We start from the raw sequence: 72,089 nt of genomic DNA, 5'->3' as shown, positions 1-72,089 counted from the left end.
GGATGAAAGCAGTGCCTAAACCTGCAACAGGGTAGATATCTTCACATTCTCACCTAACTTATTCCATCGTATCCTCAGCTTTACCGCGGGAAGCGGACTCTTCTTCCCTCTTGGTGTATCTCGATTTAAAACTATGCGCGTTATCTCGCTCCAAAAAGAGCTTCTCCGCGAGTTATGATGACATGTTTCTTTCCTGATTTCATTTTTACTTCTTAGTTAGTTATTCATGGCCTGTTGCTTTACCACTGCCTCCACGTAGAAGATTGTTCAAACGACTGTCACTTTGCGGTTAACGTTCTCTGTTGCTATGGTGCTTACCATGCCGGCCGCCTTCTGGCTGGTAAGCTTCTACTTCCTAGTGCGACGCCTGCTACGCCAACGGGGGCGCTCATGACGCTGGTAGCTGCCACAGTTCCCTTACTTCTGCGCAGCAGCAGTAGCCATGCGTGCTGCTTCGGGCAAACATCTCGCACTCACATACAGTTACAACATCGTTACAACATTGCTCGAAGTAATTCTAGCGCAACGTGAATCCTGCTATTGCTGTGAATGCTCCACCCGTCGGGAAAAAGTGAATGAATGAATCGCAGCATAACTTCAAAGGCCCATTGTCCGTCTTGTTGTTTGTGTGCCCCTACATATTAATCGTCTATGCAAAGGCTGACATATTTCAAAGGGAAACTCAATTACATGTCTCCCGATAATAAGAATTCGCTCTTACAATAAAAGTCGCAGGGTGTGAGGGGAATTGCCTATCAGATTTGCTCCTTGAGCCAGTCGACAAGAACGCTGTTGCAGCATTTGACAAAAATGTTGAAGCATTGCCGGAGTCGTTACGGTGAACGCGTAATGTAGCATGCACTAAACATTTTTGAAGCAGTGGCTCCGAAGTACTACAGCGCGCACTGTCGTACAGTCCAACTTCATATACTACTAGTGTACACTTGTTAATATTGTATCGTCCTGCGTTTAAAAGAAAATTAGCATATGCGACTACAATTGCAAAAAAAAAAAAAAAATTAGCAACGCTAGATCACTCACGAAGTTTACTTTTGAGGAAATGTGTTACGTTGAAGTGCAATCGCCTATCGTTCCATATATTAGGCGGGTAAAAATTGACCTATTTATACGCCCGATTTCTGGGTCTTGCTTTTCCGGTGTCAGCATGTATAACGCTATTGGTGTTTTTTTTATGTGCGTTTTGCAAAACGAAGATGTGTCGACTCGTGCAACTTACCAATATTCTCCGATTGCTATTCGAGAGGCTGCCGAACCACGAAATCCTCCGCAAATGAATGTAGCCAACAAACTTAGTCCCTAAACATGAGAATACAAGTAATATTGCCCGCATTGAGACAAATCACAAAAGTAAAGCATTCGGATAAGTGGCGACAGAAGAGCAATCACTCGGCAACCGAAAAATGTAAGAGGTATTTTATGCCAGTAAGCAATAGGGCGGGCAATCTGCATTTAGCTGCAAGGGATTACCTTTTCGGGAATGTAAATACGGTTTTTTTCTCTGCCCGTTGGGCTAAACATCGCGATACTCGGGGGTGGCACCAATAACTACGCTTACTGACCCTTCGTGTAGACAGCTGCCATGGAAACTTTTTGGAATTGCTTGAACGTATACGTGGATCCCAACGCAAGCGTCCTATATAGGCGCCCCCCAAGATACAGCACGCCTTCCACTCGTTCCTTTCTCCACAATAGACCTATCCTAGAAGGTGGAGTCTCGGGCATTTTGTTGCTTTTGCCGGATCTTCAGTACTCGTTGGAAACATGATCCGCCACGTGATCTGTTTTCGCCGCCTTGTCTCTCTACTTTTCTTTAAATCAATGTATCGGTATCTCTTCCACTTTTCTCGACGCCAACATATCCTCTCTTGGACGGTCCTCTCCATTAAAGTGCCTTCTATGCTGCTGACGCTTTGCCTTTGGCTGCAAGCGCTTGGGTTAGCTTGTTGATTTACGTGAATTCCTGTGGTCGAAAAAGCTTCGATTATTTGCTCCCTAACGATTGCCACGCAGATTTTTTTTTTCCTACGTGTTGTAACTACAAACAGGAAACGCCCGGTAGACATATCATTTCTTAATCTTCACATTTCTTCAGGTGAGTGGTGAGCTTTGCCGTAAACAACGGCAACAGCTTCACAAGCTTCCATGTCTTAGTTGCATTTCGTTGGGTCTGAATTTGGAATCGACTCAAACATTTGCAGGGACCGCAAAACAATTAAACTGCAGTGCTAGGCCTGGTGTGATACATGCTGCAGCACAGGACCTGGCACCAGAGCTGCATATTGTCAACTCCTTGATTTCCGATTGACACAGACCCCGGTGCTCACACCACATTAGTTGGGCAACATATTAGCATCGCTTTTGGGGAATTACCGCACTTTTAGAGAAACTACCATCACTAATTACAAACAGCGTCGGCCATCTGTCGATATCTCTATATAAGAAGCCGTAATATTTTTTCTCGATAACCAACAGTAATATGACCAAAGATACGGTAATTCCTTCCACTTAAAACGTTCACTTCGACGTAGATCATGGCCGACGGACAGGTGAGTGCACTTTTTATTCCTGCACGTATATGGGTGGCTTAATTCTTACAATGCGCAAACGACATATCTAGGCAGAATTCAAAGGTGGGAGAGAAATGTTTGTTGCCGTGGCGCCAACTCTCTGCCGCTTGGTAAAGTTTCAAACAAACCCAACTCCCTGATGACTCTCCGGTCGTTCACAACGCACAAGAATCGCGACATCGAAAATGCTGTCACAGGGAACGCGTTAGTGTTACCATGACGCCTATGGTGATGTCAGCCCCAAGATTGTATCGATAGGGAATTAGAAAAGGTGCACATTATTAAAGTCGCCATGATAGGGTTCCTTCATGAGGTTGAATGCTCCGAAGCTTAACTGAGGCTATGAGAGATGCCGTAGTGGAGGGCCCCGTTTATACTTTGGCCACATGGCGTTCCTTAACGTGAACCTCGATCTCAGTAAATGGGCGTTTCTGCACTTCTTCTCTTTCGACACACGGTCAACGCTGCGGGGGATCGAACCGGCGACCACGGGCTCGGCAGCAAAATGCGATAGGTGTTGCGTCACTGCAGCGGTTAAAGCTGCCGCATAGCTAGACTGCAATGGCCAGATGCAATTAAGCCCCGTCTCCTTCAGGTTAGAAGTTTAACAGACCGAATTCTCATGGAGAGTTAGAGAAAAATATGGTATAGTGAATGCATGTACGTGTAGAATGTGTTTCGATGACAATGTGTTTCAGGTTTGGACAGAGGAAATTGTGGCGGTAAAATTTGAACCGATATTCTTCGGGCGCATTCGACACGAGTGACAGCAAAGACACACACAGCGTTGACCTTACAATTTGTTTACTTTCTTGTCTGTAGATGTGGATGCCCATTTAGTCAAGAATACAAGAAGAGACAGCAAAAGCCAGGTACAAAATGAAACCAACCTGCAGAGAAAAAAAAAAATCACGCGCCCGCGTCATTTATTGCATGATATAAAATCGAACTCTCTTTTTCTGTCAAGACCGCGAAGCCTCACTGATGGACTTTTTATAGCATTTGAACTGTTCTTCCGATTTTGTGATTTCGCTTGTAGTTCTATTTTTCCTTCTACTAATACAATGCTTGATCAAAAATAGGCCGGTAACGACTAATCCCAACAATTTCATCCTCTGCATGGTGCTGTTTCCAGCCCCTGTTTCATCACGTGACATTACCTTATTGTGATTTATGTCACCAGCACAGTTCTTCCTTCTTTTTTCATTTTTTTGACCTCATGCCGCGGCCACATTGCGCTTTCCGTGGCCAAGTTTATGTGCAGATATGGAGGCTGCAAATACGCCTACATGAAAACCATTGTGTGGAATGTGTGTCCCTGTGGAATGACTGAGTGTTCCAAGCAATAGACTTTGCTCCCGATGACACTGGTAATAACTAATGACACCAGTTTCGTATTGGTCACTGTGCTGAGCGGAAGAATTGTCCGGGACAAAAACAAGCCAGGCGGACAAGAGAGTCGCTCTTGTCCCCTCTCTTCGTGGGCTCTATTTACCCGACAGTTCTTCCACTCAGCCTAGTGATCAATATGCCAAACAAACTATAGCTAAACACCCCACAGACCTAAACGAGTTGTGTGCCGCTGGCTGGTATTTCAGTGTCTTGAGCTCGTTGATAGTTTATTCTTTTCTTTTTACTGGCACAACAAATATATCGACACTCAAGGCAAATTTTTCGCCGTCGGCGTAGTGGTCCGTACGGATACTTCGATAGGCAAGATATATACAGGGTGTTTCCATGAACATTTTCATTTTTTTTTAATTGTCTGTAGCAGATAGCACAATTCCAGTGCTTGAGCTGGTCTCCTCGAAGAGGCCGCTATTACTTGCCAAAGATTTTGAAATGCATAATCGACTGCTTACTAAAAACTCACTAATGAAGTTTTTGAGTAGTCACCTTACTGCGCATATTGCAATATGCAAATGCGAGCGCGTGAGACAGCAAGGCATATCCACTTGAAAATAATTGTGATGATGACAACCTTGACGAGATATGCGCCTTAAAACTTGCGTAAACATGCGCTCTTGTTCCACTTACTTTCTAAACAAGACGCCCTTTTATGCATTCAAGCACAAAAGCAACTGGAACGCCAATGCATTTCTACGTACAATTCAGGAACTAATAGTCTAAACTGGCGTAATCCTGAGAATTCGTACCATGTGGCTCCGGCTTGCGAACTCCCCGTCTAGAATATGTAAATTGCAGTATGTGCCAAAAGGAAATGTACGCCTAGCTAAAATGTGGAACCTCCTGTGCTATTCGAATAGCTAAACCACTCGCAGGCATATTCTCAGCAGTATTGTTCACACAGGCTCAGTCACGGAGAAAGATCTATTAATATAAATACAGACAGAAATATGATCGGGTTCAGGCCGAAATTGTCCACACTATTGAGACATTATGGTACAAGTTAAACACTAAACAATAGACTTGGGATCTCAGACAGCGGATAGCAAAACTAACATTGGACTGTGTATCGTGAAAGCTTTTGACAACATTGAACACAAAGCTATTTCTGAGAACCAACGATACTTAGGAGTTGGTCAACAAGCCTGCGCGTACGTTAAAGACCTCATCTCGGTCGTATTCGCGCAAATCACACAACGCGAAATCAGGCCGGAAGACGTAGAATTCGATATCAGGGGCACGCCGCAGAAGATCGGTCTTCCTTTTTTGTTGAATGTAGCTATGTTAGGCCTACCGGAAGAACTGAATACCATTGAAGTGTCACAGTATATCTTGTACGTTGATGACATCACATTCTACAAGAAACGTTGCTCTTTCTCTCCGCTGTTCTTTCCGTCTTTCATTTCCCATTACCCTTTCCCCAGAGCAAGGTAGAAACCAGAATCTCTTCCGATTAAGCTCCCTGCCTTTCCCATTCCGTTTGCCTCTCTATCGGTCTCTACTAGAAAGTCTACAAGCAGCCATACATAAGGTTTGAATTTAGGCGATGAGTAGAGGGTTACAAAGTTCAGAGCAGAAATCAGAGTCCCTGCACTATCACCCGACGCGTGGGGGTGCAATCGGTTCACCGATAAGTCAAACGTTAGATTTAACGCCGATAGATGGCAGCTAAATACCTGTTGCCGAGAGCATCACACTTGTAGGACTTCATGTACAAGAAAGGCCGTGTAACAGGGAAACAATCAAAATATTAGAAAAGAGTGCGCTACAAACAATCCGGCTGACCTCGAGGATAGCCATTCGGCACTCCAGCATGAAGGAGGCCAACTTGTAACTTGTACAGGCCTTTCTTATTAGCCGCACAGTGTACGTGAACCTCCACTTAAAGCTACAAGTCTTAGAGAAGATCAATATCGAACGCACCAATCGACCGTCTTACGACAACCTATAGGATTTCCCATACGCACGTGACACGGCAAACTCCTAACCCTACATATTCACAACACATTCGAACAACTTTTGGATGCTCAATAAATGGCACAATACGAGACTCTCTAAAAGCCCTAAGTCCAGAAACATGGTCAACAAACTCTACATAAACGACACATCACAGTACGGCACAAAAGTAACCTTCCCACCACGTAGTGACGCATCTAAGGATACCCCCTGTACCCAGAAACGTGCATCCCGAACACAACAAGTAAAAACGGGAATCACCTGCAAAAGCTGCGTAGAACATATTAAAAGACTCAGGACGTAGCCTACGTCGACGAAGCAGAGCACACAGCCCACCGCAACATATCCACAGTGGCAGTACAAGTGTATCGTGACCCAAAAGTAAGCCGTTCGATTCCAAGCGACAAGGCTGAAGTAGCATAGCAGAGGAATCGGCTATTTCTTTGCAGTAGCTTCCCTACACAGCAAATACGTAATCAGCTACACCAAAGCCACGGTTCGCAAGGGAGCGCGTGGAGCACCCTCCTCTCCCCGGAACCGAGACGGCTCACGCCACGGCTCGTGGATTTGCACGCCCAGCCACACGGCAGTCCCCACTAGGGTCCAAAGGGAATCGCATGGATAACTACACAGAGATCACGACACATTTCAGATTTCGAAAGGTCCCACATCGCCCAGCGCACCAAACACTTACTAAGCAACAAGCGGTGGCCTAGTGCCTCCTTCAAACAAATACGTGTCTGAACCAGGTAGGTTACAGCGGCTACTACCCATGCCCAAACACACACACACACACAAATTGCACAAATCTAAATTATCTAACAAAGGTCAGCTTGGCCCCGGAGGACCAACTCCAGGGTGTCCAGCTGGCCGAGGTCGTCGCCAGGGACCAATGGCTATTGGCTGCCGTTTAGCCTTGGTCTTGTACCGATAACCAACTAAGCAATATCTAAAGCCAATCTTTCTGCCTCACTCTTCTCTCTTAGATAGGCACCTATAGCCTTTCTCATATTGTTCTGCCCCACCCATAAGAGTAGGACTGCCTCTCTGACTTTAATCTTCTTTGTTGCTATGTTGCTTAATATACCAGCCGAATACTTGCTGGTAAGCTTCCTAGTTTCTAGTGTGACGCCTCCTACAACACTGTCGGTGCTCATTATGCTAGTGTTATCCGATGCCTGGTTGCTGCGAGGGCACTGTTCCTCCTGTGCAGCAGGAGTTTTCAAGCATGCGACGTCGTGCAACAGGTCGCACCGGCACACAGATACAACATGGTCCAAGTAATCTAGAGCCACACTAGACCTTGCTATTCGTGTCAATGCATCGTCCGTCGGGCGAATCTTTCAGTGAAACAGTTGCAGCTTCAAAAGAACTTCAAGGGAACATTGTCCGTTTGGTTGTGTGTATGCCGGTGGTGGTAGTAGTATTGTAGCAGGTGAAGTTAGCCTGGCATACATAGCCGGCAATAGCTCCGCCTGAGCCCCCTATGAGTGTCACTGTGTGTGTCACCAGGTGTCGAAGAGCCCCGTGTCTCGCATTAACCGTCTAACGAAAGGCTGATATATTTTAAGCGGAAACTCAATAACATGTCTCTCGAAAGAACTATACTTTCTTGCACTAAAAGTTACAAAGTAGGATAGAAAAACCGTATTGGTTTTGCTCCATGAGTCAATCGCTGAAATTGCTAATGCAGCATTTCATGAATATGCTCAAGTATTTCTGGAGTCGTTACTGAGAATGAGTAAGATAGCGTACAGTGAACATTAATGAATAATCGGCTCAAAAGCGACACAGTCGCACCTTCCCCTCGCTCGAAGAAACTTTTCACAAACAGAAGTAGGGCGATGAATTCCACATTTTCGAGAACGTGTGCCATGTGTACCCTAGTGCGCCATTGTATCGTCGATGCATCATTACAGCAAAGAAGCTAATGCGACTACAAGACCAAGAAGCGTGCTATGCCTTTTTTGCGGGTTTATAGAAACACTACATCAGTCACGAAGCTTTCTTGTTTAATTTGGGGTGCGTTAGGCTGAATACGTGAGCAATCTTTGAAGTGTGAGTCTTTGAATTATTGATAAAATTGCAAAAAAATATAGTTTGCAGCTGTTTTGAGACGTTATGCGAAACACCTACAAAGTTTACCCGCGTCCCTGGGAAAATGATGAACAGCTGACATTTCAGGTTCAGGTCAAAAAGGCGCCGCTTCTGGGTTACTTTTCCGAAACTTTTAGGCCTCTTGTGTAATTATGTGCTTCAAATGCACTTAGCCAATAAACGTCTTCTCGAAGTTCTCGCGCGTCATAAGAGAGGCATAATCTGTTTTATCGGTCTTTCTTAGATATGTATACAAATGAATTGTATACTTATTTATGTTTAAGAAGCAAAGCCGCCCTAATGTGGAATTTCTAGAGTTTCTTCTTTTCATCGTGCCAATGTGAAAAGACGAACCGTAAGACTTTTAGTAGTGCTGTTAATGCGACGGACGGATACGATGATTTAGAATTATGCATGCCTCGTTTGACTGAAACCTTTCGATTTTTCGAAGGTAAAGCAGGCGTCAGCTAATCCGTAGGTGATAGCTCCAAACTTCTTTACGAACGCGGCTCGTTAATGTCCATGATGAATTGCGCTTGGCGATCATGATGGCTAAGAGTACAAATTTAATAGCTTTCGGCTGGCTTCAAATTGTCGTTGCAGACGAATCCTTTTATCTCATTAGGTGTTGTTGGTTGGCTGGAAAGTATGATAAGGTATAAAGCGTGGAATATTGGCTGCTCGAGAAGACTTTCCCAAAAAGAAACCACCAACCAAGTTTTAGACTTGAGGTTTAATTACCTGAGGTTCAACACGTTTCATTCTGCAATGTTCGAGTGATTCGCGAATGGGCTTTCAATGGCGATTGCTTCAATGGTCCTCGGCTTCAGGACCCAGATGATAGAGAGATAAAACTTTATTGTGTCCTTGATGGGGTTAAGGGGTGGCGGGGGTCGGGAGACTAACCCCCAATCCCCCCCTTCCTCAGACGGCGGCCAGTCCTTGCTTTCTGGCGGCGTCTTCGGCCATCCGGACGGCCCAGAGCTGCTCCTCTGGGTCCAAGCTGAGCAGCAATGTCTCCCACTGCTCGGCCGTTTCATCTTGGAACTGCGTACTGTCTCTGTGGATAGTGCAGGCAGGGGTACAATATAATATTTTTAATCTCAGGCAACATGTCAATTGTCACTGTGTAGAGGTTTCTTCAGGAATACCTGTGGGGGCTGTATGTGAATCTAAAGCTTGAATCAATTAAGTGCATATATATATATATATATATATATATATATATATATATATATATATATATATATATATATATATATATATATATATATATATATATATATGCACTTGGGAAGCAGCAAAACACGAAGGGGGGAGATTACAGCAGCATCTATGAATTAAGGAGTAGTCGGCCACACCTAACGCGGTACCAGTATAGCCTTGCATGCCGTTCACAAAGAGGAAAACGAAAAAGGCTACTTGGTATTCAGTTTAATGATATATAGTACCACAGTTCATGGCGCAGCATCAAACATTTTGTTCCATTATAGGGAACTTCGTTCTTGTACCCCTTGGTTCTTTGTGGTCTCCAGTCATTTATGCTAACACACCTCCGACCGCTTTTTGCTGATTTCTATGGCGGACATATTTACTTCACACCTGCTGTCTCTGAAACCCAGTCAGCCAACGATGACAGCGGTGCCTAACACAACAACTGGGTAGATATTTTCGCATTCTGATATACCATGTTTCTTCTTCGCATGTTTCTTCTTTCTCGGTGAGTCTCGCTTGATAACGGTGCGTTATAAGGCATCCTGAGCTGGCTTCGACATGAGCTTCCCCTTGAGTTATCACGAAATGTTTCTCTCATGATTTCACTTTGATTTCTTAGTTAGTTATTCATGGCCTCCAGTGCCTCCAGCTGGGAGATTTCCGCAGCGACGCTCACTTTGCGTTTAACGTTCTCTGTTGCTGTGCTGCTTACTGTACCGACGGCATTCCAGCTGGCAGGCTTTGCATTCCTTAGTCAGACGCCTACAACGCCACTGACGGCGCTCATGACACTGTTAGCTGGCAACGCGTTGTTTCATATGTGCAGCTGGTGTTGCTACGCTGGCTGCTTCGTTCTAACATACAGTTACAACATCGTCCTCCTCGGGAAAAATTTTAATAAATCAGTTGCAGCATAACCTCAAGGGCATATCGTCCGTTTTGTTGTTTGTGTACCCTACATATTAACCGTCTAGCAAAGGCTGATATACTTCAAACAGAAACTCAATTATACGTCTGTCGATTAAAATAGTAAGTTCTCGCACTAAAAATCAGAAGATGTGGCGGAAATCCTCTGTTAGTTATCCTTATTCAGCCACTCGACGAAATCGCTGATGCGGCATTTGACGAAAATGCTCAAGCATGGCCGGAGTCGTTAAGGCGGATGAGTTGGGTAGCGTGAATTAAACGTCATTGAAGAATTGGCTCCAAAGCAGTCAGGTCTGCCTAATTCTCACCTACGATGTAGTATGACGAACTGAACGTTTTTACGAACGTGTGCTCCGCACTGAATAATGCATAGTTAATATCGTATCGACCCTGGTTTTACAGCGAAGCCGCTTGTGCGACTACAAGCGCTAAAGAACTTTATCATATATATGTCTGGTTTGGACAGTTTTTAAGTACACTATCTCACTGGCGCAGCTTATTTTTTGGGAATATCTATTTCGTTGAAGTACAATTGCATATCGAAGTACGCGCGTAAAAGATCACGTATTTATTCGCTGTGTTTCCGTACCCTTTTTTTTAAGTATCAGCAGCTCTTGCACTATCCTGCACGCTTGTTCTCTTTTTCATTCTTGGCCTTTCAAAACTAAGTTGTATCGACTCTTGCAGCTTATTATTCTCCAAGTGCTATTCAAACGTCTGCCGAATCACGTAATGACCAGCAAATGGACGCTTCGTGAGATCTAGGTTCCCTTTCGTTACGTTCTCGTTCTAAAATAGTAAACAAAATCATCGAAGGGGGGGGGGGGAGGGGTAGTAGAACAATTGCAAATGAGAAATCTCATTACTCGCCCATTTTCGTGAAGTCGTGGCGTTGACCGCCACATGTATGGTCTCTTCCTATCTGCTCATTCTGTCGCTAGATGATTGCTTGCACTTGCTCAACATTGCACTCCGTGTGTATAGAGATGGTTTGAAGGTCATCAAGCTCGAACCTTCTGTTCGGTACTAAACCTCTGAAAAGTATGCAATCTATTCCCAAAGGTATGAATGGCGGCTCATTTAATGTTTCTTAATGTATAAGGCAAATGTTGTATTTACTTTAAAATATTATATTGTTCCATTCCGAAGATTTACTCACTGTTTAATATTCGATGATCATTTAAGAAAATTAAATGGTTTTGGCTATAACGAATAATAATGATATTTTGTTGTAAGCAGTCTTTATATCGTGCAGGACATCGCTTACATCGAATGTTCCAGGACATCGAATGTCTCACGTTCACAAATTATCTTGGGCACATCCAGGGGTGCATACTGGGGGCCAGACAAGTATATTCAAGCATAGATATCAAAGGGTTAGGTTACCACAGTGGTCGTCCTCTTGTCAACTGTCTTGGGTGTTTGCGTACAAGATAAACCCTGGAAGTGCTAACCAGTGCCACTCAGTCATGACTGTGGAACATCCTCTCAACTTATATTTCCATGTTATATTTCGTCCCGCACTGACCAAAGCATGAAAGCCAAGGTGCCAACGTGTTGTACAAGCCTTTTCAGTGATGTCTTAATCCCTAGGACAAGTGTGGATTGGAACCACCATTCCGCATCAGTTGCACTAATCACCAACACAAGACCACTGTAGAGAATGCCCTTTGTTAACATTATAACATTTTCCAGTGTCTGTCACCTCAGTTTATAAAACGCTTACAAAATGTGATATGTCAAGCACCGACCATGCTGACACTTTCTTTAATTTTTCATCTTTCACAGAAGTGTAGAGTTACCGGCAAAAATAGGGGCGTTGTCATTTTAAATTATTTCGCAAGCACTCCTCAAAATAAACCTTAACAAATAGGAGGCAGTGACAAGAGAAAGAGAAGAGAGGATGAGGCAGGGGGGGGGGGGGGTCGACACATGCACCGGCAGGCCGGTAACCCAAGTGATGTCGCCGTTGGGTCAACATTCCCTATAAGTGAGCGTTGTGAGATGCCTGGTGGCTGCCAGGGCGCTGTCTCTTCTCTGTGGCAGGAGTCGCCTTTTTTCTTGCGTCGAGCCACATCGCATCGTTGTAATATTATGACACCATCCTAACAGTTCAAAGGCAACACTAACCCTTGCTGTCGCTGTCAGTGCTTCGTTTCGGGGCAAAACTAGTAATTGCGACACGAAAGTGTCAAATGGCCCACTGAGTGTAAAGGCCAGTGTCTGCTGTCTGCAGCAGCGAAACGCCGCCTAAACTGGCATTTCCGTTGGCCTCGACGCCACGTCCCGACCTGCGACTCGACGGAGGAGAGCGGGCGAAAGGCGACATCCGCGGCTGCCATAGCGCGCCAGGTATTGCGTGACGGAAGAGAGAGGGCATCGCCGCGACGCCACGTCACCGTCGCTCTCGCTCTGAGCGCGGGCGCTCCTCGACGAAGAAGCGCCAACGCCTCCTAGACAGCAGGCCTGTGCAATCTACTCAATGACGTCATGCTACTTGGACCGAAATTTCCACTGCGAAGCCCGGCGTGCCGAAAGCGATGACGTCAAATAACGGCAGCTTACTCGGGAGCATCCCCATTAGATTCTATGGCAGTCGGTCAGGCAAGGTTGCGTAACGGCATAAGTTAAAGACCACAGGCATTGTGCTATGTACGAACACATCACCGCGTCGCCGCCATGCGGCGTTGGTGCTTCAGGCTGCTGCTGCTTGGTGGCTCAGACAGCACGTTCCGCTATGGTACACAACTCGCAGTGCATATCTCGAAGGACCACTCAGAGCCATCCAATTGGGCATCGATGCTTTAGCATTCGCAACTTCTTAGAACTGATCAGGTGTCCTCGCACGGCGTGCCTCATAACCAGAAAGTGGTTTTGGCACGTAAAACCCAATAATTTAGTATTACTACCCCTTGCATACGTTTAGATTGACTGCATTTTGATCCTTGGATATTACAGTGAAGCTATATATAGCTACCATCTGGCGGTGGTCGATGACCGTCCGTCTACGCGTCGCGTCGACAGGAAAAAATTGCCGTCTCCAGATTCTCGCGAATGCTCTGTAGCTCTCAATCTAATGTAGGCATATTGGAAAAAGTCATACTGAAATTGGCCGCTGTGACAAAAATATCCTTACCCAGAGTTTAATTTAATTTTCACAATTAGCTAGTTGATAGTGAAGTTGTGAACGTTACGGAATTGCCACATGCTCTCAATACATGGGCTTCTAAGGAGGGAGTATAGTTAGAGAAAACGGCAGTAACTCTTGCTTTTTCAAAACTATACCGAAACAAATAATATGGCAATAATTCGCTAAGAAAACTCTCACGCAGCGCCGAGGTTCCTTTACTTTTCATAATTACATAGTTCACAGTGAAGTTCTAAATTTTCTGCAATTAGCGTCTACCATCTGTGGTACTTGCACATACTTCATAAAATAATAAATCACTCAACAATAAAAAGTTTATTCGTTGTCTTTGTCCTGCAGTAATAATAATAATAATAATAATAATAATAATAATAATATATGCACACAGGCGTCGCACAAAGCTGTTTCGCCTCTTACCTTTCTTCACAGAGTGGAAGGGCTGATGAAATATTTTATTGCTACCTGTATGTTTACCTGTTAAGAGTGTATTTATGAGTAATACAAAATGTCATATGCTATCCCATTGTACTATCAATATAGCTGATTATAATAGGTAACCGGGCGCTGACTATCTCTGACGGTTTCTCGTCCATCGCATCTCGTGCACCATCACAGTGCGACGCCGGCAAGGCCGCCGCTGGCACTCGTCACGCCAGCATTGTGAGGTGCCTGGTAGCCGCCCGAGCGCGCTGTTTCTTGCGTTGAAATGCAATTTCCTTGCAACCTCCCTCGCGTGAACACGCACGTGCGACATGTCGTACTGACTTTAGATAGAAAACCAACCGAGGTGTTCAACTATGACACTAAACATTGCTATCACTGTCAGCGCTTCATCCTTCGGGTGAAACTGCGAAACGTTGATTTATTTGCTCGTAAGAAACATCACACTGGGATCTTTTCGTAGGTTGCATGCAATTCTTTAATGTTGTGGGCTCGCTTATAATTAAGGCTCAGAATTAGTGGAGCAGAATTCAGCTTTTCGTCAATTTTCGCTGAGGTGAAAGCATTATTACAAAAGGCACGTGCTACGAAAGCATCCGGAGCGCTCTTCTCTCCCCGGAAGCGAGACGGCTCACGCCGCGGACCGCGGACTTGCACGCAGAGCCACACCGCGGTTCCCACTAGGGGTGAAAGGGGATCCTATGGATAACTACACAGAGATCACGACTCATTTCAGATTTTGAAACGTCTCGAATCACTCACCTCACCAAACTCTTACTAAGCAGCAAGCGGTGGCCTTGCACCTCCTTCAAAACAATACGTGCCGGAACCCGGTGGCTTATAGCCGCTACTACCCAGGTCAGTATTTGCACAAATGTTAATTATGTAAGGCTCGTCAGCTTGGCCTATGATGACCGACTCCAGGGCGTCCAGCTGGCCGAGGTCGCCGCCAGAGGCCAAGGGCTACTGGCCGCCGTTTAGGCTTTGCATTGTAGGCCTAACCACCTCAACAATATCTAGAGCTAATCTACTGTTACCTCTTAGGTAGGTACTCATAGTCTCAGTCTTTATTCCTTTACCCCAACCATGAGAGTAGCACAGCCTTTATTACTTTAACGTTCTTTTTTGCTATGTTGCTTAATACACCAGCCGCTTACTTGCTGGTAAGCTTCATAGTTTCTGGTGCGACGCCTGCTACTCTACTGTCGGTGCTTATGATGCTACTGTTCTTAGATTCCTGGTAGCGGCGAGGGCACTGTTCTTCCTGTGCAGCCGGAGTTACCAAGCGTGCGACGTCGTGCCACATGTCGCACCCGCATACAGTTACAACATGGCCCAAGTATTCTAGAGCAGCGCTAGACCTTGCTATTTGTGTCAATGCATCGTCCGTCAGGCGAAACTCAGTAAGACAATTATAGTTTCAAAACAACTTCAAGGAAAGATAGCCTGTTTTGTTGTGTGTGTGCTGGTGGTTGTGGTTGTATAGCCGCAGACGCGGTTAGCCTGGCATACATAGCCGGCAACTGCTCCGCTTGAGCCCCCCATGAGTGTCCCTACGTGTCACCAGGTGTCGAAGAGCCCCCTTGTCTCGCATTAACCGTCCAACGAAATGCTGATATATTTTAAGCGAAAACTCAATAACGCGTCTCTCGTATAAAACTATACTTTCTTACACTAAAAGTAAGAAAGTAGGATAGAAATACCGCATTGGTTTTGCTCCATGAGTCAATCGCTAAAATTGCTGATGCAGCATTTGATGAATATGCTCAAGTATTTCCGGAGTCGTTACGGGAAATGAGTAAGATAGCATGCAGCGAACATTAATCAATAATCGTCTCCAAAGGAACACCGTCCTACTGTCCTCTTGCTCAAAGAAACTTTTTCCAAACACAAGTAGAGCGAGGAATTCCACATCTTCGCGAAAGTGCGCCATACGTGCCCCAGTGCGCAATTGTATCGTCGATGCGTTATTACAGCAACGCAGTTAATGCGACTAAAGCGAAAGAAGCGTGAGATGCCTTTTTTTCACGGGTTCATAGCAACAATACATTAGTCAAGTGGTTTTTTTTCTTCAGGAAGGGTGCGTTAGGCTGAATACATCGGAAAACATTGAAGTGCGCGACTTTGAAATATTCATAAAATTGCAAAAAATATCGTTTTCCGCCCTGTTTTTCGCCCCTAAACACCTATAAGTTTTAGCCACTTACTAGGAAAATGTAGAAAAGCTGACATTCCTGATTTAGGTGGAAAAGGCGCCGCTTTGGGGTTACCTTTTTTCCGAAACTTTGAGGCCTCGTGTGTGATTATGTGCTTTAAATGCACTTAGCAAATAAACGTCATCTCGAAGTTCTCGTGCGTCATACGAGAAGCTTAGTGGGTTTGACAGTTCTTTCTCAGCAATATTTAATGAATTGTATACTTTGTTATGCTTAAGAAGCAACGTCGCCCTAATGTGGAATTTCTAGGGTTTCTTCTTTTCATCGTGCGAATGTGAAAAGGTGAACCGCGAGACTCTTTTAGTAGTGCTTTTAATTCGACGGACGGCGACGATGGTTTAGAATTACGCATGCGTTGTTTGATGAAACCCTTCGATTTGTCGAAGCTAAAGCAACTGTCAGCTAATCCGTAGGTGATAGCTCTAAACTTCTTTGGGAACGAGGCTCGTTAATGCCCGTCACGAATTACGCTTGGCGATCATGATGGCTTAGAGCACAAACTAAATAGCTTTCGGCTGGCTTCAAATCGTCCTTGCAGACGAATCATTCATTAGGTGTTGTGGATAAGCTGGAAAGTATGATAAGATTTAGAGCATGGAATATTGGCTTCTCAAAAAGACATTGCCAAAAACAAACCACCAACCAAGCTTTCGATTTGTGGTTAAAGTACGTAAGGTTTAACTCGTGTCGTTCTGCACTCTTCGAGTGATTCACGAATGGGCTTTCAATGGCAATTCCGTGGCGCAGGTGATAGTTTTATCTTGAAGCAGCGTGCTGCCAATGTGCAGAGCGCAGGTAGGGGTAGAATATATGTTTTTCTTTAGATTCACTGTATTTGTGAATCTAAAACTAAAGGAAATAAATAAAATGTGTATGTATATATATATATATATATATATATATATATATATATGTATGCGAAACACAAAAACACAAGGAGGGGAGATTACAGATCCATCTATGAATTAAGGGGAGAAGTCGGCGCCATCTAACGGCGTACAAGCATAGCCTTGCTTAGAGTTCATAAAATGCAATAAAAAGCCAAACGAAAAAAATGCTACGAGATATTCAATTTAAAGAAGAACAACGCCACAATTCAGTCTAGACGAATAATAAGGAAAATATCCTACGCCTCTACTTGGTGTAAGAGGTTGCATACATGTACTAGCTGATATACCTGCCACGTAACAAGACTCCAAACTCAAGGTAGAAAATCTTCGATATAGTCAGAATCACTTCTTCAAGGTCAAATTCCTGAACGCCAGTACGCAACAAGCTGGAGAAATCATTTGCCAGCATGTGGCAGCAAGCAGTACATGGCGCGTACAAGAACGCCTCCGTTTAACGCCTTCTGGCTCCAGCGTTTTTTGGCAAATTTCTAGTATTCTTCTGTAACCTTGGCGAGTTTGTGAAAGATTGAGCTCTCGACTGAAAATTCAGAAAGCTGTCTACCTTACCGCGCAGCGACAGATTTGGACGAGGACGAAGGATGACAACGGTGCCTAACCCAACTTTTTCGCACAGCAAGATCACGTTTCTTCTTTCTTGGTATATCTGGATTTATAACTACGTGTTATATGGTATCCCTCTTGGAAAAGAGCTTCTTGAGTTACGAAATGTTTCTCCCTTGACTTCACTTTCTTTTTCTTAGTTATTCATAGCCTGTTCCTTTACCAGTGCCTCCAGCTAGGAGACTGCCACCGCCATTCTCACTTTGCGTTTTACGTTCTCTGTTGCTATGTAGCTTACTATACCGGCCAATTCGAATTCGAATTCCTGGTAAGCTTTCCAAATACTGGTGCGATGCCTGCTACGCCACTGCCGGCGCTCATGATGGTGGTAGCTGGCTGGGCGCCTTTCCTTCTGTGCAGCAGGAGTTGCCAAGTGTGCCATGTCGTGCCAATTTGTCGCACCCGCATGCAGTTACAACATCTTCCACAGACATATGTCGCAACGCGAGATCTTGCTGATGCTGTCGATCCTCCACCCGTCGGGAGAAGTCTTGAACAAATCAATTTCAGCGTATCTTCGAGGGCACGTTGTCCGTCTTGTGGTTTTTGCGCTCCTACATAGTAACTGTCTAAGCAAAGGCGGATATATTTCAAACGGAAACTAAATTTCATGTGTATCGGTTAAAATAAAATGTTCCTACGCTAAAGGTCGCAAGGTGTGGCGCAAATCCTCTTTTAGCTATTGTTCTTGAGCGACTCGCCGAAATCGCTGATGCACCATTTGACGAAAATTCTCAAGCGTTTCCGGAGTCATTACGGCGGATCTGTGAGTTAGTCTGCACTCGACATCACTGAAGAACTGGCTCCAAAGCAGGTCCAACGCCAAATCATGTACGAAACTGCACATTTTCGAGAGCATGTGCTCCGCATTCAGTGATGCATAGGTTATATCGTATCGTCCTTGGTTTTGCAGCAAAGGCGCTTATACGAATAAAAGTGCAAAAGAACTTTACCATATGTCTGGTATTCACGGTTCTTAAAAACACTATGTCACTCACGAAGCTTACTTTTTCAGGAAATCAATTTCCTGAAAGTACAACAATCGTACATCGAAGTACGCGCGTAAAAGGTGTCGTATTCTATGCGTAACCTTTAACTTAACCTTAACTAATCAAGAAAAAAGTAAAGTCAGGAGAGAAACGTCTCACGATAACACAAGGAAAAGTTCATTTCGAAATGAGCTCACGATGCCTTACAACACTAAGTTATAAATCAAGCTCGATGGTTATGTTCGTTACTAAACCTCTGAAACATATTCAATCCATTCCCTAAGGCATGAATGGCGGCCTACTTAAAGTTTGCTAATGTTTAAAGGACGGTATTTTTTAGAAAGAAATTAGCTCTTATTTTACTAAGTCCTATAATGAGAGTTCAACCACTTATAGTATTTTACGATCACTTAAGAAAGGTAAATGTTTCTGGCAATAACCAACAGTAATTATATTTTGTTGTAAGCACTGTTTATATTGTGCAGGAGAACGCTTACTTAATTGCATTTAATGTATAATTTTTCAGCCGCCAAATGAGGCAGTGTCGGTCACGTCAATTTCTAGAACGCTTACAAAATGTGGCATGTCAAACGGCGACCATACTGACGTTTTTTATTAATTTTCCTCTTTCACAGAAGTGTAGAGTTAGAGGGAAAAATAGGGGCGTTGCCGTTTTAAATTATTTCGCAAGCACTACACAAATAAATGTTTAGTAATAGGAGGCAGTGGAAAAGGAAAGGGAAGAGAGGATGAGGCAGACGCATGCACCTGCCAGTAGCCCAAGTGTCGTCAGCGTTCGGTCAACGCACCATATACGTGAGCGTTGTGAGATGCCTGGTGGATGCCAGGGCTCTGTCTCTTCTGCATGGCAAGAGTCGCTCTTGTGTTGCATCGCACCACGTCGCATCGTTGGAATATCGGGACACCAAGAGAGCAGTTCAAACGCAACGCTTACACTTGCTGTCGCTGTCAGTGCTTCGCTTCGAGGCAAAACTAGTAATTATGACACAAAAGCCTCGGACGGCCCACTGTGTTAAATAGCTGGTGTCTGTCGTCTGCAGGAGCGAAGCGGCGCCTACACGTTGCATTTCCATTGGCTTGGCTGCGACACTACATCACGAGCTGTGCCTCGACATAGTTACTAGCGGCGTCGACGCCACGTCAGGAGCATGCTTCAACGGATCAGAGTGGACAAAAGACAACGCCCGCGGCCGCGATAGCTCTCCAGGTGTTGCGTGAGGGAACAGCTTGGCGCGAGCGCTCCTCGACGAATCAGAGCCAACGCCTGCTATACAGCAGGCCCGTGCACACTGCTTAATAACGCTATGCTACTTGGGCCAAAACATCGACTGTCAAGCTCCGCGTTCGAACAGTGATTATGTCAAAATTACAGCAGCTTACTCCCGAGCATCTCCATTAGATTCTGTGGCAGCCAGGCAAGATTGCCTGACGTCATAGGTCCCGAATTGCTCAACTCACCAACTCACCAAACACGACAAGCGGCCGCCTGGCACCTCCTTCAAACCAATACATGCCGGAACCCGGTGGCTCATAGCCGCTACTACCCAGGTCAGTATTCGCACAAATGTTGATTATGTAAAACTCGTCAGCTGGGCCCCTGATGACCAACTCCAGGGCGTCCAGATGGCCGAGGTCGCCGCCAGAGACCAAGGGCTACTGGCCGCCGTTTAGGCTTGGTATTGTAAGCCCAACCGGCTGAACAATATCTATAGCTAATTTATCTCTCTTACTGTTAGCTCTTAGGTAGGTACTCCTAGGCTGAGTCTTTTTTCTTTGCCCCCACCCATGAGAGTTGCACAGCCTTTATGAATTTAACGTTATTTTTTGCTATGTTGCTTAATACACCAGCCGCTTACTTGCTTGTAAGCTTCATAGTTTCTGGTACAACGCCTGCACACCGCTGTCGGTGCTCGTGATGCTGGTGTTCTCACATGCCTGCTAGCGGCGAGGGCACTGTTCTTCCTGTGCAGCCGGAGTTACCAAGCGCGCGACGTCGTGCCACATGTCGCACCCGCATAGAGTTACAACATGGCCCAAGTATTTCAAAGCAACGCTAGACCTTGCTATTTGTGTCAATGCATCGTCCGTCGGGCGAAACTCAGTAAAACAATTGTAGTTTCAAAACAACTTCAAGGAAAGATTGCCTGTTTTGTTGTATGTGTGCTGGTAGTTGTGGTTGTATTGTCGCAGACGCGGTTAGCCTGGCATACATACCCGGCAATTGCTCCGCCTGAGCCCCCTATGAGTGTCCCTGCGTGTCACCAGGTGTGAAAAGACCTCCTGTCTCGCATTACAGGCTAACGAAAGGCTGATATATTTCAAGCGGAAACTCAATAACATGTCTCTTGATTAAAACAATACTTTCTTACATTAAATGTCACAAAGCATGATAGAAATACCGTATTGGTTTTGCTCAATGAGCCAATCACTAAAATTGCTGGTGCAGTATTTGATGAAAATATGCAGGTATTGCCGGAGTCGTTACGGGGAATGAGTAAGATAGTATGCAGTGAACATTATTTAGCAATCAGTCCCGCAGCAATGTGTTTATGGTACTTGAATTGCAAACAAACTTTCTGCAAACAAATGTAGAGCGAGGAATTCCGCACTTTGGTGAAAGTGCGCCATGTGTACCCTAGTGCGTAGTTGTATGGTTGATGCGTTATTACAGCAATGCGCTTTATGCGAGTAAAGCGAAAGAAGCGTGATATGTCGTTTTTCACGGTTTTATAGAAACACTGCATTAGTCACGTATTTTTTTTTTTCTTAAGGAGGCGTGCGTTAGGCTTAATATGTCGGAAAACATTGAAGTTCGCGACTTTGAATTACTGATAAAATCGCAAAAAATATCGTTTTCAGCCCCGTTTTCCATCCCTAAACACCGATAAAGTTCACCCGCTTATCTGGGAAAATGTAGAACAGCTGACATTCCTGATTTAGGTGAAAAAGGCGCCGCTTTTGGGTTATTTTTTTTTCCAAAAGCCTTAGGCGTCTTGTTTATTTTGTGCTTTAAATGCACTTAGCAAATAAACGTCTTCTCGAAGTTCACTTGCGTCATACGAGAGGCATAGCAGGTTTGATAGGCCTTTCTTAGGAACATTAAATGAATAGTATACTTTGGTATGTTTAAAAAGAAACCGCCACCCTAATATGGAATTTCTAGAGTTTCTTTTTTTCCAACGAGAAAATACCAACGCCAAACCCAATACGTAATACCCAATACGTAAACCCAATAAGTACCAACGAGAAAAAACGGACCGCGAGACTCATTTAGTAGTGCTTTTGATTAGACGGATGGGGACGATGGTTTAGAATTACACACGTCTTGTTTCACTGAAACCTTTCGATGTGTCGAAGTTAAAGCAGGCGTCAGCTAATCTGTAGGCGATAGCTCCAACTTCTTTACAAGCGCGGCTTGTGAATGTAACGAATTACGCTTGACGATCATGAAGGCTTAGAGTACAAAGTAAATAGCTTTGGGCTGACTTAAATTGTTCTTTGCAAGCGAATCAGCTCGCTAATTAGGTGATGATGTTTGGCTGGAATGTATGATAAGATTTAAAGCATGGAATACTGGCTGTGCGAAGACATTTTGCCAAAAGTAAACCACCAATCAAGATTTCGATTTCTGGTTAAATTACGTGAGGTTTAACATGTTTCGTTCTGCATTCTTCGAGTGATTCACGAATGGGTTTCCAATGGAAATTCCCCTAAATATTGGGTCGTGGGTTTCGTGGCGCACATGATAGTTGTATCTTGGAACTGCCTGCTGTCAATGTGGATAGTGTAGGCAGGGGTAAAATATATTCTTTTTTTTCTTTATAATGACGCCAATATTTGAATTGTCACGGTGAAGAGGTTTCCCCAGATAGACCCGTGAGGGCTGTATTTGGAAATATAAACCTAATATATATATATATATATATATATATATATATATATATATATATATATATATATATATATATATAGGCAACGAGGGATTCTTCAGGCTACCTTTCAAACGTAAAGAACTTCAGTGGTGCTACAAGGTAAACAGAACTAGTATTTAATTTCGACAGTTTCGATCGGTGGACCGATCTTCATCAGGGTTTACAAAAAAATGGCAGTTCGGCCCTGGTAGTGAAGACAACAGAGCGGGTGCCCGGTCGTTCTTACATACATCAAACCGAGAGGAAAAGTTGTGGCAGTGATTGATTTTCGGCGCTTTGGCAGATTTACAGCGGCCTTTGGCAGCTATGCAGGGCAAGAGGAAGGCGGAGTCACATGTATGTAGAGCAAGGAGGTCAGTGAGGAAAAAGAAAAAGAAAGAAAAAGGAAAGAAAAAGAAAGAAAGCACAAAGGAGGAGGGAGACGTAAGTCGGAGAGTGAGGGGGGCGGGAAGTAGCGGCAGCTAGGTTCCCGTCCACCCGAGGCAAGGAGGGAGAAAACGGTCGCTCCGCAGCACTAGTGCGTGGGCTGCCGTTGTAGCGGGAGAGAAGGCAAGTTGAATCGGGTGGCGGGGGACACAATAGAGAAGGGGCCCAGAAGAAATACAGAAGAGCGGCAACTTGTGGAAAGAAACACAGTGTCACAGTACACATATACAAGGCACGGCCCGTTCCGGCAACTCTGTGGTCCAGCTACGGTGCGAAAAAAAATATAGTTCCATATGCGTGGGATTCGCAAAGCAAGTGCGCCCATGGGCTTAGATTTAGGGAGCCGAGTTAAAAAGCCTCCTTGTGGTCCAGTTTTTGAACGTTTAAGAGACAACTCACATCAAGTCAGCTCGTGCGTATTTCAAGAAGGGCAATAGGTCACTCAGAATGACCACTTCAGTGGCAGGGTCCAGGAAACTGAATTTATTGGTTTTCCGCTCGTCCCCTTGAGGCGCATGCGGAGGGGTGAGCAAGCAGTGAATAGCCAGCGTCTCAATTTTAGAGTACAGAACATGTATTCGCGTTTCCCATGCACTTTCCCGGCATATCCCGGAGGCACGTCAGCCGCCCCGGACTCTCATTAATTCCTGTAGTGTACGTTCCAAATTTATGGATGAAAAAAGATTCTCTCTGCTCGCGTGCACGGTGTAGGAGTTGAGGACGGACTTCGGGATGAAAAACTTGGGAGGTTTATTTTACATTATTTACAGTGAGGTGAGAGTCAAGTAACAGTTGTACAGTCATTATGGGCCGGCAGCAACTCGGACGCTGCGGCCCGTGGCAAGAAGTTCGAAAGAGCTCAGTGAAGGAATCGGGGAATGCTCCAGGAATCTCTGGAATGCTCTTCTGCTGCTCCCGGTATGCGTCTTTTAAACCCTTCGAGGTCTGGAAGACGCGTCATGTTCGGCCAATGGGAGAGTCCGCTCAGATGATGCCATTTTCGGCCAATGGTAGGCGCCCGTGCGGTGGTGTCACACGCGGCGGCTCCCTCCGGTCTTGCCTTGCTGACTTACGATGCGGTCTTCAAAGGCGGACGGGGGGGCGACGCTTGGGCCCCAATTGTCCTAGGGCCCCCTACTCCCGGCGGTATGTCCTCGCTGGCTTGCAAATGCCCTCTTCAAAGGCGGCCGGTGCGACGCTGCCAGGCCTTGCAGGTAACATCACTGCCGTCTGGCTTCGGGACTCACGTTACCTGGAACAGTGCCGGGCTATCCCCTCGCTTCTTGGAAGAGCCAAGCATTGAATAGCTCCACCGGCGGCGTACGAAGTGGGGGCCTTCAACTTGTTCGCACGTGCGCGCCTCTGGAATGGGCATTCCGCGCTTCTGCGCTTCGCAATTAGCTGTGGTGAGATTCGATGTGGTCTGGGGAACTCGAAGGGGGCTCAGGAAACAGCCCCATATCTAACAGCTCCTCCTCGCCCCAGATGTTCTGAATGGCCGGTGAACTAAATTCGCTGGCCATGAGGAACGCTGAAAGAACCTGCAGGGTATTGGTGTCGAGCCTCGTTTGACGAACTTCGGGATCCTGGGCCCTGGAGAACATACGTCAAACAAACAAAAGAACACAGCGCTGCACCACGTGTAAGCTCAGGCTCTTCACCCCTGACTCGCCAGGCTATTACTGATTCAAAATGAACCCTGATCTTTTATTTCCTCAATTTTGACAAAGCAGTTCCAACCACCTTTCCAAACCGCTATCCATTTCTCCCCGAATGCCGACAAGACCAGAGTGCTATTGTTGTAGCAAAACAATGGGTCGTTGCCGTTGCAAACAAACAAATGAAAACAGCCGAACATAACTGAAGTGGCCTAACTACACGAACAGCATGTTTCCAATCTATCGCAGTGGCGTACTTATCGCACGTATTGATGCCACTGAACAATCTGGTCAACCTCAGAGGTACGTAATCACAAGCGCACTAGCCTTGTGGTCACTAAACAGAACGCGTACTTGCGTTGTAGGCAAACTTTTCATTACACCTACTCACGTGTCTTTCTCTAGTCCATACAGGACACGTACCTTAAACCCGAACTTAATATGCGTAACTTACGCACTCCGCAAGACCCTTTTAAAAAAATGCGTCTCCTAATTACTCGTTCCACGCACGCTCACTAATGAAGTCAGAATACGGCCGCCCTCAACACACACAAGCAACCCAGTCATAAACCTGCTTCCTTCCGTCCGCACAGGACACGTGCTAATGGAACTAAGAACTCTTCTCAGTGCAAATCATGCACTCACTGAAAACTACGCGGTTAACCTTAGAAAACAAAAAAGGCTTATAAAAAAAGGTTAACTAAGACACACGCGCGTTACGATAGGCCTCTCACCAATAACCTTGACACTCAGGTTACTCACACACAAAAAAGAAAGCCTATTTACTCTTTAACTAACACACGCGAGACTACATGTTTACATAAACCTCATCTTTCAAATCTCGGAGCTTCTCAAACGAAAACACAAGCAAAGCTCAAACCTTACACATTGAAAGAAATCCTAGTCTCAAATCGCGAAAACTTCCCGATGCTCAAAATAAAAAACACAGCACTTCATTTCTACGGAAGCGCTCTTGGCCTCCCATTCCAAACATTTTCGACTGACTCATACTTTTGAGCCGTACCCGAGGTGGTCGTGGTTTGAAAGCTACTCTGACTGCCGAGGAACAACAAAAGGGCTGACTCACTATCAGGTCCCCCAAGACGTTACAGTCTCCTGCCAATTTGCGTCCTGGCGCCCCGCTTTCATCATGACCGCGTCGCTACTCCCCACCTAGTCTAGTCTTGCCACCTTGCGTTTCTTCGTACTACACGCTGAGCTTCGAAGAGAACGACGGAACGACGAGGAATTTAACAGCCCCGTGCCCTTTGTCCGCGTCCGTGCAGAACATACTTCGCGGTCTATTTTTGACCTGTGGCTCGAACGTTTAGGATGCGTCAACATCGTCAGTGACGACCGCACCTTTTTCCTCGCGCCCTGCCCTTTTGGGTCTCTCGCCGTCTTTGGCGGCGCTACCTTAGTCACCGCATTCCTATCTTTAGGGCGCTTCTTTCTGCGGCGCTTTCTCTTGGCATTCCCTTTCATGTCGCCTTCTGGCGCCTCGTGCTGGCCGTTACACATCTCATCGGCCCGGAGCGGTCTCTTACCCGCACAGTCTGATTGATTCTCATTTAAATCAACACTCTCTCTGCCTCGACTGGCGGACAGCTCAACCGACTCTGGCACAATGCAGCAGGCTTTACTCGAGTTATGCAACTCGCACTCTTGCGAACTGCCCTCTACTGCATCGCCCAGCTCACGCTGTGCATCGGCACACAGCCCGTCGGTATCGATCGCTGTCTCACGCGCACAGTCCGAATGATTAATAACTGAATCGCCCCTATCTAGGCTATCTAGACTGGCGGAGAGCTGCACCGATCCCTGAACAATGCAGTTGTTCTCTCGTGAACTACGGAGCTCGCCATCCCGAGAACTACTCTCAACTGCATCGTCCAGCTGGCACCTCACTTCGGCACGCAGATCTGACTCGACATGGGTGCTCGCGTCTGTCGGGTCAGCAGTACCCTTTTCGTCGCTAGCAACCTCGCTAACATTACCAGCGACGCACATGCGCGGTAACTATGCCAATTTGTTCGCAGCTGGCCTAGCTGTCTCTACAGTCATCTCTTGACATAGCACCTCGTCGCTCTCCATGCGGCCTTTAACGGCCTCTGTTGCCACTAAGGCATCGTTAGCAGCTAGCCTTTTCCTTTCATTTATGAATGTGTAGCCAATCTCACAGGCACTGCTCTTCTCGTCAGCTTTTGGCGAAAATCCGCTAGACACTTCCTCATCCCTGTGCTCTGTACTGCCTACAGAATTTTCAGACAGCCGTTGTCTCTGTGCCATTAACTGATCACAATACTGTATCTCTTTTAACAATGCTGCCTTCTCTCTCTCATACTTTTGCTCACGCTCACGCTTACGTTCCTGATACTCGCGTTCGCGTTCATTCTCACGTTCTTGACGCTCACGCTGACGTTCTTGACGCTCACACCTAAGAGTAAGTTCTTGAAGCTCACGCTTCCGTTCATTCTCGCGTTCTTCACGCTTACGCTCACTCTTACGTTCACGACGCTCTCGCTCACGTTCACGACGCTCACGCTCACGTTCACAACGCTCACGCTCCCGTGGTTCCTGTATCACCTCCCAAGCAAGCTCAATGCTTTTGTTATCATTGCCACTATCGTTAATCGCCTTTATGATAGCTGGCGTTTTCATCTGTTCGTCCGCCTCAGCTCCCAAATCGTCGCACAACAACAACAAGTCTAACCTCGTCAACCTTCTAAGATCCATGGCAGCTGCCCCGACAGGTGGTTAGAACTGTTTTCCTTAATTAATTTGTGCAAACACACAATGCAACAAACTCCCGATTCCCAGAACTATCAAAATGAACACACAACATTTGAGTCTGGCGAATCAAAAGGAAAAAAACCACGCGCTCACTTTCGGTTGCAGCACCCTGCCATCCGGTTCATTTGTCCGCTGTTCCCGGATCCTCAGAACTCCCTGGGTCGAAGGCTCGCTCTTCTTCGCTACTCCCAGTTTCTTCGGGCCTCTTTCGATGAAGGCTCTCTCTTCTTCGCTCTTCCCGGTTCCTTAGGATCTCTCTCGACGAAGGTTGATCCGTAGCGCTGCCACCAGCTGTTGCATTCGGAGGCGATCTCACCGCTGCCAACCAGTTGTAGGAGTTGGAGGAAATCCCACCGCTGGCGCCAGTTGAAAGAGATGGCGGCGATCCTACCGCTGCCACCAGTTGTAGGAGTTCAGGACGGACTTCGGGATGAAAAACTTGGGAGGTTTATTTTACATTATTTACAGTGAGGTGAGAGTCAAGTAACAGTCGTACAGTCATTACGGGCCGGTAGCAACTCGGACGCTGCGGCCCGTGGCAAGAAGTTCGAAAGAGCTCAGTGAAGGAATCAGGGAATGCTCCAGGAATCTCTGGAATGCTCTTCTGCTGCTCCCGGTCTGCGTCTTTTAAACCCTTCGAGGTCTGGAAGACGCGTCATGTTCGGCCAATGGGAGAGTCCGCTCAGATGACGCCATTTTCGGCCAATGGTAGGCGCCCGTGCGGTGGTGTCACACCCGGCGGCTCCCTGCGGTCTTGCCTTGCTGACTTACGATGCGCTCTTCAAAGGCGGGCGGGGGGGGCGACGCTTAGGCCCTAATTGTCCTAGGGCCCCCTACTCCCGGCGGTATGTCCTCGCTGGCTTGCAAATACCCTCTTCAAAGGTGGCCGGTGCGACGCTGCCAGGCCTTCCCGGTACATCACAGCCGTCTGGCTTCGGGACTCACGTTACCTGGAACAGTGCTGGGCTATCCCCTCGCTTTCTGGAAGAGCCAAGCATTGAATAGCTCCACCGGCGGCGTACGAAGTGGGGGCCTTCAACTTGTTTGCACGTGCGCGCCTCTGGAATGCGGCATCCGCGCTTCTGCGCTTCTCAATTAGCTGTGGTGCGATTCGATGTGGTCTGGGGAACTCAAAGGGGGCTCAGGAAACAGCCCCATATGTAACAACGGGTGTGTTGGAAACCAGATTGCAAGAGCACAACGCTCACGCGTTCAAAGGAATGATCTGGCAGCCGAACGTGCCTGGAGAAGGGTAAATTGGGGAGACTTTTCACATGCGCGTGGTGATTGTTAAACCGCAGGCGGAAAGGGGTCTCTGTTTGGCCGATATATTCCTGCTTACACAGCTCGCATCGAATTTTGTACACGACGTTACTGGAATCACAGTCAAGATTTTCGGTAATTTTATATACGAAGGGCGAGTTCGATGCTTCAGCCGTGTCTGCTGTTGTCATGTGACGGCATACCTTGCAACGAGGTTTCCCACACGGTCGACAGCCCTTGGGCGTGTTTGACTTCTGTGTCCTCGCCCTGACTAACAAATCTCTTAAATTTTTTGTTTCTTCTATACACAATACGAGGTTGCTGCTTGAAGATAGTAGCGAGTCGGATGCTCTATTTCATGATATTGAAATGGCGGGTGAGAATGGCATTGACCCGCGGAGCACCGGTGGTGTATGTCAGGACCAAGTTCGGATCTGATTGTGTATTGTTATTGCTAACCTTTTCTCCCATATTCTGTGCTCGATCTAAGCTCCGGGCGCGTTCAATGGCATCGTCTACTATTTTTGTAGGATATTTTTGGCGTATGAGAGCAGATTTCAGTTCCTCCGCGTGTCGCTCAAATTGCGCAGATTCGGAACAGACTCTTCTGTATCTGTGGGCCTGGGAATAGAGAATGCCTGTTTTGCAGTGATGGGGGTGGCTACTATAAAAATGCAGATATTGCTGACGATCTGTCGGCTTTTTGTATAGGGACGTGGAAATGTGACCGCCACTCAGTGACAGAGTGACGTCCAGGAAGTGAATACTATCTTGGGAGAAGTTGTGCGTAAAGCAGATTGACGGGTGCAAAGAATTGAAATTGGAAATGAAGTGTAAAAGACATTGGTCATTGTCGGCCCACACAAAGAAAATGTCATCCAGGAATCACTTATAAAATATTGGTTTTACGGCCGAGTTTGCGAGGAAGGGTATTTGTAAAGATGCCATAAAGATATTTGCATAATTTGGCGCCATCTTCGTTCCCATGGCGGTTCCGCTGATTTGCAAATAATGCTTGTCCTCGAACTCAAAGTGATTATATTTCAGTACTAGATTTAAAAGAGTCTCAACTGTATCTTTATCTAATTGCCTAGGTTTATCTAATTGCCTAGGTACATCGAGCGCTTCAACAAGGAGGCATGTCACTTCAATGCCTTGCTGCGAAATCACTGCCGGCGGACAAGGAACGCAATCTACCTTCACCACGAGTTCCAGTGGCTGCCCCCAGGCAGAGTACTCGCATCTGATGGGGTACACCCCAGCTTCGAGGGGGTGGCCATCATTGCCAGTCACCTGAGGTGCGTGCTCCTGCGGGGCGGCGAACGGTTGCGTGGATCTTGGCGTGATCACACCTCGAATGGTTACGCCGGGCCCACGTGGCGGGGCTCACCATACCGTCCGGGCGATGCCCAGGCTGCCCCCTGTGACGGGTCGGACCAACACGCTGCACGTGCCCGGAGCTCAGGCACGACCAGAGGCACCGTTTGCCAGGAGGGCAGCGGACACCGCGGAGATCGCCCCACCTACGCCGAGGCTGTCGGCTGCGCATCGGCAACGCCGAGAGATTGACTGGCGAACACTTCAGGTACGGCGCGATCCGGCACTTATTGGTCCCCCGAGTTCATGACGTTGCGTAAAACAATTGACAAGCGTGTGCGATTTGAGATGCATGCCTCTAATATGAATAAATATTTAGCCTCGGGCGTCGCACCGAAGGGCCTTCAGGTAAAACAGAAGCTGGCAATGGACACCTTTGACGAAAAAGAAAGAGAGCAGTGGAATGCTATACTACGGGAGGCCTCGCTTGGGCTCACTCGGCTGGTGGCACAACGTAGCGTGCGTAGAGCATCGCAGCTTAAAAACGAGGAGCAGCTTCTGTTGTGTCAGTCAAAGCTCACTGAATTGGAAGCGCTGGAACTGGTAAAGTACGAGGGAAAGAAGAATGTCAATGTCCAAGAGCAACAAAGAAAGAAACGGGAGCGTGACAATATCCTAACGGCCATCAGAGCTGATTCTCAAAGCCAAAACCTTGAATCCGAGGCGACCGATTGTTCTGAAGTAATCAGTGGAAAAAGCACGAGACAGTGGGCAATGCCTCAAATGTCATAAACTTGTCGAGTAGCCCATTGTCGAGTGCACAACTAAATCTCCTTTCGAAAGGTCTAACTTTTTGTCCGGCGTCAGGAAGGATGAACGAGTTTCAATTGTTTCAAGATTTGGATGACTTCGCGAGAAATTTGCGACTACGGGAGTACTTTTATGATCGAAAAACTACAGAAGGGTGTCTTGATCAGCTACCTGAACTCTCCGAAAAATCATGGACACCTGGCGAGGCACGCGACAAATACTTGGACATGTATATTTGTGCGGTTCAAAAAGACATTATAAAAGAGTACGAGAGGCATCGTCCCATCCGCAGTAACCTCTCAAAAGAGGAAGAGCAGGCACTGCGAACCCTACGTGATGATCAAACAATTTTCATTAAGCCAGCGGACAAGGGTGGTGCAGTGGTGGTACTTGACCGGAGTGTTTACATAGCCGAAAGTTTCCGTCAACTGGGAAACTCTAAATTTTACAGAGAAATCCCAAGTAGTCCTACCGAGAAATTTGAAAGCGAAATAAAGGACGCCCTAACCACTCTGCGCAAGGCAGGGCAGATAACCGATAAGACGTTCAAAGCATTGATACCAAGAAACTCTGGCCCCGGCCGCTTCTACCTACTACCAAAAATTCACAAAATAAACAATCCCGGTCGGCCTATCCTTTCCAGTAATGGCACAGTGACTGAGAAAATATCCAGCTTTATTGACAATCTCATTAAGGACATCCCATCTTCATTCCTCTCGTACATTAAAGACACAAATCATTTCCTTCGGGAGGTATCAAACCTGACGGTACCGGCGGGGGGTTACTTGGTCACTATGGATGTCGCATCTTTGTACACCAACATACCTCACGCCGAGGGCATAGCTTCCGCAGTTTCAGCTTGCGCTTGCTCCAGCCAACCTAGGCAATTAGATAAAGATACAGTTGAGACTCTTTTAAATCTAGTACTGAAATATAATCACTTTGAGTTCGAGGATTAGCATTATTTGCAAATCAGCGGAACCGCCATGGGAACGAAGATGGCGCCAAATTATGCAAATATCTTTATGGCATCTTTAGAAATACCCTTCCTCGCAAACTCGGCCGTAAAGCCAATATTTTATAAGCGATTCCTGGATGACATTTTCTTTGTGTGGGCCGACAATGAACAAAGTCTCTTACACTCCATTTCCAATTTCAATTCTCTGCACCCGTCAATCTGCTTTACGCACAACTTCTCCCAAGATAGTATTCACTTCCTCGACGTCACTCTGTCACAGAATGGCGGTCGCATTTCCACGTCCTTATACAACAAGCCGACAGATCGTCAGCAATATCTACATTTTTATAGTAGCCACCCCCGTCACTGCAAAACAGGCATTCCCTACTCCCAGGCCCACAGATACAGAAGAGTCTGTTCCGAATCTGCGCAATTTGAGCGACACGCGGAGGAACTGAAATCTGCTCTCATACGCCAAAAATATCCTCCAAAAATAGTAGACGATGCCATTGAACACGCCCGCAGCTTAGATCGAGCACAGATAATGGGAGAAAAGGTTAGCAATACCAATACACAATCAGATCCGAACTTGGTCCTCACATACACCACCGGTGCTCCGCGGGTCAATGCCATTCTCACCCGCCATTTCAATATCATGAAATAGAGCATCCGACTCGCTACTATCTTCAAGCAGCCGCCTCGGGTTGTGTATAGATGAAACAAAAATTTAAGGGATTTGTTAGTCAGGGCGAGGACACAGAAATCAAACACGCCCAAGGGCTGTCGACCGTGTGGGAAACCTCGTTGCAAGGTATGCCGTCACACGACAACAGCAGACACGGCTGAAGCATCGAACTCGCCCTTCGTATATAAAATTACCGAAAACCTTGAGTGTGGTTCCAGTAACGTCGTGTACGAAATTCGATGCGAGGTGTGTAAGCAGGAATATATCGGCCAAACAGAGACACCTTTCCGCCTGCGGTTTAACAATCACCGCGCGCATGTGAAAAATCTCCCCAATTTACCCTTCTCCAGGCACGTTCAGCTGCCAGATCACTCCTTTGAACGCGTGAGCGTTGTGCTCTTGCAATCTGGTCTCCAACACACCCGTGCACGCGAGCAGAGAGAATCTTTTTTCATCCATAAATTTGGAACGTACACTAAAGGAATTAATGAGAGTCCGGGGTGGCTGACGTGCCTCCGGGATATGCCGGGAAAGTGCATGGGAAACGCGAATACATGTTCTGTACTCTAAAATTGAGACGCTGGCTATTCACTGCTTGCTCACCCCTCCGCATGCGCCTCAAGGGGACGAGCGGAAAACCAATAAATTCAGTTTCCTGGACCCTGCCACTGAAGTGGTCATTCTGAGTGACCTATTGCCCTTCTTGAAATACGCACGAGCTGACTTGATGTGAGTTGTCTCTTAAACGTTCAAAAACTGGACCACAAGGAGGCTTTTTAACTCGGCTCCCTAAATCTAAGCCCATGGGCGCACTTGCTTTGCGAATCCCACGCATATGGAACTATATTTTTTTTCGCACCGTAGCTGGACCACAGAGTTGCCGGAACGGGCCGTGCCTTGTATATGTGTACTGTGACACTGTGTTTCTTTCCACAAGTTGCCGCTCTTCTGTATTTCTTCTGGGCCCCTTCTCTATTGTGTCCCCCGCCACCCGATTCAACTTGCCTTCTCTCCCGCTACAACGGCAGCCCACGCACTAGTGCTGCGGAGCGACCGTTTTCTCCCTCCTTGCCTCGGGTGCACGGGAACCTAGCTGCCGCTACTTCCCACCCCCCTCACTCTCCGACTTACGTCTCCCTCCTCCTGCGTGCTTTCTTTCTTTTTCTTTCCTTTTTTCTTCTTTTTCTTTTTTCTTCACTGACCTCCTTGGTCTACATACATGTGACTCCGCCTTCCCCTTGCCCTGCATAGCTGCCAAAGGCCGCTGTAAATCTGCCAAAGCGCCGAAAATCAATCACTGTCACAACTGTTCCTCTCGGTTTGATGAATGTAAGAACGACCGGGCACCCGGTCTGGTGTCTTCACTACCAGGGCCGAACTGCCATTTTTTTGCGGTCCACCGATCGAAACTGTCGAAATTAAATACTTGTTCTGTTTACCTTGTAGCACAACTCAAGTTCTATATATATATATATATATATATATATATATATATATATATATATATATATATATATATATATATATATATATATATAAACGTGAAAAAATGGGGTTAACCGAGGGGCCCGATTTTTATTAGTCATCATAAGACGCCAACAAACATTGACACCAAGGACAACATAGGGGAAATTACTTGTGCTCAATAAATGAAACAAAGAAATGATAAATTATTGGCAATTAAAGTGGAAGAAAAAACAACTTGCCGCAGGTGGGAACCGAACCCACAACCTTTGCATTTCGCGTGCGATGCTCTACCAATTGAGCTACCGCGGCGCGGTTTTCCCATCCACTTTCTTGGGTATTTATGTGTCCTAGTAGAATCCTGGGAGTGTTCGCCAGCGCCACCACTCACAGGCCTTGGCGGCGGACGTGGAACGTCCTTTTTGCCGCAGGCGTCACGAGAGCGTGATCTTTTTGGGTGACGGCAATCACTCAATAAACCCACAGATGCTACCTGAAAGCATCAATGTTGCCAAATTCGAGACCTTCCTTATGTAATAAACGAGAAGAAAGGGGGTTAACCAAGATGCCCGATTTTTATTAGTCATATCATAAGAAGCCAACACTGACATCGAGCACAACATAGGGGAAATTACTTGTGCTTAATAAAGGAAATAAAGAAAGGCTAGATTATTAGAAATGAAATTCGAGGAATATATATATATATATATATATATATATATATATATATATATATATATATATATATATATATATATATATATATATAACATACAGTTCATAAAAAGCAATAAGAAGCATAACGAAAGAAGGCTACTAGATATTCACCTTAAAGAAAAATAGCACCACATTTCAGTGTAGACGACTAATAAGGAAAATATCCTGTACATCTACTTTCTGTTAGAGATTGCATACATATACTAGCTGATATACTTGCCACGTAACAAGAGTCCAAACTCAAGGTAAAAAATTTTCGATGTAGCCAGAATCGCCTCTTCAAGGTCAAATTCCTTAACGCCAGTATACAACAAGTTGGAGAGCTTATTTGCCGGCGTGCGACAGGAAGCAGTACATGGCACGTACAAGAACGCCTCCGTTTAACGCCTTCTTGCTCCAGCGTGTTTGGCGATTTTCTGACATTTTTCTATAATCTTGGCGACCTTGCGAAGGATTGAGCTCTCGACTGAAAATTCAGAAAACTGTCTACCTTAGCTCGCAGCGACAGATTTTGCCGAGGAGGTAGGATAACAGCGATGCCTAACCCAACTTTTCCGCACAGCAAGCGGACGTTTCTTCTCTCTTGGTGCATCTGGATTTCTAACTTCGTGTTATAAGGCATCCTGAGCTCTCTTCGAAAAGAGCTTCTTCTTGAGTTATGAAATGTTTCTCCCTTGACCTCCCTTTTTTTTCTTAGTTATTCACAGCCTGTTCCTTTACCAGTGCCTCCAGCTAGGAGATTCCACAGCCACTCTCACTTTGCGTTTAACGTTCTCTGTTGCTATGTAGCTTACTATACTGGCCAATTCCAATTCCAATTCCTGGTAAGCTTTCCAATTCCTGGTGCGACGCCTGCTACGCCAATGCCGGCGCTCATGATGGTGGTAGCTGGCAGGGCGCCTTTCCTTCTGTGCAGCCGGAGTTGCCAAGCGTGCGATGTCTGCCCAACATGTCGCACCTGCATACAGTTACAACTTCGTCCACGGCGATCTGTCGCAACGCGCGATTTTGCTGTTGCTGTCAATGCTCCACTCGTCGGGAGAAACTTTGAACAAATCATTTGGAGCGTAACTTCGAGGGCACATTGTCCGTCTTGTTGTTTGTGTGCTCCTACGTGATGCCTGTCTAAGCAAAAAGGCTGATATATTTCAAACAGAAACTCACTTACATGTCTATCGGTTAAAATAATATTTTCCTACACTGGAAGTCACAAAGTGTGGTGGAAATCCTGTATTAGTTATCCTTCGTGAGCCACTCGGTGAAATCGCTGATGCAGCATTTTACGAAAAGGCTCAAGCATTGCCGGAGTCATTACGGCGGATGAGTGAGCTAGTCTGCACTCAACATCATTGAAAAATCGGCTCCAGAACAGGAAGTGTTGAGGATCGTCTGTTTGGGATGTAGCATGATGAGCTTAACATTTGTGCGAACACGTGCTGCGTATTTATTTATGCATAGTTAACCCTTTGATGGATGATGGGACACAGAGGTCCCACTTGACGCGCTCACTTTCTTTCTAGATTGAACGCAAAATCAAAACGTATTACGGCATTGAGTGATGTGGCTCCCTCTAAGAGACTTCGAAGAAAACATTCATAGCTGTTTTTTGCACTTAGCAACAGATGGAGCCACAAATTCCGTCAGTTTTGTTTTCTTCAGTTTTTGGATCCACTTCGTGATTTTCTCCTGTTTTCAAAGCTGCGTGAACTGCTACGAGATGCCTGGTAAGTAAGTTTACCTATTTCTTGCACTATAACAATGTTGAGAGAAAAATAAGGGCGCAATAGTTATCATTTTCGGGCAAAAATAATGTTGCATGTATGAATCTTGCGGCAGTGGTCTGTTTTGATGCCCGTAGTGTTAGGCTTAGCGAGTCTAGTGTGTGCGCAAACATGACGCTGGAGCTGAATGCCACGATTTATTTTTTTTTTGCGTAGGAGAACGAAAAAACCTGAGTCGGGAAGAAGCCTTGGAGCTTTATTTTAGTTTACCGGACAAGTCGAATGACAGCGCCGATGAGTACCGCGATAGTTCTGATGAGGAAGACTTTGTGCTTGGAAGTGCTGAGAGCAGCGAAGAGGACGACGTTTCGCCACCTCTGCCTGTTCCCACGACAAGCAAGCGCAAAAAAATTGCGCGCAAGCCTTACTCAGGAAAAAGAACAAAATTAAAAAAAGTCAAGAAGCTCCCTGAAGGGTCAGGTGATGATAATACAGCCAGCCAGTGGGACATGTCCAAATTCATTGCGACGATTCCGACAAATCATAATGCATCTGGATCGCAGAAGATCTTGGAAAGAAGCACTGCCATTGAAGCATTCATGCTTTACTTCGATGAGGACGTGATCAAACATATCGTGGATCAAACAAACTTGTATGCAGCAACAACCAACCGGAAACGATGGACGACACTCACGTGCTTGGAGCTTCGTGCCTACCTTGGAGTCCTCATTTTGATGAGTGTAAATCGCATGCACCACCTGCAAATGTACTGGAGCTCAGACAGCTTATTTCATGTGAAAGAAATCGCCCAAGTGATGACCTACAAACGATTTCAACACATAACAAACTGCCTGCACCTCAACGACAATGAAAAAATGCCCGACTACGGCTCAAAAGATTTTGACCGTGCATACAAAGTTCGGCCATTGATAGAGATGATGAACGAGAGGTTCCAGGCCCACTACTCGCCATCCAGTCACCTCGCTGTCGATGAGAGCATGATTCTGTTCAAAGGCCGCTCAAGCATGAAACAATACATGCCAATGAAACCAAAAATCAAGAGAGGATACAAAGTTTGGTCTCTAGCGGATTCTGAGACGGGCTATCTCCTCAAGTTCCAGCTCTACGAAGGAAAGAGTATGCAGAAGCCAGAAGACAGAACCTTGGGCGAACACGTTGTCCTGACTTTGGCCGATGGTGCCGTCCCTGCTGGCTCGCAGTTATTTTTTGATAATTTCTTCAGCTCCACTAAGCTGCTTCAAGAGCTGCGAGAGAAAGACATCCTTGCTTGTGGCACATTTAGAGTGAACAAGAGGGATCTGCCATCCGAAGTCAAAGTTGACAACAAGCTGGAGCGAGGGTCCTACATTTGGAGGAAGAAGGCTGATGTGGTAGCCTACCAATGGCGAGACTCTAAAAATGTGCACATCATGTCCAACTATCATGACCCAGAAAGCGTTGTGCAGGTCCAGCGAACCCTTCAAAACGGGAAGAGAAAGGAAGTGGACTGTCCATGTGTTGTGAAAGAATACAACGCATGGATGGGAGGGGTTGATAAATTTGACCAGAAAAGGAATGCCTATCCAGCGGACCGCCGTTCAAAGCGCTGGTGGAGCCGTATCTTTTACTTCATTTTGGACGCAGCGGTGGTCAATGCTTTCATTCAAATTTCCTCCATGAGTCCTGTCACCTATCTGCAGTTCCGCCTGATGCTTGGGCGTCTCCTGATTGCCCAAAACACGTTTCGAAAATCGAAAACAACGCTGAAAGCCCACTACAACAAGAAAGGCAAGAAGAATGGGCGCGCAATGAGTGGTGTACCAGATGAACTCCGATTTGCCGGAAATGGTCACCACCCCGTCCTCACTGGGAAACGACTGCGGTGCCGGTGGTGCTCTACAAAGCAGAAGGAAGTGCGCACCAAATACCTCTGCAAAATGTGCAATGTGCCACTATGCGTCACTTGCTTTGGCCCGTTTCACTGCTGCTGACAATTTGACTGAAGTGGATGGTGGGACATACCCTGTCCCACATAGTGAATACATGCTATGTGGTTAGTGGGACATACGCTGTCCCACTTTTTTCTCTTTTGTAAGCAGACAGTTTCCACTCGTGTTTGTTTTGTTTGTAATAAAACTGCCCCAGAAAGCCTCTGGTGATGAAAAATTGCGCCTAAATTACTTGTTCTCGTTGCATCCATCAAAGGGTTAAAATTGTATCGTCCCTCGTTTTACATTGAAGTCGCTGCTGCGACCACAAGTGCAAAAAAAAGAACTTTACCATATGTATGGTTTTCACGGTTTTTAAGAACACTGTAATTTACGAAGCTTATTTTTTTAAGAACATCTAATTCGTTGAAGTACAATCGTATATCGAACTATGCGCGTAAAAGGATACGTATTTATACACTCTGTTTCCCTGATCTTTTTTTTTTATTTTCAGTATTAGCACCTCTTACACTATGCTGCCCGTTTGTTCTTTTTTTTATGCGCCGTTTCGAAAACTCCCATGTATCGACTCTTCCAGCTGAATAATCTCCAAGTGCTATTCGAACGGCTGCCGAATCACCTAATAAAAAGCAAAAGAACGTTTCGTGCTCTCGAGCTTCCGGTTCTTTATCTGCTCGTTCTAAAATACACTCCGCTAGCCTGCTTATAGTAAACAAAATAATCGAGGAGGGGGTGGGTAGAACAATCACAAATAAAAAATCTCGCTGCTCGCCCATTTTCGTGAAGTTGTGACGTTGACCGCCAAATGTATCGTCTCTTGTTTTCTCCTCTTTCTGTCACTAGATGGGTGCATGCACTTGCTCAACTTTGCACTTCTGTGTGTATAGAAATGGTTTCCAGGTCATAAAGCCCGATGGCTCCGTCCATTATTAAACCTCTAAAACATATCTAATCTATTCCCAAAGGAATGAATGGCGGCCCATTTTAATGTTTGCTAATATATAAACGACAATATTGTATAAATGGAAGTGCGCTCTAATTGTACTCTGTTCCGTTCTGAGTGTTCACTCACCGCTTTATATTATTATACTCCTAGGACTTCACGCACCGGAAAGCGGAGGTGTCGGGGAAACCATCAATATACTAGAAAACTGTGCCCAACGAACAATGAAGCTCAGCACTCCGGCACGAAGGAGGACAACTCAAAGGCGTTCCTTATTAGGCGCACAGTGTACGTACACCTCCACGTAAAGCTCCAAGTCTTAGGGAAGGTCAATATCGAACGCACGAAATCGGTGGTCTTACAACAAGCTGTAGGACTTCGCATGCGCACAGGACACGGCAAATTGCTAGCCCTACATATGCACAACACACTCGAAGAACTCTTAGAATCTAGAAATCTAGAATACGAGACTCACACAAAGCTCTAACTGCAGAAACATGCTCAAAAACTCGACATAAACGACGCATCACAGTATGGCATAAAGGTAACCTTTCCCACGATATCGTTACGCATCTAAGAGTACCCCTTATACCTAGGAACATGCATCCCAAACACAACAAGTAAAGACGGCAATAACCTGCTAAAGGTATGTAGAAAATATTTCAAGACTCAGTAGGTGGCCTACGTCGACACGGCAGAGCACATAGCCCACGGCATTATATCTATAGTAATACAGTGGCAGTACATGTATATGGTGACGCCAAAGTACACGGCTCGATTCCCACCGACAACGACGAAGTAGCATAGCACAGGGACCGGATATTTCATTATCAATAGCTTCCATACAAGCCAAATACGCGATCAGCAACGCCAAAGCCACCGTTCGCGGGTGGGCACCCGGCTCTCTCTTCTCTCCCCGGAAGCGTGGTGGCTCACGCGGCGGCTCGGGGACTTGCACGTCGAGCCAGTAGCAGTCTCCACTAGCGTCGAAAGGGGATCGCGTGGATGACTTCAAAGAAATCACGACTCACTTATTTCGAAGGGTCCCGAATCGCCCAGCGTACCAAACACTTACTAAGCAACAACCGCTGGCCTGGCCCCTCCTTCATACTTAAATCAAAACGTGCCTCCACCCGGCGGCCTAGAGCCGCTACTACACACGCCAGCGCTCGCACAGAACTAAATTATGTAACACTCGTCAGCTCGTCCACGGAGGACCAACTCTGGGGCGTCCAGCTGGCCGAGGTCGCCGCCGGAGACGAAGGGCTAATGAGTGCCGTTTAGGCTTGGTATTGTACCCCTAACCTGCTGAACAATATCCAGAGCTAATCCCTCTCTCTCACTCTTAACTATTATGTAGGTACTCATAGTCGTTTTTTTCTGTGCCCCCACCCATTAGAGTAGCATAGCCTCTGTGACTTTAACGTTCTTTTTTGCTGTGTTTCTTACTATACCAGCCGCATATTTGCTGGTAAGCTTCCTAGTTTCTAGTGCGAGGCCTCCTACACCGCTGTCGGTGCTCATGATGCTAGCGTTCTCAGATGACTGGTAGCTGCGAGGGCACTGTTCCTCCTGTGCAGCAGGAGTTGCCAAGAGTGCTACGTCGTGCAACATGTCGCACCCGCATACAGTTACGGAGCCGCTGATGCGACTACAAGTGCAAAAAAACTTTACCATTCGTCTGGTTTCCACGGTCTTTAAAAGCACTGTCATTCACGAAGCTTATTTCTTGAGAAAATCAATTTGGTTGAAGGACAATCGTATATCGAAGTATGCGCATAAACGGATACGTATTTATACGCTATATTTTCCGTGGTCTTTTTTTATTTTCAGTATCAGCACGTCTTATACTATGCTGCCGGTTTGTTCTTTTTTTCACGCGCCTTTCCGAAAACTAAAGTGTATCGATTCTTGCTGCTTTATAATCTCCAAGTGCTATTTGAACGGCTGCCGAATCGCATCATAAGCAGCAAATGAACGCTTCGTGGGTTCGCGGTTCCCATTCTTTATCTACTCGTTCTAAAATGCGCTCCGCTGGCCTGCTAACAGTAAACAATGCCATCGAGGAGGGGGCGGGTAGAACGAGTACAAATGAAAAATCTCGCTGCTCGCCCATTTTCGTGAAGTCGTGACGTTGGCCGCCAAACGTATCATTTCTTGCTATCTGCTCCTTCTGTCGCTAGATGATTGCATGCACTTCCTCAACATTGTACTTCTGTGCGTATAGAGATGGTTTGAAGGTCATAAAGCTCGATGGTTCATTCCGTTACTAAAACTCTGAAACATATCAAATCTATTCCCAAAGGCCTGAATCGCGGGCCATTTTATTGTTTCCTAATATATAAACGACAATATTGTATAAATGGAAATGCGCTCTAATTGTACTCAGTTTCGTTGCGAGTGTTCACTCAATGTTTTATATTCGATGATCATTTAAGAAAAGTAAATGTTTCTGGCTATTACGAACGGCAATTATATTTTGTTCTAGGCAATGTTTGTATCGTGCAAGGCCATCGCTTACTTAATTTGATGTTAACGTATTACTTAATTTGATGTTAACTACAGCCGCTAAATGTGGACTCATTTTTTTTTTTTTTGCAGTGTCTATCAACTCAATTTCTACAACGCTTACCGAATGTGGCATGTGAAAAGGCGATCATAATGACGTTTTATTTTATTTTTCATCTTTCTCAGAAGTGTAGACTGACAGGCGAAAATAGGGGCGCTGATGTTTTAAATTATTCAGTAAGCACTACACAAAATAAACGTTAAGAAATAGGAGGCAGCGGTAAGAGAACGAGAACAGAAGGTGAGGCAGGGGGGGGGTTCGACACATGCACCGGCCGGTAACACAAGTGACGTCACCGTTGGGTCAACGCACCTTATACGTGAGCGTTGTGAGATGCCTGGTGGCTGCCAGGGCGCTGTCTTTTCTGCGCGGCAGGAGTTGCTTTGCGGGTTGCGTCGAGCCACGTCGCATCGTCGTTAATATCAGAATGCCATCATGGCAGTTCAAACGCAACGCTAACCGTTGCTGTCACTTTCAGTGCTTCGCCTCGGGGCAAAATAGGTAATTATGATACGAAACCGTCAAATGGCGCCCTGAGTGACTATCGTCTGCAACAGAAAATGGTGCCTGAATTGGCATTTCCGTTGGCTTCGACGTTACGTCACGAGCTGCGCCTCGAGGGAGGACAGTGGAGGACCAAAGGCAAAGAAACCCCGCGGCCGCGATAGCGCGCCAGATGTTGCGTGAGGCAACAGCTAGGGAGTCTCCGCGACGTCACGTGACCATCCTCTCACTGTCGGCGCGAGCGCTCCTCGACGAAATAGAGCCAACGCCTCCAAGACAACAGGCCCGTGCACTCTGTTTAGTGACGCATGCTACTTGGACCGAAACTTCGACTGCCTAACCCGGCGTGCCGAAAGTGGTGACTTCAGTATTACCGTAGCTTATACTCCGGAGCATTCCCATTAGATTCCATGGCAGTCGGGCAAGGTTGCATGACATCATAAGTCGAAGTGCACAGGCCTTGTTCTATGTAGGAGGCTTTGGCAGAGCGGGTGAAAGAGAAAAACATGGTGGCGTTGCGTGAAGGGGAAGCGCACCACCGCGTTGGCGGCAGGTGGCGTTGGTAGCTCAGGCTGCTGCTGCCTACTGGCTCGGACAGCACGTTCCGCTGCGGCACACTATTAGCAGCGCAGAACTCGAAGGACCGCTCAGCGTGGTCCAATAAGGCATCGATGCTTTCGCATTCGCGACTCCATAGAACTGATGAGGTGTCTTCGCACTTTTCTTCCTTCTTGATTCTTGCCTGGGTTAAAAATAAATTTTGGGGATTTACTTGCCAGACCTACAATATTGTTATGAGGCATGCCGTAGTCGGGGTCCACGGATTATTATCGATCACCCGGGTGTTTTAGCACGCAACAATAAGTCTACGTTCACGAGCCTTCTGACATTTAGTCATTAAGCCCTGACCATATTTTGGCCGCAGTTAACTGGATCAAACCAGCGACCTCTACAAAAGCAGCCTTGACAACGTTTTAATAAAATACTCACCGTTGTCGTAATATTTTTCTACGGTGAAGAAGCAAAACCAAATAATTAGTCATATAAAATTTATTGCTTACAGGTATTACGTGCACCGGTGTGCAAGCTATGCTGACATTTATACAGTATGATGGAGACTTTAAGTGGTGGGGGTAAGCTGAAAAAAAACAAGAACATGAACGGAACAACCATTTTCGAAATCAGTCACAATTCATAGTAAAAGTCACTCGAACATCGCTTATATACGACATATGCGTCAATGCACAATTTACGACGCCTTCTGGCAATTCGTGCAGCGGTTCTTCCTTTTTTGCGATAAGAACTTTCTATTTGTATGGTCACGTACGCAGCAGCCGGTGCGTTGCTCCCTAATCCAAGTCAATCCGTCGATGCGCATAGAAATGACGGGTTCTGGATTTGTTTTGCTTCTTAATTCTTATTGTTGCTGTTTTTTTTTTTTTTTTGCAATGGTGAAAACAAGCGCGGGTACTCGCGAGCTTTGTGGTAAGCTTGGTAAGCTCACAACGTATTTAGGGCACCGTAAAATATATATATATATATATATATATATATATATATATATAGAGAGAGAGAGAGAGAGAGAACTATCAGTCATAGCTCTCGTAGTATAGCCCTCTGGGCCGTTTCCTTCTTTTTCTTTTTTCTTTCGAAAGTAGTCCTATTAGGTTTATTATAATTACACGAAGGTATTTCGCCCTCGTCAGCAGCAGTCCTTGAGATTGTTATTCTGGCGGCTAGCTTCCCACGCTATGCGTGCCGCCATCGCACCTGGTTAAGCTTCTCCTAGACGCTAGAGTTACACTATGTCCGCGCAACCTTGAGCGATCGGAAAGCGCGTTTTCCCCTCTTGGCCGGCGGAGAAGGGAGGCTTTGTGTCCGGCCCACAGAGCCCCCCCCCCCCCCCCCTATCTCAGTAAGGTGCCTGGTGGTGGTCCCGTGCAGACGATGACCTCTCGGTGAGCGCATACTTCCCCCTCATCTTTTAAGAGGTTCAATACTTACAAACATTTGTCTCGCAAACCATATTTATTTCAAGGGAATTTTCCACGTCTCAATAATTTCTCTCGTCGTATTCGAGTTCTGATTGCCGTGTTATAGTTTGTTAACGAAGCTTTCCCTCAAGTCTAAATATTTTAAGGCAGTTTGTCGGGTGCGTACCATGGCCACGTACGCTTATATCGCCTTCCGTTTCTCTACCACGGGTGCGCTTTAAAACCACGGCACTGCAATTTTGCTTCAGAGACTTTCCTTTCCATCCTTCTTCGCCTCCCTTAAACTGGCTCTCTCAACTACTACACTCAGAGACAAAGCAACAGCGCGCGCATTAGATCCCATAGATGAATTGAATATTTACAATTATTATTAGGGTTATATCTATATTCGAGTGCTGATAGCGGTGCTATCGTTTGTTACCGAAGCTTTCCCTCAAGTCTAAATATTTTAAGGCAGTTTGTCGTATGCGTATCATGGCCACGCACGCTTATATCGCCTTCCGTTTCTCTACCACGGGTGCGCTTTAAAACCACGGCGCTGCAATTTTGCTTCAGAGACTTTCCTTTCCTTCCTTCTTCTCCGCCCTTAAACTGGCTCTCATAACTACTACACGCAGAGACAAAGCAACAGCGCGCGCATTAGATCCCATAGATGAGATCAATATTTACAATTATTATTAGGGTTATAACTATATTCGAGTGCTGATAGCGGTGCTATCGTTTGTTACCGAAGCTTTCCCTCAAGTCTAAATATTTTAAGGCAGTTTGTCGGGTGCGTACCATGGCCACGTACGCTTATATCGCCTTCCGTTTCTCTACCACGGGTGCGCTTTAAAACCACGGCACTGCAATTTTGCTTCAGAGACTTTCCTTTCCATCCTTCTTCGCCTCCCTTAAACTGGCTCTCTCAACTACTACACTCAGAGACAAAGCAACAGCGCGCGCATTAGATCCCATAGATGAATTGAATATTTACAATTATTATTAGGGTTATATCTATATTCGAGTGCTGATAGCGGTGCTATCGTTTGTTACCGAAGCTTTCCCTCAAGTCTAAATATTTTAAGGCAGTTTGTCGTATGCGTATCATGGCCACGCACGCTTATATCGCCTTCCGTTTCTCTACCACGGGTGCGCTTTAAAACCACGGCGCTGCAATTTTGCTTCAGAGACTTTCCTTTCCTTCCTTCTTCTCCGCCCTTAAACTGGCTCTCATAACTACTACACGCAGAGACAAAGCAACAGCGCGCGCATTAGATCCCATAGATGAGATCAATATTTACAATTATTATTAGGGTTATAACTATATTCGAGTGCTGATAGCGGTGCTATCGTTTGTTACCGAAGCTTTCCCTCAAGTCTAAATATTTTAAGGCAGTTTGTCGGGTGCGTATCATGGCTACGCACGCTTATATCGCCCTCCGTTTCTCTACCACGGGTGCGCTTTAAAACCACGGCGCTGCAGTTTTTTTTTTTTTTGCTTTCCTCTCCTTCGTTCTTCTCCGCCCTTAAACTGGCTCTCTTAACTACTACACGCAGATACAAAGCAACAGCGCGCGCATGCAATCCCATAGATGAGATGAATATATATATATATATATATATATATATATATATATATATATATATATATATATATATAGAGAGAGAGAGAGAGAGAACTATCAGTCATAGCTCTCGTAGTATAGCCCTCGGGGCCGTTTCCTTTTTTTTCTTTTTTCTTTCGAAAGTAGTCCTATTAGGTTTATTATAATTACATGAAGGTATTTCGCCCTCGTCAGCAGCAGTCCATGAGATTGTTATTCTGGCGGCTAGCTTCCCACGCTATGCGTGCCGCCATCGCACCTGGTTAAGCTTCTCCTAGACGCTAGAGTTACACTATGTCCGCTGTTGTAATCTCAGCGCTGGTGCCCGTTGCTGCAAATGGGTCGCAAGCCCCAAGGGTAGCGTTGGCCTGGCGGCCTGGGGCACAACTGGAAGCATCCGAAGGTCCCGGCAAAGCATGAGTCGACTGGTAACAGAACAACTTGTTTATTCTAACATCGCAAAAGAGCGGGCGGTCAGGTCGACCGAAGTGGAGAGACGGGAGAGCACGTAACTCAACGGAAGAAATCGGAGCCTCTCCCTTGGCGTCCGGGGGCAGCTGCTCTTATACTCTCGGAGTTGAGGGCAAGAGGAAGGCCTCGTGACGAGACCACGTGACGGCGGGCACGGACAGGCTGAGAGACACGTTGAGACGAGTGTAGTGACGCATCCGCCAAGCCGGCGCCTGTCAGACCTCCTCGCTTCACACTTGGGGAGCTCCTCTCCCCGGCTGCCGCGCTTTGACAAGCGTGGGCACACACACACACCCACGCACACACGAAGACACGTGGCACTGAAACACGCCTGGACGCGCTTGGCGGGGAGGCTTTGCGGGAGCTCCGAACGGGCCAAAATGTCCGCCGCTTTGAACGAAGCCCCGGCGTCCGTTGCATCCGCGCCGGCTATACCGCGCGTCGTAGGCGAAACGTAACAGACCGCCCCGCCGGGGGAAGGAGATCCCGATGGTCAGGGGACTGCATCCGCTGTCCGGAGGGATGTCGCTTGATGATGCTCATAACCGAAGTCGGTCGTCCTTCGGCGTTTCTTGAGCGCAGCGCACAGAGAAGGCCTCGTTCTCTCGTTCAGGTTCACACAGGACACTGCAAAGTGACTTCGGGAGAGTTGACATTTTTGTTCTCGTTCCCGGCAAGCGTTAGAACTACGCCGAAACTCAACCGCTCAGTCAGCAAGCACGGCACAACCCTCACTAAGCCCTGCCAGGCTCTTTCCCCTTTTATACTACTGCCTAGTTCCTTACAGTAGTTTAGCAGCACTCAGAACGCGTCCACAAATTGGAAAATTGCACTAGAAAGCACGTCATCACTTTGAAACACTAAACAAAAGCAATATGTTAAAAATCCTGCCTCAGGAAGAAAAACATCAGTAACAAACAACTCTGAGGCTGATTCCTACGTTAGGGGCTTCGACTTAAGCCATCGGCGTTACCGTTGAGACTCCCCTTTTTGTAACGCACCTCAAAGGAATGTTGTTGCAAAGCGAGGCTCCAGCGCAGGAGGCGGCCATTTGTGGAAGAGATGGTCTGCAGCCATTGGAGAGGGCAGTGATCCGTCTCGAAGCATGCGAAGCGGAGATCGCAGCGAGCGACCGTACACTAGCTCAGCTGGCGAAAACCCCGTAGCTGCATGCGGCGCTGTCCTCAATGCCAACATCACCCCAGGCAGACACAGCTCCCAGTCAGTTTGTTGTTCAAAACACAATGCTCTCAACACGCGCTTCATGACGGAGTGGAGCTTCTCAACGGAATTCGACTGTGGGTGGTACACTGAGCTGTGTAACAGCTTTACCCCGCACCTTTCGAGAAAGGCTGTCGTCAAAGCGCTAGGAAACACTGTGCCCTGATCTGATTGGATTTCCGCAGGAAAACCAACTCGCGCCAATATGGACAGTAGTGAATTGACTATCTCAACTGAGCTGAGTTCTTTAAGCGGCACTGCTTCAGGGAACTTTGTCGCTGGCCAGATCACAGTCAAAATGTGTCTGTATCCCGTGGCTGTTACCGGCAGAGGTCCCACTGTATCAATAACGAGCCGTCTGAAAGGCTCCGTAATGATAGGTACCAACTTCAACGGCGCCCTCGATTTGTCCCCTGGTTTGCCCACCCGCTGACAGGTGTCACATGTCTTCACAAAGTGGTCTGCGTCCCGAAAACACCCTGGCCAATAGTACTCTTGCAAGAGACGGTCCTTAGTTTTCTTAACTCCTAGGTGTCCGGACCACGAACCCCCATGCGACAAGCGCAACGGATCCTGACGGTAGCACTGAGGCACGATTAGCTGATCGAACTCCACTCCCCTGCGGTCTAGATACTTCCGGTAGAGGACCCCACCTCTTTCCACAAAACGAGCATTTTTCTTGGCGATACCTTTCTTGGCAATGCAGCGTATGTTTTCTAGGCTGCCATCCTTCTTTTGCTCGGCTATCAAAGCCGACCGGCTGACTTTTAGCAACCTATTAAGTCCGTCTGACGTAGGCGCGATGAGCAAATCTGCAGATAGCTCTTCTAACTTTCCCGCATCGGGAATTTCCTCTCCAGTATCTGGTGCCTTTAACGCTACAGGCTCAATTTTATTCAGTTCGGGCGTGCTCTGAATATCAGCTTGCTGCGCCTCTGGCCCTTTCTCATCGTTCGACAACGTCGGCCCCGCAACTACCGCCTTTGCAGCGAGCTCCCGAACCTTTGATCTGGTTAAGGCCTGAACGCTAGCCTCACCAAACAAAAGCGCCTTCTCGCGCAGGAGGTGATCGGACCAGTTCGAAAATAGGTACGGGTACTGGGGGGGCAGCACAGATGACACTGTGGCCTCCGTCTCAAGCGCTCCGAAAGGTCCTTCAATAAGCACTTTTGCTACGGGCAGACACACGCTATGAGCTTCCACGGCTTGCTTGATCCATGCGCACTCGCCCGTGAACATATCGGGTTCTACGTAAGAGGGGTGAACTACATCCATTGTAGCTGCGGAATCGCGAAGCACTCGGCACTCTTTCCCGTTCACGAGGAGGTCTCGCATGTAAGGCTCGAGAAGCTTCATGTTCTCGTCAGTGCTGCATAATGACAAAAACACGACTTTTGTTTTTGTTTCTGGACACTGCGCCGAAAAGTGACCCGGCTTCTGGCACGTATAACACACGCGCGCTTGCCTCATCTCGAACCGCTTTCTGCGTTCGGCTTCGGCTGCCGCCGTCTCCTTACGTTTGGTCGGACTGCTTTCACTCGCCTCCGCACTACGTGTGTTCCCCTTTGCTCTCATAGGCGTGAACTTCGGCCTCTCAAACTTGGAGCCAAATTCACCCTTCTGACCGTCCTTAGCTCCGCGAGCCCGACGCGTCACAAACTCCTCGGCTAGCTCAGCGGCTTTAGCAACCGTACTAACGTCTGGCCTATCCAAGACCCAGTACCGCACGTTCTCAGGTAACCGACTATAAAACTGTTCTAGCCCGAAACACTGCAGAACTTTCTCGTGGTCACCAAACGCTTTCTCTTCTTTGAGCCACGCCTGCATGTTTGACATAAGCCTGTAGGCAAACTCTGTATATGACTCACTTCTGCCTTTCTCATTTTCCCGAAACTTCCGACGGAAAGCCTCCGCTGACAGCCTGTACTTTTTTAGCAGACTCGATTTCACTTTGTCGAAATCCTCTGCCTCCTCTCTCTTCAAGCGAGCGACTACATCGGCCGCCTCGCCGGGTAACAAAGTGAGCAAGCGCTGTGTCCACGTTTCCCGAGAGAACCCCTGCTTCTCGCACGTTCGCTCAAAGTTAACCAGGAACAAACCAATGTCCTCTCCAAGCTTAAACGGCCGCATCAGGTAAGTCATTTTGAACAATACTCGTTCTCCTGCACCGTGTGCCTGACTTGTATTGCGAGCGCGTTCCACCTATACCTCGAGACGCTTCATTTCCAAAGCGTGTTCGCGCTCTTCTTTTTCTTTCTGCTCTTTTCGTTCGCGCTCCTGTTTCTCTTTTTGCTCTCTAAGTTCGCGCTCCTGTCTCTCTTTTTGCTCTTTAAGTTCGAGCTCATGTCTTTCTTTTTGCTCTTTAAGTTCGCGCTCCTGTCTTTTGGCCCGCTCCTCAATGGTCTCAAGGCATTCCGACAGCTCGTCATCCTCAGCCTCTAACTCAAGAATAGCCCTCAGCAGTTCTGGTTTTCTGAGTTTGTCTGAGACATCCAGACCCAACTCTCTTGCAAGCTCCAGCAATATCGGTTTGCGCAACGACTTCAAATCCATGGCTGCTCTGAATGCTGCTTTCTCTACTGCCTTCTATTGTCTTGCCGCAAACTAACCCGGCAGCAACGACAACCACAATTACCAGCTCTGTTTCTGACACTAACAAAAGCCTGGCAAAACTCAGAAGAAGAAAGTCCGGCACTCACCAAACCTCGCAGCCAAGAATTCAGCGCAGTCGTTCCGCTGCAGGCAACCAGTCATCACACAGGGCTCGTTGCACTGTTCCCGGATGGTCGTTGTGCTGCTCAGCATACAGTCAACTGCATATCTTCGCTGCTGGCCTCCGTTGTCGCGATCTCACCGCTGGCAGACAGTTGTTGTAATCTCAGCGCTGACGCCCGTTGTTGCAAATGGGTCGCAAGCCCCAAGGGTAGCGCTGGCCTGGCGGCCTGGGGCACAACTGGAAGCATCCGAAGGTCCCGGCAAAGCATGAGTCGACTGGTAACAGAACAACTTGTTTATTCTAACATCGCAAAAGAGCGGGCGGTCAGGTCGACCGAAGTGGAGAGACGGGAGAGCACGTAACTCAACGGAAGAAATCGGAGCCTCTCCCTTGGCGTCCGGGGGCAGCTGCTCTTATACTCTCGGAGTTGAGGGCAAGAGGAAGGCCTCGTGACGAGACCACGTGACGGCGGGCACGGACAGGCTGAGAGACACGTTGAGACGAGTGTAGTGACGCATCCGCCAAGCCGGCGCCTGTCAGACCTCCTCGCTTCACACTTGGGGAGCTCCTCTCCCCGGCTGCCGCGCTTTGACAAGCGTGGGCACACACACACACCCACGCACACACGAAGACACGTGGCACTGAAACACGCCTGGACGCGCTTGGCGGGGAGGCTTTGCGGGAGCTCCGAACGGGCCAAAATGTCCGCCGCTTTGAACGAAGCCCCGGCGTCCGTTGCATCCGCGCCGGCTATACTGCGCGTCGTAGGCGAAACGTAACACCACGCAACCTTGAGCGATCGGAAAGCGCGTTTTCCCCTCTTGGCCGGCGTAGAAGGGAGGCTTTGTGTCCGGCGCGCAGAGCCCCCCCCCCCCATCTCAGTAAGGTGCGTGGTGGTGGTCCCGTGCAGTCGATGACCTCTCGGTGAGCGCATACTTCCCCCTCATCTTTTAAGAGGTTCAATACTTACAAACATTTGTCTCGCAAACCATATTTATTTCAAGGGAATTTTCCTCGTTTCAATAATTTCTCTCGTCGTATTCGAGTTCTGATTGCCGTGTTATAGTTTGTTAACGAAGCTTTCCTTCAAGTCTAAATATTTTAAGGCAGTTTGTCGGGTGCGTACCATGGCCACGTACGCTTATATCGCCTTCCGTTTCTCTACCACGGGTGCGCTTTAAAACCACGGCGCTGCAATTTTGCTTCAGAGACTTTCCTTTCCATCCTTCTTCGCCTCCCTTAAACTGGCTCTCTCAACTACTACACGCAGAGACAAAGCAACAGCGCGCGCATTAGATCCCATAGATGAATTGAATATTTACAATTATTATTAGGGTTATATCTATATTCGAGTGCTGATAGCGGTGCTATCGTTTGTTACCGAAGCTTTCCCTCAAGTCTAAATATTTTAAGGCAGTTTGTCGTGTGCGTATCATGGCAACGCACGCTTATATCGCCGTCCGTTTCTCTACCACGGGTGCGCTTTAAAACCACGGCGCTGCAGTTTTTTTTCCCTTTCCTCTCCTTCCTTCATCTCCGCCCTTAAACTGGCTCTCTTAACCACTACACGCAGAGACAAAGCAACAGCGCGCGCATGCAATCCCATAGATGAGATGAATATATATATATATATATATATATATATATATATATATAGAGAGAGAGAGAGAGAGAGAGAGAGAGAACTATCAGTCATAGCTCTCGTAGTATAGCCCTCGGGGCCGTTTCCTTTTTTCTTTTTTTTCTTTTTTCTTTCAAAAGTAGTCCTATTAGGTTTATTATAATTACACGAAGGTATGTCGCCCTCGTCAGCAGCAGTCCATGAGATTGTTATTCTGGCGGCTAGCTTCCCACGCTATGCGTGCCGCCGTCGCACCTGGTTAAGCTTCTCCTAGACGCTAGAGTTACACTATGTCCGCGCAACCTTGAGCGATCGGAAAGCGCGTTTTCCCCTCTTGGCCGGCGTAGAAGGGAGGCTTTGTGTCCGGCCCGGAGAGCCCCCCCCCCCCCCCCCCCCCCCATCTCAGTAAGGTGCCTGGTAGTGGTCCCGTGCAGTCGATCACCTCTCGGTGAGCGCATACTTCCCCCTCATCTTTTAAGAGGTTCAATACTTACAAACATTTGTCTCGCAAACCATATTTATTTCAAGGAGAGAGAGAGAGAAAAACATTTATTGAATTATAAAATGGAATTCTCGCGGATCGAGGTCTTCTCTTCTTCACGCTGTCTTCTCGTCGAAGGGAAGCCTCTTCAGCACGGGTGGTCCCTCAGTCCAGGGCTCCACTGAGTTTGGCCGCGTCCCTAGCGTGCTCCACCATCCTTCTTTGGACGGCGAGTTCGCAGCTGACGAGCCGGCTCTCCCAATGCTCCGCACTCGGGGGTTTATGATCGCGGAATGCGTCGTTTCGTTCGCACTCCCAAGTTATGTGATAGAGTGTGGGTGTAGCCCCGCACCAGGGGCAGGTGTCCCTATACTGCGTTGGGAACATCTTGTTGAATATGAAAAGGTTGGGGAAGGTGTTTGTCTGGAGCCTACGCCAGCCCGTTGCTTCCTCCTTCGTCAGCGCTTGATGGGGCGGTGGGTACTTGAATCTAGTCCCCCTGTAGTGTTGCAGTAATTCCGAATAACTGTCACTGAGGATCCCGGCGTAACTAGCGCGGTACTCCTGCTGCTGCCCAGCCCGGAATCTATTAGCTCGAGCTAGACCGTCCGCCGCCTCGTTACCCCTTATGCACTCGTGTCCAGGTATCCAGATCAGATTGTGTTTGATTTTCGCCTCCTCCGAGGGGTTACCCCCTCTGAGGATCCTAAGGGCAGTTTTGCATATTCTGCCCCTCATGTAGTTGCGACAAGTCTCTTTCGAGTCTGTGAGAATATTTAGCGATTTATTCTCCCTATATCCTTGCATCGCCGCCAGCGCCACGGCGATTTCCTCGGCTTCAGCTACGCTCCGTATCTCGGCCGAGATGCACGAGACAAGCTTTTCCTCCTTGTTCATTACTACCGCGATGGCCTTTGCCTCGCTTCCTATTAAGCTTATGCTCGCGTCCGTGAAGAGAGTGTTCTCTTCTCTAGCCACTGTCTTTTCTATGTATTCGGCCCTAGCTTTCCTTCTGCCTTCGTGGAGCCTGGAATCCATGTTCTTCGGTATAGGCTTTACATTAAAGGTTTTCCTAATTCCCGCCGGTACGTCCTCGTACCGGTTGACGTCTCCTATTTCGAAGCCCAGCCTACCGATCAGGTTTCGCCCCGTGTAGGTCCCCGTTAGTCTTCTCATTTGCGCTTTCCGCTGTGCTTCGAATTTTCCACGTCTCAATAATTTCTCTCGTCGTATTCGAGTTCTGATTGCCGTGTTATAGCTTGTTAACGAAGCTTTCCCTCAAGTCTAAATATTTTAAGGCAGTTTGTCGGGTGCGTACCACGGCCACGTACGCTTATATCGCCTTCCGTTTCTCTACCACGGGTGCGCTTTAAAACCACGGCGCTGCAATTTCGCTTCAGCGACTTTCCTTTCCATCCTTCTTCGCCTCCCTTAAACTGGCTCTCTCAACTACTCCACGCAGAGACAAAGCAACAGCGCGCGCATTAGATCCCATAGATGAGATGAATATTTACAATTATTATTAGGGTTATAGTTATATCCGAGTGCTGAATACCATGCTATCGTTTGTTAACGAAGCTTTCCCTCAAGTCTAAATATTTTAAGGCAGTTTGTCGTGTGCGTATCATGGCCACGCACGCTTATATCGCCTTCCGTTTCTCTACCACCGGTGCGCTTTAAAACCACGGCGCTGCAATTTTGCTTCAGAGACTTTCCTTTCCTTCCTTCTTCTCCGCCCTTAAACTGGCTCTCTTAACTACTACACGCAGAGACAAAGCAACAGCGCGCGCATTAGATCCCATAGATGAGATGAATATTTACAATTATTATTAGGGTTATAACTATATTCGAGTGCTGATAGCGGTGCTATCGTTTGTTACCGAAGCTTTCCCTCAAGTCTAAATATTTTAAGGCAGTTTGTCGTGTGCGTATCATGGCTACGCACGCTTATATCGCCTTCCGTTTCTCTACCACGGGTGCGCTTTAAAACCACGGCGCTGCAGTTTTTGCTTTTCTCTTCTTTCTTCTTCTCCGCCCTTAAACTGGCTCTCTTAACTGTACTACACGCAGAGACAAAGAAACAGCGCGCGCATGCAATCCCATAGATGAGATGAATATATATATATATATATATATATATATATATTTATAGAGAGAGAGAGAGAGAGAGAGAGAGAGAACTATCAGTCATAGCTCTCGTAGTATAGCCCTCTGGGCCGTTTCCTTTTTTTCTTTTTTCTTTCGAAAGTAGTCCTATTAGGTTTATTATAATTACACGAAGGTATTTCGCCCTCGTCAGCAGCAGTCCTTGAGATTGTTATTCTGGCGGCTAGCTTCCCACGCTATGCGTGCCGCCATCGCACCTGGTTAAGCTTCTCCTAGACGCTAGAGTTCAACTATGTCCGCGCAACCTTGAGCGATCGGAAAGCGCGTTTTCCCCTCTTGGCCGGCGGAGAAGGGAGGCTTTGCGTCCGGCCCGCAGAGCCCCCCCCCCCCCCATCTCAGTAAGGTGCCTGGTGGTGGTCCCGTGCAGACGATGACCTCTCGGTGAGCGCATACTTCCCCCTCATCTTTTAAGAGGTTCAATACTTACAAACATTTGTCTCGCAAACCATATTTATTTCAAGGGAATTTTCCACGTCTCAATAATTTCTCTCGTCGTATTCGAGTGCTGATTGCTGTGTTATAGTTTGTAAACGAAGCTTTCCCTCAAGTCCAAATATTTTAAGGCAGTTTTCCTAGTCTCTAAAGCCGCTCGAGCTCGTTCTTCTACTCGGGCAGCCATTTTTCCAGGAAAGTATGCCTTCCAACCACTATCGTTCCAACAACCGACTATCGCACAACATGAGGCCCTTTCCTTGTAAGTGTGAGGCTCGGAGCAGGAGCTGTGGCGCTTGAAAGTAGCCTGGGGCATGACGAACCAACCGACTGAGCTATCTTTCCGGGCAACATCGAAGGGTCACGAGTTCAAATCAGCTGTTATGTTCCTTTTTTTTCGCCCCTTTTTCTTTCTTTTTTTTCTTTCTTTTAATGTCTTTTCCTTTAGTTTATCACTGTACGGGAACCCTCCTAAAAAAAAAGATATATATCTTCAAATATGTATGGCCTCACATGTGCAGGTCATAAATACCAGGTTCTCTAGCCGAAGTGCCATCCGTGCGGTATAACCGAGCTCAGATTGGTCCACCTTGACTGATCAAATAGGGCATCACTGTATATTAAATGAGGCGTACAACTCCTGCGGGACCCGCCGTGGTTACTCAGTGGCTATGGTGTTAGACTGCTGAGCACGAGGTCGCGGGATCGTATCCCGGCCACGGCGGCCGCATTTCGATGGGGGCGAAATGCGAAAACACCCGTGTACTTAGATTTAGGTGCACGTTAAAGGACCCCAGGTGGTCGAAATTTCCGGAGTCCTCCACTACGGCGTGCCTCATAATCAGAAAGTGGTTTTGTCACGTAAAAGCCCACAATTTATTTTTAAATTTAACTCCTGCGGGGACGGTACAGTATCCGCCTCCCGTGCAAGAGGACGGTGATTCAAATCCCGGACCGCAGAATTCTCCACCGGAAAATACCAGAAAAAAACAACAACAACCGTGTGTTGAGAAAATTGCACAAACAGGCCTGGAGTGCGGCCTGATCCCGGTGACCAGAACCGGTAAGGCACTCTCTCACCAGAGCAGGATTGGCCACCCTGTTGCAGTACTTGGCCACAACCTCCTATATGAACACAACAATAAACCCCTGCCCTCAGTCCCCAGCAGCTGCGAAGCAACTGACCACGGCAGCGGTCAGACCTGCGACGCTGCAGAGGGTGCTAAGAATGCCTGGCTCCGGACAGGCCGCCATTGGAATATGAACCTGGCAACGTTTAACGCTAGAACGTTATCTAGTGAAGCGAGTCTAGCAGTGCTATTGGAGGAATTAGAGGGCAGTAAATGGGATATAATAGGGCTCAGTGAAGTTAGGAGGCCAAAAGAAGCATATACAGTGCTAAAAGCGGGCACGTCTTGTGCTACCGGGGCTTAGCAGAGAGACGAGAACTAGGAGTCGGATTCCTGATAAATAAGAACATAGCTGGTAACATACAGGAATTCTATAGCATTAACGAGAGGGTGGCATGTCTTGTTGTGAAACTTAATAAGAGGTACAAAATGAAGGTTATACAGGTCTACGCCCCTACATCTAGTCATGATGACCAGGAAATCGAAAGCTTCTATGAAGACGTGGAATCGGCGATGGGTAAAGTCAAAACAAAATACAGTATACTGATGGGCGATTTCAATGCCAGGGTAGGCAAGAAGCAGGCCGGAGACAAGTCAGTGGGGGAATATGGCATAAGCTCTAGGAATAGCAGAGGAGAGCTATTGGTGGAGTTTGCAGAACAGAATAATATGCGGATAATGAATACCTTTTTCCGCAAGCGGGTTAGCCGAAAGTGCACATGGAGGAGCCCGAATGGTGAGACTAGAAATGAAATCGACTTTATACTCTGCGCGAACCCTGGCATCATACAAGATGTAGACGTGCTCGGCAAGGTGCGCTGCAGTGACCATAGGATGGTAAGAACTCGAATTAGCCTTGACTTGAGGAGGGAACGGAAGAAACTGGTACATAAGAAGCCAATCAATGAGTTAGCGGTAAGAGGGAAACTAGAGGAATTCTGGATCAAGCTACAGAGCAGGTATTCGGCTTTAACCCAGGAAGAGGACCATAGTGTTGAAGCAATGAACGACAATCTTATGGGCATCATTAAGGAGTGCGCAATAGAAGTCGGTGGTAACGCCGTTAAACAGGAAACCAGTAAGCTATCGCAGGAGACGAAAGATCTGATCAAGAAACGCCAATGTATGAAAGCCTCTAACCCTACAGCTAGAATAGAACTGGCACAACTTTCTAAGTTAATCAACAAGCGTAAGACAGCGGACATAAGGAACTATAATATGGATAGAATTGAACAGGCTCTCAGGAACGGAGCAAGCCTAAAAGCAGTCAAGAAGAAACTAGGAATAGGCAAGAATCAGATGTGTGCGTTAAGAGACAAAGCCGGCAATATCGTTACTGATATGGATGAGATAGTTCAAGTGGCTGAAGAGTTTTATAGAGATTTATACAGTACCAGTAACACCCACGACGATAAAGTGAGAGAGAATAGTCTAGAGGAACTTGAAATCCCACAAGTAACACCGGAAGAGGTAAAGAACGCCTTGGGAGCTATGCAAAGGGGGAAGGCAGCTGGGGAGGATCAGGTAACAGCAGATTTGTTGAAGGATGGTGGGAACACTGTCCTAGAAAGGTTGGCCGCCCTATATACACAATGCCTCATGACCTCGAACGTACCGGAATCTTGGAAGAACGCTAACATAATCCTAATCCATAAGAAAGGGGACGCCAAAGACTTGAAAAATTATAGACCGATCAGCTTACTGTCCGTTGCCTACAAAGTATTTACTAAGGTAATCGCAAATAGAATCAGGAATACCTTAGACTTCTGTCAACCAAAGGACCAGGCAGGATTCCGTAAAGGCTACTCAACAATAGACCATATTCACACTATCAATCAGGTGATAGAGAAATGTGCGGAATATAACCAACCCTTATATATAGCCTTCATTGATTACGAAAAAGCATTTGATTCAGTCGAAACCTCAGCAGTCGTGGAGGCACTACGGAATCAGGGTGTAGATGAGCCATATGTAAAGATACTGGAAGCTATCTATAGCGGTTCCACAGCCACCGTAATCCTCCACAAAGAAAGCAACAAAATCCCAATAAAGAAAGGCGTCAGACAGGGAGATACGATATCTCCAATGCTATTCACAGCGTGTTTACAGGAGGTATTCAGAGACCTGGAGTGGGATGAATTGGGGATAAAAGTTGATGGAGAATACCTTAGTAACTTGCGATTCGCTGATGATATTGCCTTGCTTAGTAACTCAGGAGACCAATTGCAATGCATGCCCACTGACCTGGAGAGGCAAAGCAGAAGGGTGGGTCTGATAATTAATCTACAGAAAACTAAAGTAATGTTTACAGTCTCGGAAGAGAACAGCAGTTTACGATAGGTAGCGAGGCACTGGAAGTGGTAAGGGAATACATCTACTTAGGGCAGGTAGTGACCACGGATCCGGATCATGAGACTGAAATAACCAGAAGAATAAGAATGGGCTAGGGTGCGTTTGGCAGGCATTCTCAAATCATGAACAGCAGGTTGCCACTATCCCTCAAGAGGAAAGTGTATAACAGCTGTGTCTTACCAGTACTCACCTACGGGGCAGAAACCTGGAGGCTTACGAAAAGGGTTCTGCTGAAATTGAGGACGACGCAACGAGCCATGGAAAGAAGAATGATAAGTGTAACGTCAAGGGATAAGAAAAAAGCAGATTGGGTGAGGGAACAAACGCGGGTAAATGACATCTTAGTTGAAATCAAGAAAAAGAAATGGGCATGGGCCGGACATGTAATGAGGAGGGAAGATAACCGATGGTCATTAAGGGTTACGGACTGGATTCCAAGGGAAGGAAAGCGTAGTAGGGGGCGGCAGAAAGTTAGGTGGGCGGATGACATTAAGACGTTTGCAGGGACAACATGGCCACAATTAGTACATGACCGGGGTAGTTGGAGAAGTATGGGAGAGGCCTTTGCCCTGCAGTGGGCGTAACTAGGCTGATGATGATGATGATGATGATGAAAAGGGCTGTGTTTACACATCTAGTATCAAATATTTCTAATTGCCTACTTCTAGAAACGAGCCACCCATAATTACCCCGATAGGACGTATTGAGTGTCCCACAGGAGAAATTAAGAAGCCGAAGAGAGGTAGCGCATTGCGCGTTTTCGATTATATTTATACCAAGCTGGGATTAACAACCACTTACAACAAGTGCTCACAGACTGATATTTTATCAAAACTATCTTCATGCTTGAATAGCGATTTCTGCGATATCCACGGTGTGACAGAGATACATCTTGAATAAATTTAAAGCGGAGAGGAAATCTTGAGGGTTTTAGGCCTTCGCCAAGCGGCAGGTGCTCGCTTGCATTCCGACAGGAGGCAATCTGTCGCAGCCCCACAAGGACGCCTTTGTCTTTGCCGTAAGTTCATGACGTTATATATATATATATTACATATATATAAAAGGGGCAACTACAGAAGCTTCTATGAATTAAGGAGAGAAATCGGGGACATCGAACGCGGTACCAGCATAACCTTGCATGCAGTTCATAAAAAGTGAAACAAAAAAAGGCTACTAGGTATTCAATTTAAACAGAGCGGCACAGTGTTCAACATTGTGTTCCATTATAGGGGACTTCGGTCTTGTACCCATCGGTTGTTTTTGGTCTCCCGACGTTTCACCAAACACACCTCCAACCGCCTTTTGCTGATCTCTATGGGCTGCTCAGCACGAGGTCGCGGGATCGAATCCCGGCCATGGCGGCCGCATTTCGATGGGGGCGAAATGCGAAAACACCCGTGTACTATGCCATCGCTAGCATGAATCTACAGCGCTCCTCGGCCATTTGATGATATGTGGGGTTTTATGGCGCAAGGGCCACTCATGGCCAAAGAGCGCCAGGCAATGTTTTAATGGAGTCAGTGATGCAAGTAATGATCAATGGCGTCGTGGTTGGCTATAATAATGGAACCTGGCTGTATAGGGGCCTCAAAACAATAGTAAAATTAATATATATCTATTAAAATTGTCACAGTGACTTTTAAGGTGTACTATGAATTTAAAAGATATGTTCTCATGGAGGGATGGAATAAAATATGTTAATTCCAATAGCACTATTGCCTCAAGAGGCCCTTAGGTGCAAGGGCCTGTAGGCACGTGCTCTACAAATTGCTACTATCGCAGCTGCAGCGTCTGGTAAGATGCTGTGCTACGAATCTCTTCGGCCTATAACTTGCAATGAATTAACATCTTCCAGAAAGTTAAAAACTGACTTTCTGTGAAAAAATGGGTCAGCACCAAGCAACATTGCAGGATGAAAAGGAATGTTTTGTCGGTAGGCTAGAGGGAAGTGTTTTTTCCTTTCAGTTTCCATTTCTCTACACTCCAGCAAGACATGGAGGACGGTTAGTGTCTTGCCACATCTACAGCATATGGGACGTTCGCTACCGGTCAAGAGATAAGAGTGCGTGCCATACGTATGACCTATCCGAAGGCGGCAGAAAAGGACCTCGATTCGCCGTATTTTTGTTATCGGTGGGAAATTTCGTAATTGTGGCTCGATCAAATGGAGTTTATTCGAGGTTTCTGTGTCCCACTTGTGTTGCCAATGCCTTCGAAGTTTTTTGCGCAGAAATGGCTTTAAGTCTGAGGCAGGGATACCTACGGAACAGCTGCCAGCTTTCGTTGCAATGGATGTGGCAATTTCATCTGCAAGCATGTTGCCCTTAATGTCTCTTTGCCCAGGTACCCAACATATTATGACGTGCTGATTAGATGTATATGCTGTGCACAGGAGCGAATATAACTCATTGAGTACAGGACTGTTGCGTTTCTGGAGTGACATTAGAGATTTTACAACACTAAGGGAGTCTGTGAATATAATAGCCTTTTGCAATTTCATTTTCTTGATATGTTTAACAGCTGTCAGTACTGCATATGCCTCAGCAGTGAATATGCTTGTTTCTGGGTGCAGGACGTTGGAGTCTGAAAATGATGGACCGATGGCTGCATACGAAACGCCGGCATGCGACTTTGAGGCATCTGTGTAAAATTCCTGGCAAGAGTACTTCGACTGAAGTTCAAGAAAGTGCATTTCAATGTGTACCTGGGGAGCGTTCTTTGTTATTTCAACGAATGAAGTATCGCACTCAATGAGCTGCCATTGCCACGGCGGACATAGCATGACAGGAGCCATAAGAGGATTTTCAAAAAGTGGAACATCCATTTCTTGACTGAGTTTCCGTACACGCAGTGAGAAGGGTTCTCTAACTGCCGGTCGATTATTAAATAAAGTTGCAGATGTCATGTTGTTTACGCTTGCGTAAGAGGGATGCTCACGGTTTGCATTTACCTTCAGAAAATACATAAAACTTGAGTACGACCTCTGAAGATGAAGCGACCACTCATTAGCTTCAACGTAAAGACTCTCCACAGGACTTGTCCTGAAGGCACCGGTCGCCAGGCGGATACCTTGGTGATGGACAGGATCCAGCATCTTCAATGCACTAGGGCTAGCCGAATGATAAACTATTGCACCATAATCTAAGCGTGTTCGAATGAGGCTCTTGTAAAGGTTCAGGATGCATTTCTTATCACTACCCCACGTTGTGTGTGACAAAATTTTAAGAATGTTCATGGTTTTTAGGCATTTGTTTCTGAGGTGCTTCAGGTGTGAAATAAAGGTTAATTTCGTGTCTAAAATAACGCCTAGAAATTTGTGTTCTGTGCTCACAGGTATGTGCTGTCCCTGAAGTTCGACTTCAGGATTTGCTATGAGACCTCTTTTTTGAGTGAAAAGAAGACAGGTACTCTTGCTGACATTGAGCGTAAAGCCATTTTCATCAGCCCACTTAGACACCTTGTTTAAACAAAGCTGTACTTGTCGCTCGCAGATAGCGAGATTACATGACTTAAATCCAATCTGAACGTCATCAACATATACTGAATAAAATATACTACGCGGTATTGATGAGCGCAAGGAATTCATTTTTATGATAAAAAGTGTGCAGCTAAGCACGCCACCCTGCGGCACCCCAGTTTCCTGTAGAAATGGTCTCGAGAGGACATTACCAATTCTGACACGGAACGTGCGATTAGATAAATAGCTTTCGATTACATTAAGCATTTTTCCGCGGATGCCCAACTCTGATAAGTCACGTAGAATTCCATACCGCCACGTGGTGTCGTAAGCCTTTTCCATGTCTAAGAATACAGAAAGAAAGAACTGTTTGTGTATGAAAGCGTCCCGAATATATGCTTCAATGCGAACGAGGTGGTCTGTCGTCGATCGGCCTTCCCTAAAACCACACTGATATGGGTCAAGGAGCTTGTTTGATTCAAGGAAGTGCAAGAGCCTGCGATTTATCAATTTCTCAAAAAGCTTACATAGACAACTTGTGAGTGCTATGGGCCGGTAGCTTGCCACAGAGGACGGATCTTTACCTTGTTTCAAAACAGGGATTACTATCGCCTCTTTCCATGCCAATGGAATGTCTCCTGTTTCCCAGATAGTGTTGAAAATAGACAACAGAGCCATCTGCGTGTCAGGGTGAAGATGTTTTATCATTATGTACATGACTCTGTCGGCTCCTGGCGCCGATTTCGTGCAGCCGTTCAAGGAAGCTTTGAACTCAGCAATGCTAAATGGATGATTGTACGGTTCACTTCCGCTAGCTTTACGGTTCAGTGCCCTACTTTCAGCTATCTGTTTATGTTGCTGCAATGACTGCGAGTAGTTCGCAGAGCTAGAAACTCGCTCGAAGTGTCGTCCCAGAGCATTCGCCTGGTCTTGAAGGCTGTGGCCTTCATCATCAACCAAAGGCATGTTGTAGGTTTGTCGAGTAGTTAATTTTCTTAGCCTGTTCCAGACTTTTCCTTCTTGTGTATAGGAATTTATACTTGTGACGTATTTTTCCCAGCTTTCTCTTTTAGCGATACGACGCGTTCGTCTGCCTTTGGATTTCACGTGCTTAAAGTTGATGAGGTTTTCTGCCGTTGGAGATTGACGTAGTAAACGCCAGGCTTTGTTTTGCTCCTTACGCGCATTCTTGCATTGCTCATTCCACCACGGCACGCGCCTCTTTTTTGCAGTCCCCTTCGTTTGTGGAATGCACTCTATTGCAGCGTCAATTATAAAAGCGGTAAAATAAGCAATTGCATTGTTCACACTAAAATCTTTAAAAGTGTTTCGCTGCATCTGGGTGATTTCCTCAAATTTTTTCCAATCTGCGGATGCAACTTTCCATTGAGGGGGGTGTGGCAGGAATTCATTTTCTTCTAAAGCTTTGAGGCAGATGGGAAAATGATCACTCCCATATGGGTTTTCGACTACCTCCCATTCTAGGCAAGGTACAAGTGTAGCCGAGCAGATAGCTAAATCTATCGCAGAGTACGTGCCATGTGTTGTGCTATAGAATGTCGGCTCCTTTTTATTTAATATGCATGCACTTGAAGAAACAAGGAAATTTTCTATTAAGCGGCCTTTGGCATCGCATCGAGAGTCTCCCCAGAGAGTATGGTGCGCGTTGAAATCCCCAACGAGTACGTAGGGCTCAGGCAGCTCATCGATTAGACTAAGAAATTCTGTTCTTTGGAGTCGATAATGGGGTGGTATATACACAGAAGCGATTGTAATGAGTTTACCTAACAGTAAGGCTCGAACCGCAACTGCCTCAAGAGGCGTTCGGAGTTCCAAGGCCTGGCATGCTACACGCTTATCAACTATAATCGCGACACCACCGGACGAAGCAAAAGCATCGTCACGGTCCTTGCGAAAAATGTTAAATTGTGGTAGAAATCCTGTCTGTGTAAGATTCAAATGGGTCTCTTGTACACACAGCACCTTTGGATTATATTTACGCAAGAGCTCCTTGACATCATCGAGGTTATGTAGGAGACCCCTGACGTTCCATTGTAATATTTGTGTCTCCATAGCTAATAGTGTGTGTGTGTGCTGTGTGTTAAGAGAGGAAAACTTGATTTAGATTACAGGGCCTTCCCAGGCCCTGTAATGCGGAGTTTGTCTTTCTTGCCGCCGTCCTGAGACTGGCGGCGGTCCTTGGGCGCTTGCTGCGCCGTCTGGCTTGAAGTAGTGTCCATTGCCTCTTGAGAGGCACTGGACGTCCGCTCTTGTGAGCGGCGCGTTTGTCGTGAAGGCTTCACCTGGGCAGATGAGACCTTCGTGCCTACCAACCCTGAGGTCGATGGGCCCTCTTTCTGTGACGGCGAGGCAGCGTTGGCTGCTATCGCCGAGGGGGCTGGTGGCACAACCTCGGCCACACTCTTTGTGGGCCGGGCTGATGCCGGAGTCTGCTGCAGCGTTGCCCCCTTACGCGCCGCACCAACATAGCCTGCGGTATGAATGAATGAAACACGTTTCCGCGCTTCTTGAAACGATATGTTCTCTTTAACTTTCAGTGTAATAATATCCTTTTCTTTTTTCCACGTCGGACATGATCGGGAATATGTGGCGTGATCACCGTCGCAGTTCACACAGTGGAGTGCGCCAGTGCAGTTGTCGGAAGCGTGCTCTTGACCACATTTTGCGCAAGTGAGACGGCCTCGGCAGCTTTGTGAGCCATGGCCAAATCTTTGACATTTGAAACATCTACGTGGATTTGGAATGTATGGTCTTACTCGTGTTTTTGTGTATCCTGTATCGAGAGATTCTGGCAGAACACTTGTAGCAAACGTGAGAACGAGATGTTTGGTAGGAATTTCTTTGTTGTCGCGCTTGATCGTTATTCTTTGTACTTTGACAACTTCTTGTTCCTTCCATCCTTCGAGTAGTTCTTCTTCACTCAGGTTCAAAAGATCGCTGTCTGATACCACACCTCTGGATGTGTTCATAGATCGATGTGGCGTCACTGTGACTTCGACATCACCAAAAGCAAGAATATTTGAAATCTTTTCACGTTGGAGCTGGTCACGTACTTCAAGCAGTAGGTCGCCGCTGGCCATTTTAGTAATCTTGTATCCAGGACCAAGAACATCGGTGAGAACTTTCGCAACGGTGAATGGTGAAAGGGTTCTTACTGTTTTATCAGGGCACTGACTATGTATGACGTGGTAGCGTGGGAAGGATTCCTTGCGTTGGACAGAGAATTGAAAAGTTTCTTCGGTGCGCCCTCTTTTCGAAAGAGGGCGATCAGGAAGTCGGGGAAAGGTGCTTAAAGCCATTAATAACTTATTACATTTCGGCAGCTATGCCAGCCACCCACCACCGAGCCCAACAAGGGGACGCTGCGAGACCCGAAGGAAACGCAGACGCCAGCTGTACATAGCTACTATAACCCAATATAATAGATCCAAGGTTGGATGAACTACACCAGGTTAACCCTCGCTGCCTGGAGAATTGGAAGTAAACGAAGTGAGAAGAAGACAGGAAAGGTGGAAAATGAGAGAGAAAGACGAAGGTTTAAGAGAGAGAAAGATAGGAAAAGGCAACTACCGATTTCCCCCGGGTGGGTCAGTCCGGGGGTGCCGTCTATGTGAAGCCGAGGCCAAAGGGGTGTGTTGCCTCCGCCGGGGGGCCTTAAAGGTCCAGACACCCAGCATCGGCTCAACCCCCAGGATCCCCTTTTCCCCAGACACGGCTAAGCCGCGCACGGCTACACGCGGGAGGGTCCAACCCTCGTGTGCTCGGGTACGTGGTGTCGCAACACACCAAACGCCTACTTGCGCAGACGCCCCTGCGGGGCCTCGGCCATTTAACGCGCTTTCAGTGTCAATACAGAGATAACGGCGATGGGAAAAAAAAAAAAACTTGCCGCTCAAAATAAAGTAGCATAGGTGAACGCTTACCAGTTAGCGTAGGTTTCGGCTTCGTTAGGAGCATGAAATCAATTCTATCCTTTGTTATGTTGAAGAGGCAACGCCGTCCTAATATGGAATTACTGTAGTTTCTTCTCTTCATCGTGCATACGTGAAAAGACGAAGCGGGAGTCTCTTTTGGTAGGCCTTTTTCTGCAACGGACAGTGACGACGACTTGGAAATACGCAGGCTTTGTTTGACTGAAACCTTTCGAATTGTGGAAGTTAAAGCAGCCGTCAACTAAGCTGTAGCTGAATGCTCCAAGCTTCTTTAGAAACGCGGCTCGTGAATGTCCATAACAAATTGCGCTTGCCGGTTATGATGGCTTAGACTACAAAGTAAACAGCTTTTGGTTGACTTCAAATTGTACTTGCAGGCGAATCATTTTGTTAATTACGTGTTATTGATTGGCTGGAAAGTATGATAAGATTTAAAGCATGGAATACTGGCAGTTCGAAAAGACTTTGCCAAAAAGAAACCACCAACCGTGTTCTCGACTTCAGATTATATTAAGTGAGGTTTAACTCGTTTCCTTCTGCATTGTTTCGAGTGATTCGCCTATGGGCTTTGAATGAAAATCCGGCTAAATATTTGGTCCTCGGCTTCGAGGCGTAGATGATAGCTTTACCTCGGAACTGCGTGCTGTCTCTGTGGAGAGAGCGGGCAGCGGTACAATATAATTTTATTATATACCGGCAACTCACTTCAATTCTCACTATGTAGAGGTTTCTTCAGGAACACTTGTGGGAGCTGTATTTGTGAATGTAAAGCTTAAAGCAACTTAAGAATTCAGGAAACAGAATAACAAGAAGATGGAAGATTGCAGAAGCATCTATGAATTAAGGCGAGTAGTCGGCGCCATCTAACAGCGTACCAGCATAATCTTGCATACAGTTCATAAAAAAGAAAACGAAAAAAAGGCTGCTGGATATTCAATTTAAAGATAAGTAGCGTCACATTTCATTCTAGAGGAACAATAAGAAAAATATGCTTCAACTCTACTTTAGGTAAAAGATTCCATACGATTACCAGATGCTGGAACTGACACGTACCAAGAGTCCAAACTGAAGGTAGAAACTTTTCGTTTTAAACAGAATCCTCTATTCAAGGTCTGATTCCGGAACGTCAGTATACAACAACTAAATTGGAGAGGTTATTCGACTCCATGTGGCTTGAAGCCGTACATGGTGCGTACAAGAACGCCTCCATTCAAACACCTTCTCGCTCCAGTGTTTACCGCGCTTTTCATGTATTTTACTGTTATCTTGGCGATTTTGCAAAAGATTGACCTCTCGACCGAAAATTCAGAAAGCTGTCAAACTTAGCTCGTTGCGACATATTTGATCGAGAAGGAAAAACAAAAGAAGGAAGAGAATATCTATGAGAGCTGTGCCGATTCGAGCTCTTTTTACGAGAAGCCCGACAAGTGTGTGCTTATATTGGCACAGGCTTCGTGCTAAAGGGAGCTCTCAAATTTAACAAGTTTTCGGGCTGTCGGCGTTACCCAGTACAGAGGGAAAAATAAAATGAAAGCGTTAGTGATACTAAATAATAAACGTACATATATGACGGATAATGTTGTTACGACGGTGCAATGCTGTCCACGCGGTTACACAAATTTCTTTACCCCTGGTGAAGGATTGTTCGCGTACTAAAACGAATGGAAAGTTGAAGCACGCAAAAGCAGTTAAATTTTATTTTAATAACCTAGGACAGTAGAGGAGTTTCTGAAGTATTTTCTACTGAATTCCTCCATAACAAAATGAAACTCAATACCAGCAAAACGGAAAAGTTAATAAAGAAAGATTTTCATCCCCCATTCTCTCTTGAATGTACTGTCCTCCACCTTGCGGTTATCGGCTGAACTGATTTGTCAAAACAGAAAGTATTTGCGATAGCCGCAAAGACACCATTGAAAAAAATGGTGCAGGTGAATACTGGTTACCACGCTCTACTTCTTTTATTTTGCCGTAGTGTCCTAAGTATTATCGGGACACAAATATCCGCGCTTCAAACTGTGTGTTCCATTATGGGGCACTATAATGGGCACTGTAGCTAACACTATTTTCGCGCCCGTCGGTTGTTTGTGGTCTCCGAACATTTTTGCCAACATACCACTAACCGCCTTTTGCTGATCTCTATGGCCAACATGTTTACTTTACCCCTGCTATCCATGAACCCCTCCCTTCAAGGATGCCAGCGGCGCCTAATCCTATAACCCAATAGATATCTGCGCTTTCTGGAATAACATGTTCCCGCGTTTCTCTGGCTTTACCGCAGCAATCGCATGCTTCTTTCTTGGTGCATATCACTTTATAACTGCGCGTTCTAAGTGGGCCTCACCTGGCTTCGAAAAGAGCTTTCCCTTGAGTTATCATAACATGGTTCTCTCTCGGTTTCTCTTTTACGACTTAGATATTCATGTCCTGTTCCTTTAGCAGTGCCTCCAGCTAGGAGACTGCCACAGCCAGTCTCACTTTGCGTTTAACGTTCTCTGTTGCTACGCTGGTTACTATACCGGCCGCATTTCAGCTGCTAAGCTTTCTAGTTGCTATTGCGACGCCTGCAACGCCAATGGTGGTAGTCGCGACGCTGAGTGGCAACTCGTGAGCACCACTTGCCACTTGTGCTGCTTCGTGCCAACATGCCGCATCCGCATACAGTTAGGACATCGTCGTCCAGGGAATTCTAGTCTAACGCGAGAGCTCGTTATTGCTGCCAGTGCTCCAGCCGTCGGCTGAAACCTTCACTACAACAATTGCAGCATAACTTCAAGGGCACATTGTTCGTCTTGTTGCTTTTGTGCCCCTAAATAATAACCGTCTAAGCAAAGCCTGATTTACTGCTTAATGAAACTCAGTTACATCTCTATTGAATAAGATATTACGTTCTTACACTAAAAGGTACAATTAAGGTGTAAAGGAAGTACTCTGTCAATATTATTCCTTGAGTCAGTCGGCGAAATTGGTGAGGCAGCATTTGATAAAAATTTTCGAGCATTGCCAGAATCATAACGGCGGATGAGTGAGGTGGCGTGCACTGAACATTGTTGAAGAATTGGCTCCGCAGCAGTAAAACTGCACGAATCAGTTCGGCAACGTCAACATTCTAATGTACCTGGCTTTTCAGAGCCGCTTATGTGATGAAAACTGCAAACAAGCGTTATGATATGTCTAATTTTCACCGTTTTCTAAGAACACAAGGTGACTCACCGTGTTTACTTTTTTAGAGAATCGATTTCCTTGAAGTACAATTACATATCAAACTATGATCACGGAAAGTCACGTATTCAGACGATGGGTTTCTGCAGTTATTTTTTCTTCAACATCGGCACCTCTTACAGTATCCTGTAGATGTGTTCTTTTATATGCGCCTTTTCGAAGACGAATATGTATCGGGTTTTACAGCTTATTAGTACTCTCCAATCGCTATTCGTACAGCTGCCCATTCGCCAAATCACCAGCAATGAATGTTTCGTGGGTCTGAGGTTCCCGTTCTTTATCTGCTCGTTCTCAAATACGCTCGTTGACCCGCTTATGACAATCAAATTCAACGGGAGGGGGGGGGAGGGAGTGCGAGAGATTACAACTGTGAATCTCGCTGCTCGGCTGTTTTCCTGAAGACATGACATTGACCGCCAAATGTCTCGTCTATTTCTGTTCGCTCACTCTGTCGCTAAATAATTGCATCCACTTGCGCAACATTGCTGCTTCCGCGTGTATAGACAGAGTTTGAAGGTCATAAAGCTCGAAGGTTACGTTCGTTACTATACCTCTGAAGATATGTCCACTCTATTCCCAAATGCATGAATGGCAGCCTATTTAATGTTCGCTAATGTATAAAGGAAAATATTGTATAAATTGAAACGTGCCCTAATTGTACAAAGTTCCGTTCAAATTGTTTACTCACTGTTTTATATTCGAAGATCTTTTAAGAAAAGCAAGAATTTTTGGCTATAACGAATAGTAATTATATTTTCTTGTAAGCATTCTTTAAAACATGCAGGACATCGCTTACTATATTTTAATTTAATGTATAATACTTCAACTCAGATTTTGCAGTGTCTTATCGCCTCACTTTCTTGAACGCTTACAAAATGTGACATGTCATAAAGCCACCATATTGTAGTTCTTTATTTTTAATTTTTCACTGATCAAAGAGCAGAATTACAGGCGAGAATAGAGGAGTTATCGTTTGAAATTATTTGAAAAACACTACACACTCTATGTGTTAAGAATTAGGAGGCCGTGGTAAGAGAAAGAGAGGAGAGGATGGGGGAGGGGTATTGACACACCGGCCGTTACCCAGTGACGCGCCTTGACCCGAGTGACCTGTCTGGGGTCAACGCGCCCTATACGGGAGCGTTGTGAGATGCCTGGTGGTTGCCAGGGTACGCGGCAGGAGTCGCTTTGCCTGCTGCGTCACGCCACATCGCATCGTTGTAATATTCGGACGCTATCGCAGAAGTTCGTTCAAAAGCAACGATAACCCTTGTTGTCGCTGTCAGTGGTTCGCCTCGGGGCAAAACTAGCAATTAGGACAAGAAAGCGCCAATGTCTGTCGCATGCAGAAACGCCGCCTAAATTCACATTTCTCGCTTCGAGGCCACATCACGAACTGCGCCTCGACGGAGAAGAGCGGGCAAAACGCAAGTCCCACGGCCGCGATAGCGCCCCATTTTTTTGCGTGAGGGCACCCGACAAAGCTGGAGCATCGCCACGACGCCACGTCAGAGTCCCAGCTGCCACCAGGTGGCGCCAGCTGGCAGCAGCTTTCGGCAGGGCACTCGCAGCAGAGAATTCTTGCCGTGAAAGCGCCTTTCCCGGCGCGCATTTTTAAGCGCACCGCCTTGCGCGCGCTCATTTCCGCAAGTGAGGACGCACTTATAATGTTACCGTGACGCCTAAGGTGATGCCAGCCTTAAGGTTTCATCAATGCGAAATTGGAAACCGTTCCACCTTCTTAAGTCTCCATGATCAGGTTCATTCATGAGGTTTAACGCCCCGAAGTTTAACTGAGGTCTAGTAGCGTACGGTGAGGGGCTAGTTGGTATGACATTATGAGAACAAAGAAAAACTGCGCAAAAAAGAACAAGACAGAGAAAGAACAACACGACACAAGCGCAGACCAACAACTGGTTTAATGCTCCAACGCCTCTTTCCTACCAACAACAGAGCGCATGCGCACCAACCACAAAGACCAATGCCGCTATCATGTAGTCAAGCCTAGAAACGCCAACTCCTTGCGGTACGAATGTGTGGAAGCCTCACTAACACATTTATCTGGCCCTAATCTCGCGATTTCTAAAGCTTCGATTACTTGTGTCGTGTGGTTCTTTCTCTGTCTTGTTCTTTTTTGCGCAGTTTTTCTTTGTTCTCATTTAACTGAGGCTATGAGAGACATGGCAGCGGAGGATTCCGTACTCATATTTCGCCACCTAGAGTTCTTTAACGTGTACCTCGATTTAAGTACATGAGCGTTTCTGCATTTCGTCTCCATCGAAATGCAGTCACCGCTGCTGGCGATCGAACCCGCCACCACGCGCTCGGAAGCGAGACGCCATAGGCAATTTGTCACTGCAGCGGTTGATGCTACCGTAAAGCTAGACGGAAATTGCGAAATGCAAGTAAACGCAGTCAACTCCTGGTCACAGCGTGGACAGACGGACGTATCAAGCCACGTTAGAACTATTGTATATTGTACGCACCTATGTGTACCATTTTTTTCCCAGGGCTGTGTGTTTAGCGTTTTGTCACTGGAGAGTGTGGCTATATAACCTTAAGCAATGTTCTGCCTGCGAAGTTGGCACGAGCGACAAAACAGACGCACACAGCGCTGAACTTGCAATTTAGCTTTAATTGCCTTTCAGTAGGTGTAAATCCCCTTGGCGTCAAAAATGCAGGAAAAGACAACAGAAGCCGGGTAAGAAGAAATACAATACACAGAAAAATAACAAAAATCACGCGGCATGTGTCATTTCGCGATAAATAATCGCATCTTTTTTTTTTTCACAAAGGCAGGGAAGCCTCGCTGACGTACCATTTATACCGCATGAAATGTTCTTCCGATTTTCTGATTACTCTTCTAATTCCGTTTCTTTTCTTTATATGATTACAATGCTTGATAAAAAATTGGCGGGCAGCAACTACCCGCGACAATTCCCTCCTCTACATGTTGCGGTTACTTCCCAATGTTTGATCAAGTGACATTACCTTATTGTGATTTGTGTGCCGTACAGAGTGTGCCCTAATTTTTCATTTTTCAGCTTATGCCACGGGCACTT

The 72,089-nt window shown here is 46.5% G+C and overlaps 1 protein-coding gene across 1 annotated transcript; it reads left to right on the top strand.

Annotated features, from left to right (window-relative positions):
• Positions 1–36,190: 36,190 nt before the first annotated feature.
• LOC126537766 (piggyBac transposable element-derived protein 4-like) lies at positions 36,191–38,470 on the top strand. The gene is made up of 2 exons (XM_072286313.1): positions 36,191–36,263; positions 36,477–38,470. The coding sequence occupies exons 1-2, from the start codon at positions 36,257–36,259 to the stop codon at positions 38,249–38,251; spliced, it is 1,782 nt and encodes a 593-aa protein (XP_072142414.1). The 5' UTR covers positions 36,191–36,256; the 3' UTR covers positions 38,252–38,470.
• The last annotated feature ends 33,619 nt before the right edge of the window (positions 38,471–72,089 follow it).

The sequence above is a fragment of the Dermacentor andersoni genome, chromosome 2 (genome assembly GCF_023375885.2).
Source record: "Dermacentor andersoni chromosome 2, qqDerAnde1_hic_scaffold, whole genome shotgun sequence".
NCBI lineage: Eukaryota > Metazoa > Arthropoda > Arachnida > Ixodida > Ixodidae > Dermacentor > Dermacentor andersoni.
The sequence above is the reverse complement of the archived record's forward strand: the minus strand, read 5'-3'. Positions and strand labels throughout refer to the sequence as shown.